Source organism: Equus przewalskii, chromosome 3, assembly GCF_037783145.1.
Source record: "Equus przewalskii isolate Varuska chromosome 3, EquPr2, whole genome shotgun sequence".
In the NCBI taxonomy this organism is placed as follows: domain Eukaryota; kingdom Metazoa; phylum Chordata; class Mammalia; order Perissodactyla; family Equidae; genus Equus; species Equus przewalskii.
The window spans coordinates 61210101-61282189 of NC_091833.1; the positions used below are offsets into that span (position 1 = coordinate 61210101).

General features: G+C 38.6%; 1 protein-coding gene, 1 long non-coding RNA gene and 1 pseudogene across 2 annotated transcripts; 1 reads left to right on the plus strand and 2 right to left on the minus strand.

Annotated features, from left to right (window-relative positions):
* Positions 1-33410: 33410 nt before the first annotated feature.
* Positions 33411-46046, minus strand: AREG (amphiregulin). Its single transcript, XM_008537844.2, has 7 exons — positions 45938-46046; positions 43212-43394; positions 41629-41859; positions 38536-38737; positions 37656-37811; positions 35528-35626; positions 33411-33663 (listed from the first exon to the last, which is right to left on the minus strand). Exons 2-6 carry the CDS (start codon positions 43270-43272, stop codon positions 35533-35535), a joined length of 744 nt encoding a protein of 247 aa, XP_008536066.1. The 5' UTR covers positions 43273-43394; positions 45938-46046; the 3' UTR covers positions 33411-33663; positions 35528-35532.
* Positions 43346-49915, plus strand: LOC139082304 (uncharacterized). Its single transcript, XR_011538171.1, has 3 exons — positions 43346-43520; positions 44945-45470; positions 45891-49915. It is a non-coding gene; the product is annotated as an uncharacterized lncRNA (long non-coding RNA).
* A 17991-nt stretch (positions 49916-67906) lies between these two features.
* On the minus strand, positions 67907-68266 carry LOC103562707 (large ribosomal subunit protein eL43-like; annotated as a pseudogene).
* Positions 68267-72089: the final 3823 nt, after the last annotated feature.

Below are 72089 nucleotides of genomic sequence, written 5' to 3' on the forward strand. Positions count from 1 at the left end.
ATTGGATGCCTTGTGCTGTAAGGAGAAGTTCCTCAAACTTTTCCTAAAAGTATGAATCTCTGTATGTTTTTACACACAATCTGGCTTTGTGCCATTCTATCACATCAATAAAATATCCTTTTCTGTCATCTCTAAGGAAATAAATTTCCCCAAATCAGAAAGACAACATTTCTCTAATTTTAAATGATATAGTTGCTCTTCTCTGTTACTTTAATTCCCATGGAAAATATAATGTGAAAATTGGGGCCATCCTCGTATGCCTATGAACTAGTCAATGACTTTTAATAGATATTGAATCCAATTATTAATCTGGGGAAAATATGGGAATAAAAGGAACAATCATCTCTTTTTTGTGTTATGGAAGATGTGGAATGAAGAGTTATCCTGACTGTATGCTCCCGTGTCACCAGGCTCACGTGGGCCCTGTCAGAGTAAAAGTGGAGCGCAGCTTTGTTATTCATTTGAACCTTCTAGTACTTCACAGATAATTTGAGTAAGCCACAAAGAGAATACACTCATTTTTGTCTATGGCTATATCCCACAGATTGTCTACATTAATCTGAGATAATTACAAGATCTCCACTTCAATTGAACATGCTTGCTTACAAATGGGATTATGGCTTCTTTGCATATATATGCATACTCAGATAGCTGCACTGCAATTACTAACATCATATGTAATTGGGTGAACTGGTGATGTATCCAGTAAAACGCATCAGTTTGTTTGAACAGATGTCCAAAAATTTCAGCTTGTCCCTTTCTATTCTATGACTATTACAACAGCTGATTTCTAGGAGAAAGAAGGTGTGTAACCAGAAAACATCACCTGGAGAAAAGCTAGAGTGCAGTAGCCGCAATATGCTCTCTCAGTATTGAAGAGTTCTGTGCCCAATAAAGAGGACAGAAGAGATTCTTCTCTCCATTTCCCCTGGCCCTTTCTTCAGGATTCTTTTCAGTACCTGTAGCTACTGGATAACTTGTTCTTTGGATGAATGAAACTTCACGATATGTATTATGACAAACTGGTAACTTTTTAAAAGATTGGTAATCTCTAGTGTTGGCAGGAGGCACACTTTACATTGTTGCTGAAATTCAAAATGGCGGAACCTTGACAGTTGGAGACAATTTGACATTATTTATCCACAGTAAAGTGTGCATCCTTAGGTATGGCTCTGGGAATGCCCTCAAGCAGGGTGTGCTGGAGCTGGCCAGAAGCTTTCCAGACCTGATCATGTGCTTTTTGATTCTCTTCTAGGTTTCTAGAAAGCTGATACCTAGAGTATCAGTTCCAGCTACTGTGAGAGTGTAGAGATAAATATAATAGGATTTAACATTTATTGAGCTCTTTTTGTGTGTCAGGTATTGTTCCAAGTATTTGTGTTAACATACTTAATCTTATGGTGACATTGGGTACTATTATTATCAATCTCAATTTGCAGTTTATGAAATTTAGAGGATAAAGTCATATCGATGGTAGGTGGCAGGCCAGGATTTGAATTCAAGCAGTCAGTCTCCCAAGAAATCACAAAAACTTAACCACTTACCTCCTCCTGACCAAGTTGCTTATTTCAGCACTGCGGAAAAAACTGGAAACCATCTAAATAGCACGACTTCCAAGCTGTTACTCAGAATTTTAAGCATCCATTAAAATGAGCTCATTGCAAAGACACTCATTATGTGTTTTGTTAATTGAAAAAACAAGTTTTAAACTACATACACTATGTTCTCATTTTTGTACACTATCAAAAGAAGCACATTAAAAACCAGAACAAAAGCCTTGTATCTGTGCTTGAATAAGAACAGGAATAAACCTGCAATGATCCATCTCAAATTGTTAGTAGTGGTTAGTTCTGAGGTGTGTAATTGGAGGTGGGAAGGAAGGGAATATCGCCTTGACCTTATAGGTCTCTTATTGTTTTATTTTTATTTCCATGGGTATTTATTACTTTATGATTTGAAATTTAAAAAGAAAAGATGAAAATATATTGAGAGAGAATCAATACATAGCATTGTGCAAATATTGAACTACTTAATGCCACATTTGAACAAGTACAAAGTGAGATTTCTAGATCTCAAAACCTTTTTGGAGTCCATCCTAAAGAACCTCTATCTGCATTGGCGATTGTTCATGAATCTTCCACAAGACTCTCAACCTCACAGAGCTGAGTAAAGATGCAGCCGGCCGCCCTCTCCCCAACCTCATGACCCAACTCAGTTCCTCTGAATAATTTTAAAATGGGATAAGAAGAGTGGTTACTCACAACAGCTGTGACCAAACCAAGTAGAAATGAAGTTTCTGAAGACGAGCTCATGGAACTGGTGGCCAGGCTGCACCTGTGACCTTTGACCTCAGTCAATCAGTGCTTGATTCAGAATGACTGAACTCAGTGGTTACAGTCCTAACACTTAAGAGGCCCAATGAGTATCTAGAGGTAAGTCTGGTTTGTTCTTTCTCAGAAACTCAAGCTTTTAATTAAGTGGCCAACCTAGTTTTGTGCAGGAAAGGATATTAGAAATATCCTCAAGCAGTGCTGTGCTGGAGTCAGCTGGGGCTCACTTGCTAAAGCTGGTTGTGTGCATTTCTTCCCAGCTCAGTGGCGAGTGACCTCACGTCACTGAAATCAGCCGTGATGGGGATATTTACACCAGAGAAATCCACAAATGCTGCAAATTAGGTCTCTCCCAGCCAGTTAAACATTTATCTGCACACCACTGCCCTCAAGGCATTCTAAATCATTAACAGAAACTTTGAAAGTTGTTCAAAGGCTTCAAAACTACACTAACTACCTTGAGAAACTCAGAAGAAACTCAGACTTGACTTCTGCTCTCTCCTCTTATAAAGGAGCAGTCACAGAGGAACAGATGAAACATTTCGGTGTTGCTTGTCTGGGAAGACAGAGGTCATTCTCCAGAAGGCTCAGAAGTAGCACCAAATGAATCCACTAGCCTAATTCTTACTTTACAGTTTTCCCCACTATGCCCTGCAAAGCACCACCCCTAGAATGAAAGAAGGAAGAAAAATATGTATCACCACGATCCGGGTGGTAAATGAACTTGGGGAAAAAGAAACTGCCATGGTAACTCCCCACCAAACTCATCTCTGCCTACCTGAGCCCTGTCCCCCTTGAGGCCCACACACTGCCAAGACAAAGATCCCACTCAGAATATTTCCCCTCAGTGATTTTATTCCTCTTAGTTTGATATTAGTTGTGGAGCTCTAACAGACCTTTCCTGTGAGGAAATCTGTTTATTTCTAGGGCAACAAATCAAGGCAGCAGCACCCACAGAAGTCTATTTTTTCCTTACTGTGAGCATTTAATAAGAAGTAAACAACTTTAAACCAGCAGTGACAGACACTACACAAGTAGCACTTCTCTGTCTCACCAAACCTGTCTGGGAGCCCAGCCTAAGGGGATGCTGGCTTCAACACACCTCTCCACCTGGCACATGGCTCTTACCGCCAACAACATTCCACATCTCATCGTCTTTATCCAGTCAGTCCAAAAAGCCATAATACTTACCCCTAGATCATTGAGGCAGATAAAGCTAGGATAATAAAGTTTTTGAGCAGAAAGAATCTTGAATCATCTTGCCAGCCACCTCATTTTATAGATGAATGAACTAACTCAGAAATTTTAGGTGACTTGCCCAAAATCACACGGTAAGGCAGCAGGGCCACAACCAGGGTCCACAGCATTCTCACTTCAAAGCCTGTAATTCTGATCATTAGGCTGTCATCAGTTGAAATCTTTATCATCCCTCCAAGTCCAACTGGAAAGGCTGCAAATTTTCTTCCTTGGACCCCAAATGAATATCATCCCCACCTGCTCTGAACCATCATTATACTCTGCACATCTTTCTTATGCCCTGACTTATATTGAAATCACCTATCTTCTTATTCATATTTTTCCTCCTACTGGAATATATGTTTCTTGAGCTGGAACTGGATCTTCCTTTTCTCTGCCTCCTCAGCAGTATCTGGCTTAGTGACCTGCACTTGGTAAGTGTTTAATAAATGTGTACTTAATGGAATGGAATTGACCATGATTTGAGTTGATTTTTCTGCAGTAGTTCCCAATTGCACATACATAAGAAGCAACTAGAAAGCTTATTAAAATGTAGATTCCTAGAATTCTGATTCAATAGCTCTTGAGAGGGTTCCAGGAAACCGCATTTTCAACAAACCGACAAGTGATTCTGAAGCGAGGATCAATCTGTGCTTTTTTTATGAGTCTCTATTGTGACAAAATATATTTGTGAGATAGTTGGCCAAGATTAGAGGTGTCATTGAGTTCACAGTACATTGCAAAGAGTACAGGTCCCCACAGAGTTGGACCCTACAGTCTTGGTTTCATTAACAGAGATTTCTAACTCAACTGCGTTGAGATCTCTAACTCAAACTTTCTCAAATTGTCAGTGGCATATGGAACCTAGTGCTTCTGTCAGCGGCCATCCTCAGCAAACTCCCCTACTCCCCACGGTGAGATAAAGTTCTCTAGGAGTGGAGAAGGAAGGACAAATGATGGCTTTCTGTCCACCGAAGTCAATGTGGAAGTCATACCTTCCAGGAGTAGTCAGGCATTTTAGAAAGAATAAAGAGTTTAAACAGAGCCTCATTACAACACTGACACTGCAACGTGATCTGCTCAATTAGTTAATGTTTGTAGAGTGCTTTGATCTCATTAAGCAGTGAGATAATCCCAGGCCTTGTTTACTGAGCGCCTCTCTTCCCAAGGGCTCAAAGTGATTTACAGGCAACCACCCCAATTCTTTGCTAGCCAGCTCAGAGGGGCACTCAGATCAATGGGGGTGTGCTGGTTGCCTTGGCACCATCCTGAAGGAGGGCACTGTGGGCATTATGGTTGTCTGTGTGGGGGGCAGGTCACAGACCCCTGTCAAGTTCCAGGAGACAGAGCCAATCTTCTGCGCTCGTTTATCACTTGTGTAGGTTGCTATCAGACCATTTATCATGCTGTAGTATAGGGCAAACCTTTGTTTATGAGGCTGCCTCTTGCACTAGACTATGAGTTCCTTGGACAGAAAAACTGGGTCTTTCAGCTTTGCGTCACGTGGCCATTGCTCAACTCTCCAAGTTTAAATCATACGGCTCTCCCTCTCCCTCACCAACCTCCAGCCAAACTGGTCTTTCTGTTTCTCAAACACACCAAGCTGGTTTCATCCTTTGGGCCTTCTGTACCAAAGTTATTCACCACTGTGGCTGCCTACTTATCATTCCAATTTCAGTTCAGCTGTCACCTCTTTAGGTGACCCAACCATTTTTTTTTTCTTTGCTGAGGAAGATTTGCCCTGAGCTAACATCTTTTGCCAATCCTCCTGTTTTTTTGTCTGAGGAAGATTTGCCCTGAGCTAACATCTGTGCCAGTCTTCCTCCACTCTATATGTGGGTTGCCACCACAGCATGGCTGATGAGTAGTGTAGGTCTGAGCCTGAGATCTGAACCCATGAACTTAGGCCACAGAAGCAAAGCACACCTAACTTCACCAGTACACCACAGGGCTGGCCCCCCAACCATTCTTATCTAAATGTGCCACTTCCGGGTCACTCTCAATTACATGACTGTTTTACAACTAGTTTTCTTCATAGCATCTATGTTTCCTGATGTTATCTTATTTTTTATTTCATATTACTCATTTTCTGACATTCTGATAATATCATTTTGGGGGAGTTGTAGCTATGTTTTTTTTTTCTAATTTCTTTCTATTTTATTTCTTCTACAATAGTCTGTAAGCATCTTGAAAGTAGGGACTGTGTCTACCTTATTCACCACTGTAACTCTAGTACCTAGAAGATTTTAAGTGGTCAATAAAAAATTGTTGATTGAAATGCTAGTTGCTTCAGTATCTTGTACAGCACTTAATAAATACTTGTTAAATAAATGAGTACTTGAACAAATGTGAGACTAACAGGAAGTGCTGATGCCTCACATTAAATTCCTTACTTCGCTAAATTATTGGTCAATCCTTTTATCACAAAAAGCGTGACAGGATTAGATTGATATGCCTCTAGTATAAACTGACAGTCTTTGATTCTTACCTGTCTCTTAGCCAGCGATACATCCAGCCCTCAAATTTTTCTATTGAACTTTTTCTTACATCAATCTTTTCCTTTTCCATTTCCATTGCTGCTCTTGAGTCCATGCTTTTAAAATTTCACATTTATATATTTCAACATTGCTTTCACTTAACAACTGACTCCAGACAGCCCCACCTCGATAGATCCTGCACATTATCAGCTGATTTAGCTCTCTCTCATTCCCCTCCTTCAGATGCTCCAATTATTTACCTTTAAACTCTCTAGCACCTCTTTCTGCCAGCTATGAAGCCATGGGCAAGTTATTTAATGTAATTTCCTCTTCTTTAAAAATGAGTCTGATTAGCTGTACCAAATTCATGTCTTGTCAGAAAGATTAAGGGAGTTAATTCATACAGCAGATGGTCGTAGTTCCTAGCATGGAGTAGGGAATCACTAAATGGGAGCTCTTATTAATTTCTTAATAATAACATGCTTATTGTAATAAAGCTGAAATGCTTTGGCTAGGGTCCTGCACTCTGGTCCAGGGCTATCTTTCTATCCTAATTTTTCATCACCTCTACCCTACTCTTAGCTTTTCTTTCTATCTTTATTTTTCAAATCCCAGCCATGATTCAAACTTTCTCAGGTAAGAGACTATTACGTCTTCTCGTTGAAAATGTGATGAGGACTGTGTTACTGATGATGTTGACCTTTCCCACTCTCCATTTTCCCTCTCTCCTCTGAAATTCTTTGGTTTTCTCTGCTGCTTTCTCACATATCATACTGACTGTGATACCTGGCCCATCCTTGTATTTCTTTAAACTTAACTCGTGTTTTGAATTTGTTTCTTAATTGTAACTGGACTGCTGATACGTAAGAGACTTTGCGTCCTAAGGAACCCAGCACGATGTAGAGCATCCTTTCTTTCTTGTGTTAATTCCTCGCATTAGCCAAACACTTACACTGAAAATAAGGACAGGGAAGGGAAAGGAAAGATAGGACCACCCGTAGTTCTTTGTCTTTCATTCTCTCCTTACCCATCAGTGAGCTGAAGGCAGAGCACTGGCAGAATGTGTGCATATCAAGAAGTAAACGGAAAGCAGTTGAGTTAGTTTTCTCCAGTGCTTCCACTATTCTGGAAAGAAAGAATTGCATATATATGTGTGTAAAAAAGATTTGTGTAATTTCACTGATTCTGCAAACAAGCAAAATGCTATTATTTGCTTTTAAAAATTGGCGTTGCGCAATCTAAAGATGAATGCTAAAATTCAAGCTAATACTACACAATTTTTCAGTTTTCATTTCTTAGAAGGATTTTTAAGAACATCATGATAGGGGCTGGCCTGGAGGCACAGTGGTTAAGTTTGGACTTTCTCTTCGGTAGGCTGGGCTTTCAGGTTCGGATCGTGGGTATGGACCTACACACCGCTTGTCAAGACATGCTGTGGCAGGCATCTCACATATAAAGTAGAGGAAGATGGACATGGATGTTAGCTCAGGGCCAGTCTTCCTCAGCAAAATGAGGAGGATTGACAGCACATGTTAGCTCAGGGCTAATCTTCCTCAAAAGAACCCAAAAGAACAAAAAAACACCCAGGCCATGACAGGCAAAAGAAAGACTACAGAAGAAATGAAAAAGTTATATATTTTAGTTTCTTTAATCACATTTTTTTTCTGCTTTTTGAACAAGCAGCCCTCATTTTCGCTTTGCACTGAGCTCCACAAATTATGTAACTGCTCCGATAGGTATTAGTATTAACGCAACTTCATTTGGGACTCAAGAATATTTGGATTTTATATGCATTTTGTAGTCTAATTCTTATGAAATTAACTTATGTGATGGTACAAGGGTCTAAGGTAGAACTTTAGAAAGGCTTTTGTCTACATTTTCTTGGTTCCAGCAGAAAAGGGATTTGAAATATGGTTTTTGTTTAGTTTTGTTTTGTTTAGAAAAAAGAAATGATCTTAATAGTTGTTTCTTTTTCTCGTCCTTGGTGTCATGCTTATGTTCAAAAAGTTATCACATTGATGCCAATCTTATTGCAGCAAACCCATCACCATTTCACCAACAAAGCTCATGAAGCCAGGGCTATATGTTCGCCTCAATCAAGTGATGGCTGGACCACAGCAAAGCTGCCTGGAGTTGGATTGCTCTTGGCGCAGAGTGACCTTCATTGTACAAACATGTAAATGTGCCTAAAGACAGAAATCAAGTCTTTTGGAGCCTCTGACTTCCCTTTTTCTTTGCTCTCCAACATTCTTTTTTTGCGGCCTGTTTATGTGTGCCATATCTCCTCGCTACTGGTGCCAGGGTCTGCTTATTGTGCTCATGTGCAGGAGCACGGCCCCTTTGACGTCTTGTATTCTATGTCTTCGAGACTGTGAACTTGGTGCACTTTCCCAAAGCCACACCTTCCCCTGGCAAGGCCAACAACTCAGGGCCGTGAGCAAAGACTCGAGCTGAGGCGGGTTAGATGAGGGCATGTTGCCTTGTTTTAACAACCTGTCAACAACTTAAGGAGAATTGCAGAACATTTTAGTTGGCAAGGTAAAGTGATCAACCTAAGCTGTCAAGTTGCCCAGATTTAAGGGAGTCTTAATTACATATATAAAACTGTAAAGATCATAGGATCTTTTCTCTCTCCATCTTCCCCCACAACCTCTTCCTAGCGTTGCAAACCCATCTCCTACAGCTCATCAATTCCCGTATCATTGATATAATTAAGGGTTAAAAAGATACTGGTAGGCTTAGACATATGTACAAGGTCCCAGCTGGAGTCCAGCTATAGAAAAAACTTCTTTGGTTCCTTTCGTGATTCATTGCCTGACACTTGGGAACACTCCATTGGGGCTGGTAACTTCCCACAATGACAGCAATCCCTGGAGGGGCTGGTGGGGCATGAAGGTGTCTAGAATATTTCTGGATATCTTACTAAAATTGTAGTCTTGGTAAGACACCTCAGAAAGTTGCTGAAGAGACAATCTAAAGCTAATTCCTCACACTGATCCAGTGTTACTGTTCCAACCCACGCTTGTCTTGGAAAACCATCATCTAAAAGAACTTCCAGGCATACTTGAGCACTGAGTCAGGAGCAGTGTTTTGATTCCAGGAGCCGGATTTTCTTCACCACACAGAGGTAGCTGAGTATGGGAATGTCAGTCTTGACTTAAAAAACTTAACATTTTCCCTGCTGTGTAGAAGTTGGTGTGCTATACAGTGGTGATGGTGGAGAATTGATGGGGTATTGATCTAGAGGGAAATAAGAGAGTGAGTCTGAGAAATGATACTGGAGGACACTCCCAGGATTATATCTTTTTCCACATTAGGTTTCCAGGCAGATAATGAGTATTTAGGAATGGGTAGTCATTTAATAAATATCAGAGAATAATGGCATTGGATATTTAAGCAAGAAAATTATATAAACAGTGATTTGTTGCATAAATATTAATCAGGCAGTTCTATGAAAGATTAATTAGGGGAGGGGTTCTAAACAGAGATGCAGGAAATTCATCAGAAGGGACTGGCGACTGTTTAAGTGAGAGATAATTTGGGCTACACAACAGTGGTTGAGTTGTAAAATAGGGAACCAATGTAAGAACTTTTATTCAGATACATTCAGTATGATTTTGATTTGATATTTGATAATAAAAGGAGAAAAGAATAGAAGGTGTAATAAGTGATGAATAGAAATAAGGAACACAGCAGTTTTCGAAATAAAGGTGATTTGTTCTTCTTGGAGAATACTGGTTGAAATGCCATCCCAGTATCGAGGTGCAAGGAGGAATTGTCATCAAAGATAATTAGAATGCTGTAGTGATCACCCCAGGGGAGACAGCAACTCAAGTCTGAGGTGAGCTGGGTAACTTGGGGAGAAACTGCCAACTCTGAAGAAAAAAGATGTGGAGAAATGGAGAGGTCCCAGAGAAGAAGCTCAAGCATTTTCAGAGACGGTCTACGTTCCAAAAAAAATTAAAATACGTAGACCCAAATCCAGAGTGCAAGGAATAAGTTCCCCAGGAAAGCATTAAACCAAGGACAAGGAAAGGGGAAGAGAGAGCTAGAGGGTTTATGGAACTGGACTCAGAAATTTCTGGCTTAGTTTCCGAGTGAGACTGTGGGACACTGAGGTTGTGCGTCTGAAGAGAAGGCTGGCTGCTCAGAGAGTCCTTTTGGATTCACAGAGTGTGAGCTGGAGACTGTCCATTCCTGGCCTCCTGCCTGTTTTCCTCCAGATGTGGACTCAGCCCAACCCAGCCTTTGGATCAAAGAGATCTTGCTCCTATTCTCTGAAAGTGGAGGGTGGATCTGTTTCTCCTGTCCTTCATTAAGCTTGAGGATTAATCCAGTCCTCTCTTGGCCACTGATCAGGAAGCAGCTTTCTCTCTAACCATGTTATTATGTGGCTCATCTGCTGAACTGATCTTTTGTCCAGTTACCTGCCTCCCTGACTCTCTGTGGGAAGTGGGGCCCAGCTGGAGCCTAAATCTCTGTTTCTCATTTTCCGATTGTCATCTCTAACTGCTATCTCCCTGCGTAATTGGCCAAAATCTCATCTAATGCTGAGAACAATAAAATGTCCCCAAATTCCTCAGCCCTGCCCAGCGTCTTCTAACAGAGCCACTGACAGGAATATTGAGACCAAACTTGAAGCTTGATGGCATGCTTCTCCCAGAGCCTGCTTCTTACAGAGTCAAAATTTGCCTCGTCCAGGCCCCTCAGGGAAACTTAGTTTCCCCTGATCCCCTCCTTCCTGCCTGAATTCCAGCTTGCCTCAGTCAGAATGACTGTTCTGAATGAAAGATCTGACAGATCTATGGGCAGAACAACTTGGTCCATGGAACAAAGGTATGTATCTGTGGCTCAGAGAGGAAGTTGTCGCCACTTCATAAATGACTGAGGAAACCTGAAAGGAAGTGCTCAAGCTAAGTCTAGCCAGTTGAGTGTACTAAGAAGAAAAGAAAATTGTTCCAAAGCATTGGCGATGACGATGGCCTGTGCTAGAAGGGGAGTTAAAAGCAATGCCTGGAAAAGACTGTTTAATTCCTTCAATTCCTTAAACTAATTGGGTAACATGACATGTTGCATATGATTGGTTTGTGCCCTGGGATTCCATCAGTGTTGGTAATTTGCACTACGGCACCTTAGGGCAGGGATGTGCTAAGCAACAGAAAGTGGGGAAAAGGCCACTGAACCCTCCCAGGAGCAAAGCCCTTTGAGGAGAAACGCCCCAGCCCACCCTATCAATTGTTCAGAAACTGCCAAGCCAAAATTACCAAGGCAAGCAGTGAGGAGGACTTGGTGCAGGAGCCAAGGATGGTCATTTCAACTCGTGGACCCTAAGGCCCAGTACAACTTCAAAGGACCACACCTCTGAGAAAACTAACTAGAACATAGTCACAGAGGCAGCTCTGTCTCAGCCCAGTCATCAGCGAGGAGTTTTTTCTCAAAGGGCTGTTTCGCACTCTGTCCTGTCATTGAGTACATCATTGTGAACCAAACTCCCCTCCACCATGGAGCCAAGGCCTGGCACTTCAATTCACTTCTCAAGTGCGGCAGTATGTAGCTGCTAAAGATACATGTTCTGGAATTACACTGCCAGGTTCAATATCCAACTTTGCCACTTACTGTTAGCCATGACTTCTTGCTTAAGCTACTTAAGCTCCCTACAGCCAAATCTGCCTCATCTGTAGAAAGGGAATAATCATGCCTACTCATAGGATTGTAATGATGATTAAATAAGATAGTACATGTAAATCACTTTGAAAAGTGCCTGGAAGACAGTTTATTATCCACTAGTGTCACTGTTATTGTTCTAAGCAGTGGGCAAAGAAGAAAGTTGCCATATCTGACTTAAACTGGCTTCCTTGCGAGTCAACTCAATTCAGTTTCATAATTACCTATAGATTATTGCTTATTTGCATCAATGCACTAAAGACACACTCAATACCACCTCATATTGTGATGTTTTCTCATGCTGTCTCCCAGTATTTTCAACAAGTTTCAATCTGCTATCACTATGCCTAACCCAACATAGCAAGAGAAGGCAGTAGAGTGCATGTGTTACGTGAGATGACACTTTCAGTTGAATGCTTTCAAACAATATTTTATTTTTCTTTTTAGTTGATGTTCTTTTCAATTAGACTATAGATTCAAATTTCAGTTCTGAGTAGTCTTTGTGAAATTTCTAAGCCTTTCTGGATCTCATTTTCCTCAGCTTACTACAATAATAATATTTATTTCTTAGCTTCAGAGTAAGAATTAAATAAGCTAATTCACGTAAAAGCTTAGAGCACTGCCTGGTTTATAGAAGGAGTGCAAAACATATTTGTTATTATTGTTGTATTAAGTTGGGCTCTGCCTCTCGCCTGCAGCTTAGGTGTAGCTGCCAAAAGAAGGATCACTGTTGTCTCCTTGCTGACGGCTTCCCTCAACCCATCCTTGCAACATCCTGCATGGCCCATGGAAGAGTGGGAAGCTTCTTTTGTCTGATGCATAAAAAAGGGGAAGAATTGCTGTCACTGGGTGAACACTGCTAAGTGTTGGAATATACTGTTTGAATCAAGGTCTATACCTCTCATTACAGATCACACCAATGTGGCTAGATCTGAGGCGGGGTTCAGGCTGGCATCAACACCAATGAGCTCTTCTACAAGCCACAGCCCAGGCCTCTCTCTGGCCCATGGCATGATCCCTCTGTCTTTGGAGGCCTGGTTATGTTAAATCATGTAATTGGCCAATTCCTCCAAACAGAAGAGGGAAAATATTCTCCCCTCCTCTTTCTAAATGCATGTTACGTTTTAAATTACTAGTATGTCCGAGTATTGGGTCAACGGAGAGCCAAGTGATCCTAGACATCAAGGAGAGACAGTCGGCAAAATGTTTCTGTGAAAGTCTAACTTGTGCAAATGGTCACTAATACCAATAATTTTACCAAACAAAAAGAGTAACAAACATGTTATTAAAGACCATAATGCACAAGCATATGCCAGTAAATGCATGCATATATGAGCTCAAAAATATATAGAATTGCATTTTTTCCACCAATGTGTGGTATTGGACGAATTAATATATCTGTCAATTCTGTACTTCTCGGTAATATGCCTACCTACTCCTCACCAAGTGAACTATATGACTATACGAAGAGGTCAGCTGATGTGGACAGCAATGTTTTATGCCACATGCTGCCTGACAGGCTTTGAGGCAGCTTTCCAGCCATGTCTTCTTGAAGACAGCAGTTCCTTCCTATGAGCTCCAATAGCCCCTTACTCATACATCTGTCATTGCATGCTGCTCAAACACAATGTGAAGTCCTCTGGGGATCTTGTTACAATGCAGATTCAGATTCATTAAGTGTCTAGCCCATAACAGAGAACAATAAATTATTGTTTATTATTATTACTTATTGTTAAGCTAAGCTTAGCCTTTCAGCCTCCATTTTATTATTGATAGTTAGTCATCAGTCGATTGCTAGTTTTAAATTAAATTCTAGTGAAAAAGTGTATTCAGCCTGTTAATACCTTGCGTGTATTTAGCACTCTTTTCCCTAAGGTTTAAAATAATTTTATCCATTATATGCTATTATATTCCCAGTATCCTGAAAGGGCACTGGGGAGGAATTCTGGATGGTATCTTATTTGTATCTGCCTCTGTAGCACCTATCACCATACCCAGGGCTCAGCAGCTCTTCAGTAAAAGACTAAACTCCTCTGCCTGACATTTAGATTCTTCTATATCTGTCTGTATTCCTTCTATACAAAGATACCATCCTACCCCGGCAACTATACATTATATACTTCTAATCTTGATCAGTAATTATTCAAGTAGAGAAACGTTCTCTTTAGTAAATATTTGGAATCATTACTTTTTCTTTTCTTTTTCTTTGAAGAAGAAGATTAGCCCTGAGCTAACATCCACCACCAATCCTCCTCTTTTCGCTGAGGAAGATTGGCCCTGAGCTAACATCTATGCCCATCTTCCTCTATTTTATATGTGGGACGCCTGCCACAGCATGGCTTGCCAAGTGGTGCCATGTCCGCACCCAAGATCTGAACCAGTGAACCCCGGGCCACCGTAGTGGGCCCCCAAGGTGAAGCACACAAACTTAACTGCTACCGCCACCTGGCTGACTGTAATCATTACTATTTTTAATCAGAAAATGATTATGAACAGTTCCAGTTTTGCTAATAGTGCAGTCATTGTCTTTGTTTTTAGTTTCCTTATCTCAAGAAATCCAGATTCTTTTACAAACACTAAAGTACTTTATAAAGAAGTCATCTTATCATTGGTGTTTGATTTCTAAATAAATTAGGGACTTGGGTCAGTTTAAAACTTCAGCCATTCTTCTTGACGCCAGTACAGTAAGAGTAAGTATGTGGCCATTCTTTTCAGTTTGGTCTATCTCTAGGCAGTAAGTATAATAAAACGTGGAGCGTTTCTGACTCACCTTCTCTCCTCAGTCCATTATCACCATTTACGTGCATTTGATGTCATACAGTGAAGCGACATGCTACTTGGATGACCCTATTTATTACACTGTTCAAAGGGTAAGAATTGAGTCCTTAATAAGAATATTCCATCATCAGCCATTTATAGAGAAAAAGGATAGTAAGAACTAACATTTATTGAACTCTTATTACGTGTCTAGTCTAGGGATATATATTTTATAGTTTTTTCTTCCCAATTAATTCCATAACAACCTCATGAAGTAGACACTTTACCATTTTACAACTTTCCCATTTTCTAGCTGTGGAAACTGAGGTTTAACAAAGTGGTCTATGTTGCCCATAGTCACAAAGCTAGTGACAACAATTCAAACCTGTTCAGCCAGTCCATTGGCTCAGGGTTTCAATGAGTTTGCTAATACTTGAGTGTTCACTATGTGCCTGAGATTTATTCACAACCCATCTTGGGTGGTAACCACCAATTCTCCAGTTTTCAAATAAAGAAGGCTACTGGGCTAAACTAGGTCACTTAGCTAGAAAGAGGTCAGATTTGGGATTATAATTTAGAGCTCTCTGAAAATAAAGGTGTTATTTGTGGCCACCTTTTGGGAAAAATCAGTCTTTTAAGAAGCTAGTGCATACTTTTCCATTGCCATCCCAAGAAAAATAGTGAGAAAAATTGGAGAAAACAGACGACTAGAAAGTCAATGAAAGTACAAAAGAAGTTGGAACAGAAATGGTTTCTTTGGATGAGTTTGGAGGTTGATCAGATTTTTCTCTTAACCCATCCCTCCTTCCTACTTGATGTCTTTCCTCCTACTTCTCTCTCTCCTACCCCCACCTCCTTCTTTCCACAACTCCTTTTACTCCTGTGCAAGCTGCTAGTTCCATAATTTTGATCACATCTCATTGCCTCAGTTCCATTTTTTGGTTACCTCCTCAAGCCTTGAAACTAGTTGTCAGAGGACTTGGGTGTGCCCCAATGCCACAGGCAATCTCTGCTTTTAAATAGGAAGCTTTACCCTGTGACTGGCATTCCACCCTGAAGAGCTTTTGTTGTGTTTGGAAAGGTAACCTAACTGATCAGCTGGCCCTCCCAGAACAAGTTCAAACAGTACCTTTCTCTGAAATGTCTCCCTGGATCTCTGGGCTTTTTCCCCTCACCTCTCTCCTACAGCTATTCCTCCCAGTGGAGGTGGCTTCGATTGTCTTCAATGATTCCCAAGAGATCACAGTTGGATGAAGTCCCAAAAAGAGTTCTCCTAGGACATCATTCCTAGCAAAAGATGGTTTATTTTTTCCAACGGAGAAAAAGATAAAATTTCAATGAGGGTGGCTTCAATTCATGTTTTTATTATCTGGTACAAATATTCCTTACTGTTACTTTAAAGAAAAATGTCTAATGAGTTTGAAGGTGCCAAACTCAGACAGGAACTTATAGGCTATATTGGAAGGGTTTTGTTCCTGGAAAGTGAAAATATATCTCAAAATCCATAATTATGCCTCGTCTTTCAAATAGTTTTGGTGATACTTATTAATTTGGTTCTTTCTCTTCCCAAATAAGGCGGTGTACTGGTTGATCACAATAAGCGTCTCACCAGGGCTAAAAGTTTGCCACTTTGGGGGCTGGTCCCGTGGCCGAGTGGTTAAGTTCGCGCACTCCGCTGCAGGCGGCCCAGTGTTTCGTCGGTTCGAATCCTGGGCGCGGACATGGCACTGCTCGTCAGACCACGCTGAGGCAGCGTCCCGCATGCCACAACTAGAGGAACCCACAACGAAGAATACACAACTATGTACCGGGGGGCTTTGGGGAGAAAAAGGAAAAAATAAAATCTTTAAAAAAAAAAAAAAAAAAGTTTGCCACTTTGGCAGTCTAATAAAAAGCCTTTGACTTAGTTAAGCTATTGGCACTTTGATGTTTCTATTTTCTACTCATTTTATGAGGTAATGATAAAAATGCAAAATGATTTTAGTGATTTTTAATATTTTTAAATTGTAGAAGAGTTTATTCAAGGCCAGTTCTTAAAAGGCCAGTTAAACACACAAATGGAAGCAGAGGCTCCTGACTGAGCTGGCGTAGAGGACACACAACATTATCAAATTGCCCCCGCTTCAACCCAGAAGATAATTCTGAGGAACCTCCCACTTTTGTGTTTGAAAACCACTACAACAAAATATTTAAATAATGGCACAAATGAAAACTGTCATGCTAACAACGAGGACAATAAACTCTAAACTGAAGTCTTGGCTGACAGTAAACTCTGCGACACCATGACTTGAAATGTGTGCCAACTGATGCATAAATATTCAAATAAGGTTTGTTAAAACTAGTTTAAGGATGTCATTTTATAATGCATGAAAGTTTAGATTGAAAATTAAATGCATGGAAGTTCAGGACTGCCTATATAAAATGGAAAATTAAGCTTCTTATTGTTTTTGTATAATTTTACTGTCTATCAGGGCATCTGGTAGGTAATTAGTACACATTTCTTAAAATGAGTTGAATAAGATTGCTTTTAAGTATTTTTACAGGGTTGATGTATGATTTATTCTTCATGAATTCTATTAATGGATCATGGGATGTACCTATTGTCACTTTATTTGAGGTGAGACTAGAAAATGAAAAAATGGAGACAATTTTCTCTAGTCTTTTGTAGTGTGCAGGGCAAATGACCACACCAGGGACATCTTGCATTGTGCTTCAACCCATAGTTCCACTATGCTTCCAGGGAAGCCAAAAGCCTTGAAGTAAAAGCAAAGAGAAATAGAAGAGCATAGTGTTTCATGTGCTGGTAGAAATGTATAATATTTAGAGCAGAAACTTCTTACTAGCTTTGAGGAGGTCAAACAAATCTTTGAGGTATGTAAATAAAACTCCTTGGAAGAAAGTACCATCCAGAATAGGAGTTTTGGGGAGCCATAGTATTTTTTCAACTAATATTTAAATGATCTGATGTCCATGGTCACACAAACCTGTCCATATGTTGTTGTACCTTACTGTCAGGCACCTGATAATCCAGAAAAATGCTAAAATTATCAAAGGTGTTGTTCATTCAAATGGACTGTTAACTATGACAAGACAACTAAGGAGTTAATTTTAGTTTAATATAAAAGCTTATTCTGAAAGAAAGTTTTATTAAATAAATAATAACCAGAAATTGAGAAAACACAATATTTTTTGTATTTTTTCATTGGAACTTGAGCAAAATAACCCTGTTTTGGATGTCCAGAAAGTTTTCATTGGATGTTGGTCATTTTGATATTGTTATTCAGTGTCTGGATTTTTGTGGTCTTTCTTTTTAAGATTTTTTCTTTTTGGTGTGCAGCTTTGTTACTTCAAATCAGTTTGACGTTTTTGTGACTTGTTCTTAAGCTTCATTCAGGTTTGTTTAGAGTAACCTCTACTCCACTGATAAAACGTGGTTCTACTGAAGCCTCTATTGAATGTCTCGAGTGTTCAGTGAGGTCTGTCCACAATGAGTGGTAAGAACTTGAACATCTTCTGGCCCAATTGGAGCTCTGGGAATTGTTCCACTCACAGACATTCAGAAGTTGTTCTTTGCCTGGCCTTGTGGAATTTCATCCTAATTATGCATTAATATTCAATCAAAGTCTTAGGGAGACCCCATGCAGATTTCTGGACCTCTTTCTTTGCATACCTTCCAACTCTATGCTACTCAGACCCATAAACTTCTGCTATCTTAGCCACCCTGCACTCAAATCTCTGTCTCCTCAACTTAGTGAGACCTCCATGCTCTGCTTAGGTTTCTCCTCCTTGTTCTGAGATACAGAAAGCACCTCCAGGCTTTCTGATCCAGAAATCCAGGATGATAGTAAGGTCCAACTCATTTGTTTTCCTTTTCTCAAGGATCATAGTCCTGCACTATCTGTTGTCCATAGTTTGAAAAGAGTTTCATTTTTTTTTTTTTTCTGGTTTTCTAGTTGCTAACAGCAGGAGGATAAGTTCAGTACTAGTTACTAAATCATCTCTGGAAGCAAAATTTCAGGAAAAAAATAAGTAAATTCTGCTATGGAAGATTCTGCTATTCCAGAAAACAAAAGTTATTATATCCAGTAACAACATTTTAAGTTTATTTTTCCAAGATCTTATTGCTTATGCAGAATTTATTCAATAAGATCTAATAGTCTCTTTGTCTTATAAAAAAGAGATTATAAACTATCTGAGAGATCCTGTGAGTTGTGAAAAGACTTAATTACAGCCTATTATATTGGTTTTCCAACTTGCCAATGTTCCTATATCTAGATTTTTTTTTATACCAGTAACAACAAAAATCACAACATATTGCTCAGCTTGAATGCCCTCTATATTCACCAGATTTGCTTTTGATGGTTTGAGTTGCTTTCAAGAATGTAATCCATACAAAAGCACAAAGATTTGCAATCACAGCGGATTTTCAAAGGAATGTGATACCGTCTATAAGGACAATTTCAGTGGGAAGACTGAGTACCACTAGGCTAAGAATAGAGCTTGCCAGCAGGCTGACACAGACTTTAGTGGTTCAGTTCTGATATATTTCCAAGAAAAAATTAGTCTCCAATGTACCTGAGCTGCTATTGTTGTTAGGCTTACATTCTTTTCTTGTGATAGCATAGGGCCATGATCCCTCATCAGAATCCTTTGAAACTTAACATGCTGTGAAATTTGGAACTTTTCTGGTTTTAGAAAGGTAATACCTTACATATCCCATACATTTCATATCATCTCCATCTGATACATCTTTTTGTTGTGATTGTAAATGAGATTGTATTCTTTACTTCTCTTTCTGCTAGTTTGTTATAAACATATAGATCTGCAACTGATTTTGTACATTGATTTTTGTACCCTGCAACTTTACTGTATTTTTTGATTATTTCTAATAGTTTTTTGGTGGATTCTTCAGAGTTTTCTACATATGGGATCATGTCATCCACAAATAGGGACAGTTTTACTTCTTCCTTTCCAATTTGGATGCCTTTTATTTCTTTTTCTTGCCTAATTGCTCTGGCTAAAACTTCCAGTACTGTGTTGAATAAGAGTGGTGAGAATGGGCATCCTTGTCTTGTCCCTCCTCTCAGAGGAATAGCTTTCAGTTTTTCACTATTGAATATGATGTCAGCTGTGGGTTTATCATATGGGACTACATCAGACTAAAAAGCTTCTGCACAACAAAGGAAAGCATCCACCAAATGAAAAGACAACCCACCAACTGGGAGAAAATATTTGCAAATCAATATCTGACAAGGGGTTAATTTACAAAATATGTAAAGAACTCATGCAACTCAATAACAAAAACATGAACAACTTGATCAAAAAATGGTCAGAGGATAGGAAGAGACATTTTTCCAAAGAAGATATACAGATGGCCAATAGGCACATGAAAAGATGTTCAACATCACTAATTATTAGGGAAATGCAAATCAAAACTACAGTAAGATATCACCTCAGACCCATCAGAATAGCTGTAATTAACAAGACAAGAAATAACAAGTGTTGGAGAGGATGTGGAGAAAAGGGAATCCTCATACACTGCTGGTGGGAACGCAAACTGGGCAGCTGCTATGGAAGACAGTACAGAGATTTATCAAAAAAATTAAAAACAGAAATACCATATGAGCCAGCTATTCCACTATTGGGTTTTCATCCAAAGAACACAAAGTCAACAATTCAAAAAGATTTATGCACTCCTATGTTTATCACAGCATTATTCACAATAGCCAAGATGTGGAAGCAACTCAAGTGCCCATCAACGGATGAATGGATAAAGAAGCTGTGGTTTATGTAATACAATGGAATACTACTCAGCCATAAAAAAAGACAGAATCGTGCCATTTGTGACAAGATGGATCAACCTTGAGGTGTTATGCTAAGCAAAATGTCAGACAGAGAAAGACAAATACTGTATGATTTCACTCATGTGGAAGATAAACAAACACATAGATAAGGAGCACAGATTTGTGGTTACCAGAGAAGGAGTCAGGGGAAGGCAAAAAGGGTAAAGGGGCATATGTGTATGGTGACAGATAAAAACTAGACTATTGGTGGTGAATACCACGCAATCTATGTAGAAACTGAAATATAATAATGTACAACTGAAATTTACACAATGTTAAAAGCCAATATGACCTCAATAAAATAATGAAAAAAATTTAAAATTTAAAACAATTTTAAAAAACAACAAGTAAATTTTTTTCTTAAAATTTTTTTCCTTTTTTTTCCTTTTTTCTCCCCAAAGCCCCCCGGTTACATAGTTGTATATTCTTTGTTGTGGGCCTTCTAGCTGTGGCATGTGGGATGCCACCTCAGCATGGCTCGATGAGCAGTGCCATGTCAGCGCCCAGGATTCGAACCGACGAAACACTGGGCCGCCTGCAGCAGAGCGCACGGACTTAACCACTCAGCCACGGGGCCAGCCCCAACAGGTAAATTTTTGTAGATAACATTTTTTTTCTTAATTTATGAGTTAAAATGGCTTACTGATGAAACACTAAATAGATAATATTGAAAGAAATATAAGGGTAAGTAACCCATTACCACAAATAATCATACTGTTAAGGGTATTATGACATCTAGTGCTTTTATAATACTATTGTTTGCAAAGCTTTTTCAGATATTATTTGATTCTTATCAGAATCCTATGGGGCAGATAGGATGGGTATTGGTATTAGTTTCAGCTTGCAAATGAGAAAACTGAGTCTTAGAAAAGCCACACGTGTTGTCAAAGTCCATTCAGACCTCACACCTAGGGCTTCTGATGGCAGATCTTGTGTTCATTTCACTGAATTTCTCTGTCAATCCAACTGCAGCAAACTTTTATTATAACAGATTCTACATTATCAAGTAGTCGTTCATTCCCTCTCCATGGGTTAAGAAGCTCTCACTAATTCATTTACTCATACACTAAAAATAAAATGTATTGGGTGCGTCCCATGAGCTCTAGGCACGCTCCTCAACACTGTAGGGAGGAGTCACAGCCCCAGCTCGGCTAAAATAAAGCAACCTAACTTAGGTAGCTTTCGGGAATTGCCTTTTGGAAAAGTATAGAGGAACTCTGTCCCCAACAAACTGGGAAGACTAGCTACATTATCCAAAATCTTTATCAGGTGGCTTTCTGAGTGGTCATAAGCAAACTTGGCTTGTGCCCCAGTAGCCGCTCAGTATTAGAAAAGAGCTCGTGGTCACCTCTTTTAAGGGCTGCGTTTTCAGATGAGGCCGAGGTTAAGTGTTAAGGGACCTCCCATGGCCCTACAGCTCAAGAGAGGCCAAAGAGCCTGTTCATCAGGCACAAGTCCCTGCTTTGGGGTTCTGTGTGCTTTCCAGCATTTCTTCCTGTGAAATTCACAGTGTTTTAAAGATAGCATTATCTTCTCTCAGTGGAGGGGCCCGAAACTTCATAAACGAGGGAAAACGGCACACAGAAGGGAGAAATATAAAATCACACAGCAAGTCCAGGCCTAATTAGGAACAGACACAAGCTCCTGAAAGCCCCTGCTGGCTACCCTGGCCCTTTCAGTGAGCACACGTGACGGGATAAACAGAGAGCCGACAGAACGCCTTAGTGCTCTGCCTGTGGTGATCCAGCCCAGTCAGCTGCTGGGTCTCTGTGAAGTCCTCTGGGGACTTGAATGACAGCATCAGCTGACTGAGATTGAATTACGTCCTTCATTTTCCTTATCTAGGATTTGGCTATAATCAAATCCTGGCCTATTAAGATTCACCCTTCTCACTTTTAATTGAAGGCTACCAAGTAAGCCACATCTCCGACCCTTGTCCCCAGCTCTGAGGTTATTGGCTCTAAACGCATCCATGGCATGAGTCATGTGCTTGAAACAATCCCTGGGGGAAACCCAACAGGCAGGCTGCCAAGTCACTCCAGGTGACCTTAAACTAAGAAAAGTACCTGAAAATTAATGTCACTGATTTCAGGCCATACTTAGAATACCAGAATACATTTAATGAATGAATTAATCAATCAATCAACTAATTAATGTTTGATAACCAGACACTGGGGGTATTAAGGGACCTATGTTTTCATAGATGGTGTGGTGGAGTCATTAGGACCCAACAAGTTACCTGGCACATATTCAATAGTACAAGGGACAGCTTCTTCTTCCTACCTCCAGAGTCCAGCACCATTCCCATCCTGCCAATCTTGCTGCATCTATCTCCTCCCACTCTCCATCCCTTTCTTGGTTCTCAAAACTGTTCTGTTTGTTTATTTTCTCCAGTTGTCATCCCTAGTCTTAGAAATTTCCTCCAAACTTCTTCCCATGCATGAAGAAACCTGCTTCTTGTGTGTTCCAGCAAACATTTCTATGCTCTACAGAAGGGTGAGCACTGGGGTTAAAGGAGTTTTTATTTGCTTATAAACCCCTAGAATTGGAGCTGAGTCTTTGAAAATACTAAACAATTTTTGAGTGCATTAGAGTTAAAAAAAACAAAGCAAAAAACAAGGCACACAGGACCTGTGAAGGCAATCTAATCCAGACTTTCTTAATCCTGGCCGACAGACTCTTGGGTCGTTAAAGAATGGACTTCAGGAAGTTTGTGGGCCCCCCGTAACTGGAAACAATGAAAAAGTATAAATGGGTAGGGAAAGCTTTCTTTATTTTCAAACGATTTTGTCATCCCATAGGGTCCCACAGTTAGTCCCCAGTTCAGCAAACTAGAACGCCTGGAGGTTTGGGGATTCAGCCACTCTCTCCTCCTCTATTCAGGCCCTAACTAACCAAGAAGAGACAAATGTAGCCAAACTGGGCCCAAAGAATTAACAGCAAAGAGTGGTAAACCTGGATTGAACAATGGTGGTGGCATCTGAGCCTTGAATGGGCGTTCTCACTTTGTCCTTTCTGAAGTAAAGAAAGGCAGGACTAAAGATGTGGGCCCGCTTGACCTACCCACCTAGTCACAGGCAGAGAACTGAAGTTCAGCCTGCTTGCTCGCATTCATTCAAGAAGAAGGAGAGTAGAGGCAAGGCAGGTCTGGAGCCTTTGCAAGCCAGTGACCCCACTTTCTGATAACCATGGCCCACTGGACTTTTACCTATTACTAATTCACTGAATAGGTAAGTTATTCATCTTGTTTTAGGGAGAATCAAGTAAGAAGGAAAAAAGAGAAAGCAGAAATAACCCAATACTAAGGGGAGGTCACTTTGCCTCTGTGGAAACATGGTATAGGAGTAAAGGTTCCTGGCTAACAGGAAACGTGATGTACGTCACTCACAATCTACTTTCACTGAGCCTTGCAGAAGTAAATTCACTGAGCTCAGAAATGTAACCTTTGCACTAACCAGAAGTGAAGCCTGCTAATATTTGTCCTTTAACCCCTTTCAAAAGGGTGCCTAAAATAGCATGGCGTGGTGACGCCTGCATTCCATACCTAGATCATTACTTGTGTGCCCTTGAGAAAGTTACTACAACTCTGTGCCTTAGTATCTTCATGTGTGATACGGGCAGTTAATATTTAATAGGATTGTTGTAAGGAACAAATGAATTGTACGAAGCGCTTAAACCTCGCTTGGTACGTGATAAACACTCTAATTGTAACTTGCTAAGGCTTTGTAGTTTGTTCAGTAAGAAAAAAATCTTCCAAACTTCATTCTCCTATCCATACAACTTTATAGCATATGTCATAAATTTCATTTAGCAAGTCTTTCTCATACTGTGTCCCATCATCCCACTTTCAAAATTATCCACAAAATGTCCAAGGATTGGCTAAATGGCAGGATACTCTACAGCATTAAAAGTTATATTATGGAACAATATTTAATGATGGGGAGAGATATTTCTAATATATTCTAAATGAAACAGAATTTTTAAAGCAGTATGAAAAGTAGGATAAAGTTTTTTCTTAGATAGCAGATATATGTTGGTAAAGTATTTGGAAGAATTTACACCAGAATACTTAAAAGTCTTATTTCTGACTACTGAAACTCTAGGTGATTTTTATTTTCTTCCCTCTTAAAATTCAACGATTGTGCACTTCTGTAAAAGCAATTGAAGTTATTTTTAAGAAAATAATTCAAGCTTAGCTCCTTGAAGAAGGTGTCTGAGACCTGATTCCATTCATCCCAAGCGCAAGCACTCTACCACGGTGACAACGCTTTCCTCATCCAAGGATTTAGCAACACTGAATTTCGCACGTTTTAGCTGGTTACATAGATTTCTGCTCTTCTCCTTGAATGAACGCTACTTAACGTTGGAAGAGACCACAGTGGTCATTTACCTCCACCTCTCCATACCACACAGATCTCTCTCCTGCTACCTACTCCCTCCCACCACAGGTTCAGACATATTCTTGACTTCAGTGTTTTCATTGCCTGAGAATCCACAAATTAGGGGCAGCAACGTCTATTGTTAGGTACTTCTCAGGTATTTCTTACTTGCATTAAACAAAAGCAACCCTTACAGGATTGGAATTGTAGAAACTTTTTGTTTTCTCTAGAGTAACAGGGTAATTAGATTTTTTAATGGCTAAGGTTTAAACACTTAACAAGAGTTTTATTTCCCCCCAAATTCTCCATCCTCCAGGCTAAGCTTTTCATGTTCTTCCAAGTTTATTTCTCTTCATTGCCAGTGCCATCACCCTATGAAAGCTACCTTTATCTTCCTCAGCTGACCCACCAAAAGAATCTCCTCACCAATTGATCTCCCACTTCCTCCCTGTCCTTCTCTAGCCCATTCTCCACCTAGCAACATAATATGTTAGTCAGATCATGAGACTTTCCGATTTTAAGTCAAGCTCCCCATTACACTTACACGAGAATCTCAACTTTAGTGTCCTGTAGAAGATTTGGCCTACTTTCTCCCCTCACTCTGTTCTTGTCACACCTCCTCCAAGGGGCCAAGCACCTTCCTACATCGTCTTACCAGATGCCCCACACTTCTCACACTAGTCCCTTCTCAGCCTTCAAATATCAACTAAAGGACACCTTCTCAGTAAGGCCTTCCACCTGGTCTATATCAACCCTCCTCCACACTTATAATTTAAGCTTCATGTTTATCGCCTTCATTTACTTGTCATCATTTTATGCATATTTTTTTCTGTTCCTTATTTTTTTTTTGACCTTGGGTTCAGAGTAAACTAAACGTTCTTAGCGGTTAGACCTCTCATTGTTTTATTTAGTTAATTCTCCATTCCTTTCCCACCACCTTCCTGCCCCTATCACCCTTCTCTCACCGTTAGGCAACCATTCTGATGTGTTTTATATGACCATTTTATGTTTAATCAACATAAGTGTTACTTAATATAAGTAACTTTTGACCTTTATAAAATGTATATTTAATTAATATACAAAAATATGCATTGCTTGGTCTATTTCTTACTTGCTTCGGCACCACCTTTTAAAATTTTAAAAAATCCACCCATGTTACTATGAGTATGCCTCCTTTGTTTCTAATGCCTGCTTAGTATTTCCCAGTGTGCCCTGACTTCTTTTGACTTTTTCATTATCCCGTAGTAGACAACTAGATTGCCTCTAATTCCCCATCATCATAAACAACACTATAATGAACATCCTCATGCAAGCCCCTGTGTAGACCTACATGTCTCAGGGACATGTTCCCTCTGAGTAATAGGGTTTATTTATTTTTAATTTGATTAAGGACTACCATAATGGCAGTTCCAGATCTTCCAACCAGTGGTGTTTAAGAGGTATTTCTATGTCCATGAGCTTCTACCAACATTTTCCATCCTTCTATTTTTGCACATCTGATGGGCATAAAGCGACATCCTACTGTTTTGATTTGTATTTCTGTGATTTTCAATAAGTTTGAGTATCTCTTTATTTGCAGGGCCATGATGTATAGATGTGTGCTGTGTACTTACAAAAGAATGTCTCATCAAGAATATGTGTGGGAGCTGAGACCCAGCCCATGATCTGCATGGGACTATAGCTATCTGAGGAGAGGGCTGACTTTTGCGAATTATCACCAAAGCAACACATGGGCTAGCACTAGCTGAGAACACAGGCTTATCAGTCACTCAGGTTTCAAATTCTGGGAATTCCTTGCTCATATCTTTCCCCCTCTTTAAGTTGGAGATCCTTTATTTTCTTATTGATTTTTAGTCATTCCTTGCATATTATAATCGTTTTTCACTTTTAGACATTGCACATTGCTTCTCCCATTCTGTCCACTGTCTATCAAATTTGTCCATGACATTCTTCTTTTAATAGGACTTCTTAATTTTGACAATCAAAGATAGTGATTTTTTCTCTCCCCTTTTTTTAATTGTGGAGTTTTGTTTAAATCCTTTTCCAACCTTATGCGTAAGTATATTTTCCTGCCTTATTTTGTATTAACTCTGTAGTGTTACATTTCACATTTAGATGTGTAAGCCTTGTGGGATTCACCTTTGACCATGAGGTAGTCATCTGATCTTATTTTTCTCCACCTTCTAAGACCTTTTTCTCTACATTTGCTGAGCAGTCAATTTTTTTCCCATTAATTTATAGTGCTATCTTATCATGTAATAAATTGTCTCTGAGCTCTCTGCATTGTTCCATTGGTCTATTTGTCCGTACTCATGCTAGAGCCACACTGTTTTACTACTTTACTTGGTATATGTCTTTATATATAAGGCTCCTTTTTGCTTTTTATTTTTAACAAAACGGAAGATCTTCATGGACTATTATTTTCCCATGCAAACTTTAAAATATGATGGATGAAGTCCCTCAAAATACCCATTACAATTTTGATTAGCAGTTTATTAAATTTAAAGATTATTCAGGAGAGAATTAACTTCTTTACATCCTAAAGTCTAAAAGAAAGAACTGACTCTCCATGACAGATTTCTTTGTTGTCTTTTAACAGATATCTAAATTTGTCTTAAATGAAACCTAATGTGTTCATTGTTAATGCACGTGTATCTCACGATTTGCTAGCAATTGTGCTTGCTATTTTACTTTTTATTTTAAGATTGAGTTAATTTGTCATTGAAGAAAATACTATTAATTTTGGAATTTTATATTATACCTGGCGATCTCATGAAATTCTCGTATAAAATCTAATAGTAAGCATATTGTTTCCATTGGATATTCTAGGTAGACTGTCATCTTATCCGCAAACAAGAACAGATTTATCTTTTTCCTACAAATTCTTATATCTCCTATATTTGTTTCTTTTCCTACGACTTTGGTCAGAATTTTGGTACTATGCTAAACAGTAGTAGTGATAATGGGCATCCTTGCCTCATTCCTAATCTTAAACGGATAGCATCTATAGATTAAGTATAAATTCTGCTGTACATTCTAGTATATAGCTTTTATTAAGCTCAGAAAATGTCCTTCTATTCCTAGTTTCAAAATTATTTTAAACTGTAAATAGATTTTGCATTTACATGCTTTTTCTGCCTTTAATAAGATAATATTTTTTAACTCTCTATTACATAACAGAGAAAATTCTATGGTTTTTTACTCTATTTTATATACCAATGATATGCTTTCTGATGTTGAACCGTCCTTGCATTCCTGGCAAAACTCTACTTTCATGATGTAATTTCTTAAATATATTTTTGAATTTTCACATCTATGTATGTAAGTAAAATGTGCCCTTGATATTCTTTCATACATTGCCCTTGTACAGATTGGCACTGGCACCATACTATAAACTGGGCAGATTTCACTCTTTCTTTACATTCTGAACAACTGTAAAACCACATGGGTTGGGTTTTTTGGGGGGCAGGCAGCATGAACTCTGATCGCATTTTCAATTTTTTATTTCTTATTCATTTAAGTTTTCTATTTTCTCCTATTAAACATTTTGTAAATTCTTTTTTTTTCTTTTGTGAGGAAGATCAGCCCTGAGCTAACATCTGTGCCAATCTTTCTCTGTTTCATGTGGGATACTGCCACAGGGTGGCTCGACAAGCAGTGCTAGATCCGCGTCCAGGATCCAAACCTGCAAACCCCAGGCCCCTGAAGCAAAGTGGGCAAACTTAACCACTATGCCACTGGGCTGGCCCCTTGTATATTCTTTTGTATTTTTGTAGAAATGTATCCATTACATCTAGAGTTTTTATATATTAGTGCCATCTTGCAACTATGAGGATAGAATATCTTCAAGGAGGAAAGGACCTAGATCTTTGATATTATTATTGGACCAATGAATTAAACAACCTTAGAGTACCTTCCCTTTATATTTTGTTTATTAAAGATAGTAACTTATCTCTTAAGCCACTAAAATTTATTTATGTATGTGGATCCTGGTACTTTCTCTTTTTTCACTTTTCAAATCTGTTGTTCCTGTAGTTATTTCTCCTTTTTCTTTCTACCTTTCCTTTTTTGTATCTTCTCTTTATTTTGATCAATTTTAACAGAGGCCTATCTTGTTAATATTTCCAAAGAATAACATTTTGGCTTTTTTTCCAATTATTTTTGTCATCTATTTCTGCCATTTTAAAAATATTTCCTTCTTATCTTTCTTGGGTTTATTCTACTGCTTTTTTCCTAATTTTTGAGTTAAACTCTTAGCTTAAGTTTTTCCTTTTTATGCTTTTCTTATTTTCTGATAAATATATTTGAATCTACAAATTGTATACTAAGTACTATTTTAGCTGTGCCTTACAAATTTTGACAAATAAAATATTTCATTCGGGGCCGGCTCCGTGGCCGAGTGGTTAAGTTCACATGCTCCACTGCGGCGGCCCAGGGTTCGGATCCTGGGCACGGACATGGCAGTGCTCGTCAGGCCACGTTGAGGCGGCGTGCTACAGCCCACAACTAGAAGGACCTGCAACTAAGATATACAACTGTGTACAGGGGGGGTTTGTGGAGATAAAGCAGAAAAAAATAAAATAAAATAAAATAAAATAAAATATTTCATTCATTTCTAAGTACTTTGTAATTTTCCTTAAGATAACTTTTAACTCAAGAGATTTTATATGGCATTAGGGTCCAGACATATATCAGTTTTTGCTATCCTTTAAAAAATTTATTTCCTAATTGCATTGCATTATGACTTTATAACCCAACCTGTCAAGTGCCTCACCACCAGCATGCACACACATACACATCCAGAGCAGTTTATGACACACTTGGTCTCTCCAGAGAGACCTGGAAGAAGGTTGGATTGCACTGTCCAAAGCATCACTATGCTTATAGTAAATGCTCAATAAATATTTATTAAATTAATGATTAAATAAACATAGTATATGTATGTAATTTGAGAGATTGGAGGTTAATTTGAATATATTTGCATGAGATATTACAAGTAATTCTGTTGATTTATAAGCCACAGAAGAAAACCAGTATTGGGGCAGGCCCAGTAGCATAGTGGTTAAGTTTGTGTGCTCCATTTCGGTGGCCCAAGGTTTGCCGGTTCGAACCCCAGGCACAGACCTAGACCCACTTGTCAAACCATGCTGTGGGGGCATCCCACATAAAAGAGAGGAAGACTGGAACACAGGTTAGCTCAAGGCCAATCTTCCTCAAGGAAAAAGAGGAAGATTGGCAACAGACGTTAGCTCAGGGCCAATCTTCCTCAGAAAAAAAAGAAAGAAAACCAATATCATTACTTTAGTCATACCTCATAAAGGTCAGATCCATCTACAAAGTGAATTATTAATTATTGACAGGATGATTATCTAGTCTGACACTAAATTTTTTTCCTCTGCCATTTCCTTTCTGGTATTAACTCTATGGATACTTCTCCTTAGCACTTATGAGACGTTGCTTTTTGGTAACCTATGCTTGCCTGGTGCATAGTTGGAGCTTAATGATTATTTGTAATTATTTATTGAACAAATGAAAAGTAGCCCCAAAGTAAGAGTTGCATTGCTCAGCAGTAAGCCAGCCACTTTAACAGATGTTCATTGCACTCCATCCATATACCCTATGTCATTTCTGTTTGTAAGCATGTTGGCCCTGTCTGCAGCCTGATCTACAGTATCTCATTGCCTGAGGACTTTCTTTGGCCACTGGAGTTCACTTTACCTACACATGAGACATGTCGGAAGTTCCAGGGAACTAATCTCTCCCACCCCAGGAACAGCTCTTAAACAATTATTTGAAAATTTATGGATAAATGTTCCAGCTTTCTTACCCCTTGGGTGGGCTAACTCTGAAGTGTGTATTCTATACAGTGAGGGAGGGTATAGATTGGGAAGTTTTGTGAAGGCAGCACAGGAAGACAAAAAATGTCATCTTATCTAAGTCTTGAAGAAATAAACCAGCTATCTTATGAGTAGCAGTTTTAAACCATGCTAAACTGGTATGCGGATAGCATTCTCCAAACCAAAAACAAACACCTTGACTATAGGAGAAGTAGTAGAGAGAGGAGTTTACATGGATCAGCTCTGGAGCCAGAGAGCCTGACTCTGTCATTTACTAGCTGTGTGACGATGAAGAAGTTACTTAATCTCTCTGAGCCTTACTTTACTTATCTATAAAATATATTTACTTTCTAAGGAAGTTATGACCATTAGATGAATTACTATGTGTAAAGCCCTCAGAACAGTCTGTAGGATATCTGACCACTCAATAAGTTTAACATTATTATTGTTATTATAAAGGCAGTATTTTTATTTTCCTTCTACTCCACTCTGTTTAATAAACTTTTATCTTATTTTAAGGGCTAGAAAAGTACATGGGATAGCAGGTAAGTACCTAGAACCTTTGCAGTGGCTAGAGTAGCCTGGGTCCTCCCTCCAAGATTTGTCAATACAAATACATTTTCTTTGGACTCATTATAGCCTCCTTTGGTAATCTTGGGTACTTTTGTGGCTGCAGTTACCATGTATGTTTTGACAACTTCCCATCCATAATTCTTCCCCTCACTGAACTTCAGACTTGTATATCTAACTGCTTACTAGACATCTCCTGACATCTCATACTTGACAGACACAAAGCTGAATTCATCATCACACTTGCAGCCCTGGTCTTCGTCCCCTCCTATGCGCAATCTCAGTTGTGAGGTGAAGGCCACGGTTGATTCAGTTGACTAATTGACTAGACTGGTACTTATTTCCTCATAAATCCATAACAAATCAGAAAGGATGACTTTACAAAATAGAGAAAAGCCATTCTTCAGTCAAGGATAAATAAAAAGCCATGCTTCCCATCTAGAATATTCAACAAGGCAGTTTAAGTGATTCCCTACTTAAAATTATGATGTCACCATCCTCCTAGCCACCGAAGCAGGGAAGCCGAGGATCATCTTAGAGTTCTTCTCCTACTCACTCTCTCGTTACCCTCAGCCTTGTTTTTATAACAAATCACCTTGTTTTTGTATTTTTAATGTATAAAAATAGAATCTTTCAATACGTGTTGAGTTTTCTTGCCCTATTTTAACTTCCCGGCTTCAGGCGTTCTTCATTTCTCACTTGGAATATTTCAGCTGCTTCCAAGCCAACCTTCCGACCTTTGGCTTTGGCTTAAGGCCTTCCCTCACATGGTTGCCTGATGACCTCTTGGAATTGCAAATCTGATCAAGTTTCTACCCCTGATCAACTGGCTTGAATGGTTCCTCATGACCCAAATATGAGTTAAAGGTCCTATGTGACCCTGCCCTTACCACTCCATCTTCCTTTACAGCCTCTGTTGACTTCACACTTCCTCTTTCAGTAATATGGAACCATTATATGTATTTTCCCTTTCGGGTCATACTGTTTGATGACTTTGTAATTTTGCTTGTGCCTATAATGATCTTCTCTACATAACTCCTACTCATCCTTCTAGGATAATCTCAGGTAGCATCTCTCCAGGAAGTCCTCCCTGACTCATTAAGTCTGAGCTAGGTGAGCATGCCCTGGGCCCCCATGGATCCCTGGGACACACTTCATCCAGTTATTTACTGTTCTGTATTGACAAGACACACTCTCTCCCACCAACTAGGTAGTAAAGGTCTCAAAGTCAGGGCTTTTCTGTCTTGGACCGCTGGCATTATACTTGAGTCATCCACAATAAATGTTTAACAAATGAGGTTAAGGAAAATGTGTACTGTAGATGTTCAAGCAGAGGTAAATAAGAGGTTCTCAACACGGGCTGTATATAGGAAACGTCTAGGCATCTTTTAAAAGTACAGATGCCAGTGACACATCCCACTCCATTTAAATCAGGAGCTCTGGGAGAGGGCCTGGGCATTTAGACATTTAAAACTCAAGTGACAATGTGCAGGTGAGACTGGGAACCAATTGGTAGATGATCACTGGGCAAGGATTTGGTGAATGGTATGCTACAGAAGGATGGAAATGATGCTTCAGGCACCTTTCATTCATGAAATTCTATGAGACAGTTGCTGGAATTAGGCTTATTATTGGTCAATTTTGTCAAGATATTCCCTGCACATTATAAAGGTTGTTTTGTTTTGCATGTAGGTAACATACTTGTCGAGCCAGGAACCAGACTGTGATTCACCCCATTACATTAATGTTCTTCAAAGAGCACCCACCACAAATACACATACATTTATTTAAAATAATGTAAGAAAACAGTAGCAAGGGGAAGAATGAGAGGAATGGATTTTTAGATGCTTTGTACATTCATGTCATGATAATAGGGAACAAAGTCTCAAATCTAAATACTTCCTGGTCCTCTTGCAATGCCACTTTTGTAACATTCAAATCTATTCTTGTCTTCTTGTCTACAGTGATGATGGCGCTGGGCATCGGGATTTGCTTTCTTTTATAATATCTGTGTCTACTGTAACAGAGGCAATGCCACGTCTTGATTTTAGAAGCTTTTATAATTAACAGGACATGGTACAAGTTCTACATGGAATAAGAAAGGCTGGTTTGGGATATTAGTATTGTGGGAGGACTAAGTGACTCTAGTTTATAACTTCCCAATTAAACGTGCTTTCAAGAAAAGGAATAGGTTTCGAAAATCAACATAGAAACAGTGAAAAAGAAAAGGAACTCCTTTTTAAATGATCATCTAAGGGTTAGGAGAAAAATATTGTAGAGCTCTGTAGTCTCGAAAGTTATATTCAAACTCTCAATCTTTTTGATTAAAAAATTTTAATGAGCTGTAAAATAAATACACTTCCATTAAATATTAAATAAATTATTTACAACTTGAAAAAATACTTTTTATCTGCATGCCGCTTTATGTACAGAAATAAGACTTAGCATAAAAAGTGACAATTGAAAGTTTAAAACCATCAGAACAAAAAGGTTCTGTTTTCTTATGATCCACTGAAAAGAGGCACCAGCTCTTCATGGTTGTCACATGACAGTGACTCCGATCTGCCACCCTGTTAGAAAATACAACAAAGTGTCAGAGAGAAACTCAATTCCAACATCGCTTGAAGAAAATGTCAAAGAATAATCAGGAATCAAACTTTGTGTCAATTTTTTTCTAACATGTCTTATGAAAAATGCTAAGAGCTTTCAGAGACAAACTATCACTTTGACTTGAATCTCTCTTTCCTACCGGCTTTGGTTATATGCCAACTCAGGAGAAGAATGCTGATGCTCCAACCCATTTCATCAAATCTGCTTGATAAAGAAGCAACAACAGTCATGAGAAATAGTTTTCCTAACCAAATCTATGCAATGGACATAATTAAAATAAAGATTAAGTGGCTCGGTGCATTTATGATATACAGTTAATTTAGGGTAGTTAGTACCGAGGGCATAATAATAGTAGCTACTGGTTAATAGGCAGCCACTATGTGCCAGCACAGCATATTGCTTTTCCTAAAATCATCCCAGGACCTACTCTGAAAAATCTCAATTCTACTAAATAATCAAAAATCCACCCTTATTCATGTTGGTGGTCTTAGCTTCAGCACATTAAGTCAATACATGAACAAATTTTGATGCAATAAGTATTGAGCATAGCATTGGCATAGATAATTATCATTTCATGAGTTTGGGGCTTACTCTGTCGTAGGCTCAGCACATAAGACCTGCACTTAACCAATGCTAAACGTAGTGGTTCTCCAGGCATCTGAAGTGTCAATTTAAAATAGAAATACTGATTTAGTAGAGTTAGAATTTGGCTTAGGAATATGCATATTTAACAAGCATCTCAAGTAATTCTTGAACCACTGAAGGTAGAAAATCAATGACTTAAGGATGTGACATCTTTCCTGAATGTCCGAGGAAATGGAATTCCTTCTTCTGACCAACTTTGTATGTCCTTGATTTTCCTGCCTTTGGAAGTTTGCTTCCTTAGCTGTTCACTTTAGGTATCAAGGAAACATCACTCTACACACCTTCTTACCTTTTCCTAGAACATGTCAGCTCTCCCTTGTTATAAGATAATTAAAAATAAAAACTACACAATATACTCCTTCCAAGCTCTCTCTCAAATTTGTACCCCTTCTCCCTTCCTAGTTCCTTTCTTTAAAAGGATATTCAACCTGCTATCTCCATTTGCTCACATTTGTAGTTCAAGCATCCTGAATCTGGCTCCCCACCACGTGAGCTCAACCTATCATTTCAACCTTATCTCCCCCAACACCCGTCTGAACGAGGCCATTTTTCACAAGTTTCTAAAATGATCTAGTCCATCTCACAGTATTAATCTTCCTTTCCCTTCATAATTGCTTGTCTCAATCTCATCAGTCCTTTGAGGCTCACTTCCAATGCCAACCTAGATACACATCCTTTCCTGGTCCCTAAATGCATCCCCAATGGATTCTTTCCATCCTTCTTTGGAAAGAATCTCATATTCCACTGGTTCCTTTTTTATAACATGTATTTTGCTTCCCCTCATATTCTGGTTCCTTTCCCTATTTTCTGTCTACTAAACACTAAGTCCTTTGAGAAGAGGAGCTGTATCTCCCGCCTCCTTATAGCCCTTATAATACTGACCAAGGACACAGTCCTTTCTCAATATTGAACTCCACCTCATGCTCAAAGCATAAGACTTTAGTGGAGCCCATATTCATAGTGTATCCATAATGAAGAACACCGATTTCCTCATTTTTCTTGAGATAACAGATATTATATTTTTCAAAATTATAGGATATGATATAAAGATATCTTTTAAAACTCACATCCCACAACTGGAAGGATGTGCAACTAGGATATACAACTGTGTACGGGGGGTGGGGGGGGGGATTGGGGGAGATAAAGCAGAAAAAAAAACCCTCAAACCTGCAATATTACCTCAGTTATGCTATGGTATGTGCATTTCCATTTTCTTGTCGAAGTTTCTTTCGTTCTTCAGCTTCTCCCTCACAGTGCCTGAAGTATCGTTTTCGAAGCCTTTAGAGAACAAGATATTCCACTGTCATCAAAGTTGTATTCATCTTTATATTGACTGGAGTTTTCACAAGTAAAGGAATTATTTTCGTGAGTTCTTATAGCCCATTACACACTGTACTCTACACCAAACCAAAACTGAAACCCAGACAGAAGATATTACCAATGTTCTTTTGGGGGGATGTTTATAGTGACTTTATACAAACATATCTCCAGCGTTCTGAGATTTAAATAAATGTGCCTTGAGATGCAAACTTTCAGAAAGCACGGAACACCTCCACAAGCATTCTGTTTTGTTTTTCAGAACTTAGCACAGTTGCCATGCACAAGCAGACGAAGAAGTAGATAGTATAGTTTTACCACAGAAGGACTTTATGCTGGTACAAATTAATTTAAAAGATTAGAATTTTTTAAACAGGCTTACAAAACAAGTTGGGTTTTATTCATTTCTAAATATAATAAATACTTCCTTCCAGTTTTATTTATTGCTAATTTCTATTTTAAAAATCTTCAATGGTTTAAAAACGTCTTGGTGGTGTAGAAGTCATTTTACTTTTAGCAGCTCTTTCATCCATCTACCAAACTTTAATATTAAAATCAGAAAAACTTTAAGTGTGATGGCTGGGAAAAAAATTCACTTATGAAAAAACAGAAGTTGTGGCTTAGGATAGCGCTTGTGTTTCAAATACAAGGAGAATATGGGAGAAAAAAAGAAAAGTCATTGCTTAGTTTAAAGAGTACCAACATGACAATGTTTTTCCACACTTTTCCAAAGGATTATTAAATATTTCAAGTTGAATAATTACAAGTTTAAATAATTATTTCAAAACAGCTTCCCTAACTGGCAATTTTTTTCTTCTATCCTTCTATGTCAGATAATAATGGTTTGTTTGAGGGTATCGCTCCTGAACACATCTGCATATCTCACTTGAGGTACTAACAGATCAAAACAATTTCTAGGGTGTGCAAAACAAATTTAAAGCACACATCAAACTTTATGTGCATCATAAAACAGTTTTTTATGTGTCATTTTACCATTATCTGATCTGCATCTAAAATAATAGTAAACAATGGCAAAAGATAACCCCTTGTTTCCTGAATGGCAGGAGCAACAGATCATGGTCACGGTCCAGTTGTTAAAGTAATTGACCAAGACCTAAAATTAGAAGAATGAGTCTCTTGCTTTTCCCAAGCTCTAGTAGCACATGAGTCATTACAGAGCCATTCATGTCCTCCCCCAACTTCCTTAATTCACTGACTTCTGTTTGACAGACAATGCCATTTTGACATACCTACCAGTGCCTACAATCTGGAACAGTCTAGCCCTAACATTCATTGGTCATGAAGTGAAGTATGTGATCTGTTATTGTGAGCTCAGGGAAGATACTGAAGGAGTGAAACAGTAATAGAATTGTCCCTGCTTCCTACGCCATGCCATATGGAGGAAACGGTTTTTTTTCTTTATTAATTGGGTTCCCATATTGCATTTGACAATAACAAAACAGGCATAAGCTCTAAGGAAATTGGTACCAAGCTATGAAATTCCTAACTCAGAACTTTACATTCTAATAGGAACAAAAGACATCTTTTCTTGGCTCCTGGTTTGAAGCTGTTTGTGATTTTTAGCAGCAAAGCAGTATCTCTGACAACCTATGATGAACCAGGTCTTAATTAGCTTCTGGAAGGCTTGCTTCAGCTGAAGATATTCATAATAGATACCAACAGTCTGAGATTTGGAAGTGCCATGACATGAAATATGACATGAAACAAAACAATCAAGTTTTAAGTTCCAAAAATTTCTAGATTTTTCTATAAAAGGGCTTAAAATATTAAGTTTCAATGGCGGTCAAAGTCATATAAATTTTGACCATATTCTGTGATCTTTGTCAATGAAGGATAAAGATATAACCAAAGATCAGTTACCACCAATAGAATAATTCATCTAAAAGATGATAGCACAATGTGATAGAAATACTGAGAAAAACTGACCCGGTATTATTTTACTAGGAATTTTTAGGTTACGCATACTTACTGGATTGTAATAACAACAGCAAGAGCTGTGAAGCTCACGGCAGAGACAAAGGCAGCGATGGCCGCTAAAGCAATTTTTGATAAATTACTGTCAACCATGCTGTGAGTCTTCATGGACTTTTCCCCACACCGCTCACCAAAGTAATCCTGATGACACCTGTAAACGACCCACATTCAAAAGTATAATAACTGAAAGCATTCCTTATATTTTAGGTCTACTATTTAGGTCATAAACAGCCATTCAATTCTAACATCAAAAAAAAGGTCATGCCATCCATATATTTGTATTTCAAAATCATGAGACATGGAATGTATTCGAGCCAAAGATCTGTTAGTATAAGAACAAGTTGAGATTAGTTTGGGCGTGATATTCCAAGAAGACACGCCTTTTCATTCTTTGTGCTCCTATTATGACCAACTGATGAGTCCAGTGACTTGTTAGGCAGCCAACACATTCCACTATCATTTAATGTGCTATCAGCTTTTTTAGGGGAAAGGAGGATGAAACAACATTATGTGAAAAATATCCTTAAGTCCTTCTTAAAAAAGAGATTTTGTAAAATATATTTTGTACAATGATGGTTTACACCAGGGGTCAGGAAACTATAGCCACACGTCAAATTTGGCCATTTGTCAGGTTTCTTTACCATATGCAAGCCAAGAATGATTTTTACATTTTTACATGGTTACATTTTAATTGGTCTTATAAGTACATAAATAATGTTGACCCAGGAAGCCTAAAATATTTACTATCTGGTCCTTTAAGAAAAAGTTTACAGACCCTTGGTTTATATGTTGGAAAAATAAATGGTTTTCTGCAGCCAGGAGTTTTAGACATGGTGTTAGAAATATAGAATTCTATTTAATTTAGGAAAACTTACTGGCACGTTACTGCTTCCAGGTGCTCTATATATTTGCATTCTCCATGAATGCAGAAATTTTGGAATTCTGCATCACATGGATTTTTCTTCTTTTTGTTTCTTCTATTTTTTCCATTTTTGCCTCCCTTTTTCTTTCTTTTGGGTTTATCTGAAGTCTTTTCACTCTCTGTTTTGTTTTTCTTGGGCTTAACTACCTGTTCAACTAAAAAAAAAAAGAAAAACAAGACTCATTGACAACAGTCTCTCTTCATCTTGAATATCATTTCAGAGACATAAGAGAAAGAAGTCCCAGCAGTGGGAGCTCTTTGGGACAATGGCCATATTTGTCTCATTATTTAACACAATTCATGCACAATAATTGGGCAAACAGAATATCTGTATTGTGTAACACTTTAAAATCTGAACTCCTTTGTTATTTTATTAGCTTAGAAATATATTTTGAATTTACTTGTATCAGTATCCTTATTGATCAAAGGAGTTACCTGCCTAAGAAAATCCACAAAATATTTTAAACATTTCTTGAATTTCTAATACAAACCAAGTTCTTAATAATGAGCCTTAATTTAATTAAACCCAAATCACAGCAGAATGTGTTGTTACTGAGATGATGTCGATGAGGAAACTGAAGCTGAGTGAAGACAAGTAACTTGCCCTAGGACACACAGCTAGAAAGTGGCAGTGCTAGGGGGCACCGTCGCCTCTTATTCCCTCCCTATACTATGTTTTCTCTTGGGAAAGGTCAATGCCATTAAATAAAGTGGGACTTGGGTATTTTTGTTGATTTCATTTACTCATATTGTTTGCGCTGTCTATCATAATTGGGAATTAGCATGTACTACTTGAGGGTGGACAAAACTGAGAATTATACATTAGAGCTGATCAATGTTCTCCAGCTCCCAGATTACAACAGATTATAATTAATCAATACCTTCCAGGGGGCTCGCTTCTGTGGTCAATCTACTTGAAAAAACAGGAGTCCAGAGATATTTGTACTTGATGCTTCAGAGATTCATCTGAACTCTTCAGATCCACAGAAACATTTGTTCAGTGTTACAGTTACACGGGGTATAGTTTACCCAAATGCTAAATATAGGAAGGAGTTGTTTCCATGTTAGAGCCGCACATTTTTGTCATACTAATCCCCGAAGAGGTTTAACTGAATAAGCATTTAGCAAACAGAGCCCAGTGAAAAGAGGAAAATGCCATAATGTCTTAATACCAGTAGTCATAATGGTACTGCAGCACCCACTAAATCGAAAACATTAGAAACATAGGGAGGGATATCAAAGATAGAACTCTGTGATTAAGGAAATGACAAATAAATATCGGGAATATTTTAGCAGGTTATTATAATAACATTAATGATAGTCAAAATAGGAACAATGTCTAATAAGTGGTTATGCAACTTTTATATTGAAACTGTCCTCTAATGATAAAAAGGTACCACAAATTAGAGTAAGTCCTCTAACAGAAGCATTGTAAATGACTATTACTGCTCTTGATCAGATATATTACAAACTTTCGACACAGATGAATAGTCACTGTGCTGAAGTGCCACAATAGACATTAACCCCACAGGTTTTACAGCCTCTTAGAGGAATTCAGCCAACCCTATTTCACAAAGCAGTGCAATTTTAAGCACTAGCCATTTTCACCACTAACAATTTATTTGGCCTTTTCAAATGTTAACAACTTGAAACATCTTTAAGAGAAAAGTTTCTAGAATCTTGACAGTCTAATCTTACCCCTCTAAGAATAAGAATTATAAATGGACCCCTTCCCCCACCTTATTTAAAAGCACAAGTTCTGAAGCAAGGGAGTCAAGTGGAGTAAAGCTATTCCCACCTGCCAGCTAACCCAGTCACTGTCCCTGTGGTACCACCTGCACTCCCTTCACCAGTTCTGGGAGCCAGACAGAGGGAGAGGAGTCAGAGAAATGAAGGTCAGGAGAGAAAGGACTTTATGGCCTGCCTCCATAGTGGATACTCCTAGACTATTTAGCTCTGATTTACTGATGACCTCATCTGTCCTCAGACTCTAAAGTCATATGAGGGTAATGAACAATACTTACCTCTTACTTTGGTACCTTACTTTTAAGCAAACGCTCCTTTTCAAAGATCAGATAACAGCAAAAGAGAAGAAAAACTATGGGTCACTATTATTCACTGATTTTGTGTGTATGTGAGGAAGACTGGCCCTGAGCCAACATCAGTTGCCAACCTTCCTCTTTTTGCTCAAGGAAGATTATTGCTGAGCTAACACCTGTACCAATGTTCCTCTATTTCATGTGGGATGCCACCACAGCATGGCTTGACGACCAGTGTTGGTCCGCGCCTGGGATCTGAACCGGTGAACCTCAGGCCGCAGAAATGGAGTGTGGGAACTTAACCAGGCTGGCCCCTATGGGTCACTATTATTTAAATGACAAATGGAATTTGAGGTTAAATCATAATTTTTACAACACATATTTGGCCTTTAATATTCCCAGAAGATTGCATTAGTAGTAGTGGTAGCAGCACCAGTTTCTCAACACCCATTACTTAAGGGCTGAAGTCCAATTGCTCCCTTCCCATTACTTTTGTCTGTTCCCTTATTTGTGTTAAAATGCAAATATTTAGGAAGAATGGTCGTGGGCAGCAGATACAAAAGCTAAGACACAAAGTAGATAGGAAGACTGATGTCTACACCTGTCTTCCATGGGGGTCATGCGGCACAGTGGGAAGAAGCAGAGTATCTGGAATGAAACAGACTGGAGTTCTCATTCTGGCTCAACTGCTTCCCGGCTGTGGAACTTTGGGCAACACACTTAACCTTTTTGAACTTCAGTTATCACATCCGTAAAATGAAAATTCCTACTTTGTAAAGTTGTTGTGAAGTTTAGACTTAACAGACCTAAAACATTTGTTACAGCTCCAGACATATAGGACGTGCCCACATAGAGCTCTGTCCGTCTCAGTTCACAGCCTACCCAGGGGGTATGCAACACACAAGAAAGCCACCAGAAGATGCAGGGAATGGCTTTTCTTTTAAAGCAGCTTTGCTCAAACACACACACATCTTCTAGGCTACATTTTCACGTTTTCCTCTACTCACCTCTGATGGAATCGTCTACAATATAGCCGGATATTTGTGGTTCGTTGTCATACTCTTCTTCATAGTCATAGTCGAGACCCAAGGGCAGTTCGCTACTAGAAGGCATTTCACTCACAGGGGAGATCTCACTTCCTGAGGTCACCTCAAACCCATCAGCACTGTGGTCCCCAGAAAACGGTTCCTCTTTTCCAGAGTAGGTGTCATTGACATCCAATCCAGCAGCATAATGGGCTGTGGGAGGAAGAACAAGGGAAGAAAAGAAAAGGTAAAGCAGAGTGCCTTTCTCATCAGTCAGCTGAGTTCAGGAGAAATATTTACCTTCCTATATCAAAGCAGCTATTGCACATGTGCTATTGTTTCTGATTGAGTCACATATGAAAGCAACTCCACATTTTGCCAACAAGCAAACTCAGCTGTTCCAATTACAGAGCTTCTTTCATCAAGGTTTCCTTTTCCACACATAGTCTACATTAATTTCCACATCAAAAAAAAAAAAAATACTGCCGGGGCTGGCCCCTTGGCCGAGTGGTTAAGTTCGCGCACTCCGCTGCAGGCGGCCCAGTGTTTCGTTGGTTCGAATCCTGGGCGCGGACATGGCACTGCTCATCAGACCACGCTGAGGCAGCGTCCCACATGCCACAACTAGAAGGACCCACAACGAAGAATATACAACTATGTACCGGGGGGCTTTGGGGAGAAAAAAGGAAAAAGATAAAATCTTAAAAAAAAAAATACTGCCAAATAGGCAAATTAATCTAATTATTTAAGAGGAAATGTCTAAATATTCCCATCACTTCACAGACAAATGCATTCTTGTTTGCTAGAATGCTACCCGTCCCATTTCCATAGACAGGTTCTAGATATAAATATCAGATTTCCTTAACACATGCTCACATTTTTAAAAGATTAGAAATATAAAATGTAATATAAATGGTAGTTGATAATAACGATTCTTACTGCCATTGTGTCATTATTATTTTTCTGACATAGAGCAGAAACTGGGGACCAGGTAAGATTTGGGGCCCAGAGATTCAAGGCCCTGTTTTTTCTCTTAGGTTTCACTAAAACAGCCTCAGAGCGGGGCTTCTGACTTCTCCGTGGGACGCTGTGAGGACCCCTAGGAAGGTAAAGGTAAAATCACTAGGCAGAAGAGATGGAGAATTTGGACAGGAGGCTCAGCAGCCCCGGGTCCAGGACTTAACTCCTCTACTCTAGGATCTGCGGAAATCACGTCGCCTCTCTGGCTCTCGGTTTCTTTATCTGTAAAACGAAGGGTTTGGATCACCGCATCTCTAAGGTCTCCTTCAGGGGGGCTAAAGTAAAAGTACAGGGGTTCTCGGCCACCCTCTTCCTGACATGGAACGTCTGTGACACCTGCCGCTTTTCTCCTTCTTCCGGTGAGTAACCTTAGGTAGGAAGATACCCCGATCACCTCCCGCGGGACAGAGTTGGGGGTGCCAAAAGGCGGCTTTCGGTTTTTGGTTTTTGGGTGTTTTGGAGAAGCAGCAGTAAAATTCAAGAGGCGCCAGCTTCTGCCTGCCGTGGGAGAAGCGCCGGGCAGCTCAGAGCCGGGACGTCCTCACCTGAGCCGAGGATCAAGAGCGACAGCACCACCGGCGCCGGCGGCAGCAGCGGGGCTCTCATTGGTCCCTCGGCGGCGGCGTCGCGGTCTCTGGGGCAACTCGGCGGGAGCTGCGCGCTGGAGGGGGATGGGAGAGACGGAGACGGGGCTGGGCTGCGGTGCTCGCAGGCCCGGCCGGGCTCGGCTGGATGGGAGAGACAGAGACGGGGCTGGGCGGCGGTGCTCGCAGGCCCGGCCGGGCTCGGCGCGGGACTCAGCGCCCGGAGCTCGCCCCGGGACCTCTGGGCTCCGACTCGAGCGCAGGCACAAGGTGTGTGAACATCCCGGAGGCGCGGCGCGCACCTGCCGCTTTATAGCTGGGCGGGGGACCGCCACTGCCCGTGACGTCAAGGCCTGCGCGGTGGGTGGGGGCGGGCGGCCGCCCCAGAAGCGGTGCCTACCCCAAAACCACACACGGATGGCGGGCGCTCCACCTCCCTAGGGGACAGAACCGCTGGGAGGAAATGGAAATTAAACCCCTCGCTGCCAGCTGAAAAATCCCTGATCCAGAAGCGAGGGCGGGGGTGCAGTTGGGAAGCTCGTATCTGACGGTGAAAAGTCTCAATTTCTCCAACCATCTGAAAAACCTTCGTATACACTTTGGTAGATCTTAATATTATAACAGACAGGGATTCATTAGAAAAGTTCCATAGTAAGATGTAAAAGTACTCTAAGACCAAGAGTGACTTAAGAATGACAGCCAGATGTCTTTAACAAAGATAAATGAAGTTTATTATATGACTAGAGAGAGCGCCTCCTAATGAGGAGCTGGTTTATTCATGATGGGCAGTATCTCAACCAAGGGCTCTTTCCCACCCACCGCTGTGAAGTGGCCAGAATTTCAACCCACCTCACTTCCTATTTCTATATGTGGCCCAGGGTCCTCATCAAAATTAATGTTTATTGACCACTTATTATTGCCGAACTAGACGTTGAAAATATTACATACACCATGTCACTCAAAAACCTTGCTGGGGAAGCATCATTTTCTCTATTTTACAAGGAGGACAACTGGCAGCTTTACAAGGCAAGGACTTTACACAGCTGGTCATGGCAGAAGCCAGATGGATTTAAATTAATCTGACTCTAAAGTCTCTGTCCTCTCTGATAAAAGAATTTAGACTAAACTGATCTTTAAAAAGACAGTTTCTGGGGAGAACAAATACTTGCCTCCTAAAGGCATAATCCTTACCGGTAGCATATCGGCATTTGGATGAAAGGTGGTGCCCAAGCCTCTCAAATACCAAGATAAAAGGACCAGCTTCCAGGGCCTGTTTAGAACCTTGTAGAGCATTGAATCATGACAAGGAGTAGATAAAATGAAGGAAGGAAGGAAGGAAGGAGCTGCTTAATTTGACTTAACTTTGATATAGAGACAACTCTAGAACTGGATTTTTCTTAAGAGAAAAAAGCATTGTTCTAAGTGTTTTCTTGTCCTGAGGATACATATCTCTTCCCTGATTGTTCCAGTAAAACAGCCTTTTTAGGAATGTGAGTTAATGCATTTGCTGTAATTCTGGGAAATTTTTTTTAAAGCCGCTAACTTTTTAATGGCATATGGTAGTGAGTTGGCTAAATAATGCCATACATTTAGGAGGATGAAATAAACAGTTGTGAATCATGCCTTCTCTCCTGTTTGACATTTGTTGAGAGTAAACTTTGTGTAACCCACTTGTTTTATTTATTTTGCTGCAGGGGGACAGTAAAGAGGAAGATTAAACGATGACCAGCTCCTCTCTGCTCTCCAGAGCTCATTGTGGTGTGGTCCATTACACAGGAAAGTAATTCTGTTAGATCAGATAATAAGAAGGACTCTGAGTGCCGTGGAAGACAGGATGCTCTGTCATTTTGATTTTGCCTGTGGGTGTCATGGAAAGCTTTGTGGAAAGATGGAGAGGCGACTCAGTGGCGGTCCCAGCAGAAAGTTTAAATGAAAATAATACCTGACGACGAAGTGTTACCGAAAATGGAAAGTAAGACTAGAAAAATGGCACTGCCCTTGCAAGGTGAAGCCGGGTCCTGCATTGTCATCTTTTCTAGTGGATGAGGCAATTGTGATTCAGAAAGATTCAGAGCCTTGCCCACAGATTTCAAAAGATGATGGAGATTTCGTTTAGAGTTCAGGCTGTCAGCCTAAACGTTTGTACCTTTCTGCTCTCGTAGGTTTCAATTTTGTTCTAGTCCTGTTCTTCCCTTTCTCTTACTCTTTCTTCTTACTGAGGTGAGTACAAGTTGTTTATATCTGTTGTCAGAAATGTTTTGCTTTGTTTGAACTGAAAGTGGGCTCTTTACATTGGAAATTGCTTAGTCTCTTTCCCATTAGAAATGTAGAGGGTGGTCATTTGTGTTGGTGTGGAATATAACATAGCGTCATAGGGGCGGAATAGCTAGTGTTTAGTATAAGCTTTAGATTCAACCAATTGGGTTTTCATATACAAATTCTACCAGATACTAAGTTACATAATATTTAAAAGACTCAGATTCCTTATCTGAAAATAAGAATAAAGATACCTACTTGCTGTTAAGCAGATCAAATGAGAAAAGATAGATAAACAAGTAGCACAGATCCTAACATATGGTGAGTACTCAATAAATGGTAACTATTATTATTAACCTTGACATTACAATATTTACATTACAGTAATCACATTGAAGAACTAAGTGACTCTTAAAAATGGAGCTACTCACAGAGCAAGTGAAATAATCTCCTTCAATATTTTCAAGCCATGAACTTTGTACCTACTTCACATTAAGACTAACCATTTTGAACATTTTATGGTGCATCATAGGGCAACATGGGGCGTCATCACCATTGCATCACAATGGCAGCACCCCTTGATGACTCATGGCATTCTGGAATATACGCATGAGAAGGAAACCAACTCTGCGTAACTGTAGGATTCTTTACATGCTAAGCTGAGACAAGGAGGAACAATTTTAAGAAATCTAAGTAAGGAAGCAACTCTTGTTTATCCTGATAACTTGATGGTTTCCTCATCTAGTATGAGGTTAACGGCAACTCTAACGGCAAATGGCCCTAGCCAACCATTCATTTTGGTGTCTAGTATCTGGAGCATGATAAAATTTTATATGTATAGTGGAAGCAAACTTACTTTGAGTCAGCTAAAAGGTGTGCTATAGAACAAAAAGTATAATTCTGTGTTTGTTCGTATAATTGATCTTGAGTTTTTACAGCTAGTGCCAGGGTCTGAGTAAGTATTACACTATGGTCATTTTTATGAGTCAACACACAAACCCCCAAACTAAAATTAAGAAATTCTCTATAAGTAACATTTTCTATATTATTAACAAATGATTAGCTCCATTTAGATGTCTATAATTTTCTACTTTTCGCCTTTGAATGTATTCATGCTAAAGAATATACGATTTCCAGTTCCTTCAAAAAGAGGCCTTAAATGAACTTGCTTATTGGGTGCCTTGGCATACTAGTAAAATAAAATTATTTGCCCTTTATAGCCTTAACATGATGGCTTTTGTAGAACAAGAACTTAGCAGATGGGACTGAAGGCAGTGGATGATTTGCTACAATGGAAACTGAATGTCATATACAGTTAACTACATTTACACAAAAAACTGAATCCTCTAGGTCGTTCATTTACTCAGCCAATATATTTTGAGAACAAGATACTCTTCTAGGCACTGGGAATAGAACTTTGAATAGGTTGTAATGTCCTTGTTTTTAATGACCTTACTTTCTGTTAAGGGGGAACACATAATAAGGAAACAATACACAAAATAATTTTAGGTAGTGAGAAGTGCTAAAAGGGAAATAAAATGTGTGATATGGAAAATTTTGGATGGTGAAGGAAGATGATTAAAAAGAAATACAAGATAGACCCTATGCTTAAGTAGTTCATGGTTTCTTTCTAGAGGAAATGGATGGAAGGATAAAACAGAGAGGGTTATTCTATTGAACAATAACAGCAGTGTGGAAGAGCGGAGATAAGCACGGACAGGAATGAGAGTAGGATAGAGATAAGCATAGACAAAAAGAATGAGAGATGCTGAACAGACAGAGGCATTGAATTGTGCCTCAAAAATGTGGAGGATTTTAGGACATTGTAGAAGAATTCATTCTACTAATCATTTCTCAAACACTTGTCTTAGCACTGCTAGAAAAGAGCTCTCAGCTCTTAACTAAAGGTCAACTGATCAGAATCACCAGAGAACGTTTCCAAAATGTACACTCCAATCTCCCCTCTTGATTCAGGTTTGATGTGGGGTCCAGGCCTGTGTATTTTTTTTAAAGAACTTTCAAGAGTATTCTGATATGTGCCTCTCTCTGATTAAGACCTATTCCACTAGGGGATACGTGAGTGAAAACAATCAAGGTGCATTCAGAGAGATTGTAAACTGGTGGGGCTGTGCTTCATGTAGATGGACGTTTTGTTGGGAATGTGAAGGATGGAGAAATGAATTTCCACAGGAAGCATGTAAATAAGTGTAATGAAGACATTTATTTTACCTCTAAGAAACTCGTGTTACAAACTGATTCAAAGACTATCCCTTTAAATAGAAAACTACTTTAGTGTGAGAAAAATATGTCTGAATATATGAAAAAGAAAAAAATCCACTTTGCATGTACTTCTTCCGGAACCAATTTGGCACATAAATGGAATCATATCAACACCAAACTGTTGTGGCTGCTCAGTAACTCCATTCGGAATCTAAGATCAGAAAACAGGATGTCTGCAACCATGATACCATCAACCATCATAGGAAATGTGTCAAATTTTAGTGTGCTATTAATTCTTTATAAGTTTAGGATTTCAGGATAAGACTTGGCATTTTATTATTTCAGAAAAATAATGTATTGAAGTAAGGTGATTGAAGTAGTCAGAATCCTATGAAAGATTTTTGCAGACTATCAATTATAGTCATTAAATAATTATGTCCTTGATATTTTTATTATTTCCAAAAATCACTTTGTATGTACTTAACCTTTCTTTAATGTATTTCTACTTTCCTTATTTTCTTGCATTTTATTTTACAATTTATCACTCCAGTTATCACAACTTCAATATTGCGCGATGACCACTTTTTCATAGTTGCCAAAACCTTGCATTTGCCCTCTTGTTACCTAAAAGTTGACGGCATATGCATATCTCTAAGAATTAAATGATCCTATTATTAATGATCATATCTGATTTGTTTCTATAATGAGTTTAGGCAGTCTCTTAAACATTCATGCACTTTTAGCAAAGCGAGGCTACATTGTACATAGATTTTGTTGTATTTTCCCATGAACATGACGGGCTTTTGTTTCTGAGTTCAATGAGAATAGCAGTTTTTAAATATAGGTGAATAAATTACTAATTTGTTGAGTAGACCACTCCTGTACAGTCTATCCTAGGCAGAGATAGGTTAAATCACAAAGAAACTGGCCTTTGTATGTCATACTTCCCAAAACTTTCTGAATGTGTGTGCTAAAATTATGTGGCCAGAATAAGAAAAAGTATTTATAACTTAATATGGAAAATACAGGCACGTCTAGAACTCATAGAAAAAGAAGAGTTGAAAATATAGTTATAAATTTTATAAACATCGTGTGTCCCTCGGTATTTTTCCTGAAATCAATATTTTTGTCTTATATCTGGATTTATGTACTCCCAAATGATCTTGCTATTTGCAGATGTAATTTCACTCCTAGATTTCTTTCCTTCCATAGGAATTCCAAAAATCATTAGTTTTGGTCTCTTCTCAAGTTAGCAAACATTCCAACAGGATTCTTTAATGTCGAATTGCCAGATAACTTTGTGATTCTCAAGCGCTATCTTGTGTGACTATAAAGAAATATTTGGCTTTGCAGCAGTATAACTGGCCGGAACTAATTCTAGTATAATGGTGGGAGAGGGCTACTTACATGATAGGAAAAAATTTTAAAGAATGTTTTAAGGAAATACAAGTTTGGTCAAATGTTCCCATCTGAAAAACAATATTTACTAAAATTCTTACATTTATTGAAATAGAAAAAAATAGAAACTTTGGAAATATGTTTTACCTAAAATTACATCTTTGGGAAAATTCGTGCAGTTTGCACTTTTAAAAGTTATTTTAACTGCCAGATAGCTAAGGATATAATGACTTCTAAAAATTCCATGTTAAATTTTGTTTCTAAATTTGCCTAATTTGGAGATTTGAAGATATGCCTATACTAATTTATAAAATATGCTTCATTTTTTATTTTCCTGACAACAATATTTCAATCTGGACAAAATGATTAGTTACAATTGGATTTTCCTGGGAAAAACTAAAAGTGTATCTTCATTTCTGCATTTATAGATTTTGGGGGCTAATACACACACACACGAGGAAAGAAAAAAGAATAATAGTATAAGAGCAAGTCTACATTTTTAAAGAATCTGTTATTTTAAAGAGTAAGACAAGAAAGTTATATGGTCATATATTTATTAATATTTTTTGAATGTCTGAAACCTGTTATGTAAAAAATTAACAAAACTATGTACAGTATGAAACTTTTAATACTGTATTTACAAACACTTATGTACATATTATATATAAATATGTATTTATAGATATGCATGCATAGAAGCATTCTGAAAAGATATGTTAAAAATGTTAAAAATGTTTATCTTTGGTTGAGGAATTGCTTATCTGTATGTCCTAATATATGAACAAAAATCATGTATTACTTCTCTTTTTTTTAACTTAAAAGCCTCAATCCAGACAAGAGGATGATTTCCCAACAAACTGATTTAACATGATTTCTGTAATCAGTCACATCCGTTTTTCCAAAAGAGGATGTCAGTTGTGAAAGAAAATGATCATGTGAGCCGTCTGCTTTTCCCCACCCTTATTTACCCTTGTACACTTGCTCCCACATCTGTGCTGTCCTTTGCTGTGTGGTATGTCCAGGGAGGAGAGTGAGGTGGTTAAGGCTGTAGCATCTGAGTTTGAGACTCCTGGATTTTAGTACAGCTCTTCCCCTTACCAACCGGGGCCAGTTATGTAAATACTTTGTGGCTCTAGTTTTCTTTATTTTTTTAATATTTTTTTTTCTGCTTTATCTCCCCCAAACTCCCCCATACACAGCTGTACATCTTAGTTGCAGGTCCCTCTAGTTGTGGGATGTGGGACGCCGCCTCAACGTGGCCTGATGAGTGGTGCCATGTCCATGCCCAGGATCCGAACCCTGGGCTGCCGCAGCGGAGCGAGTGAACTTAACCACTCAGCCACAGAGCCGGCCCCCTCTAGTTTTCTTATGTTTAGAAAGGAGATGATAATAATAACAATACCTAAATCATAGGGCTCTTGTGAGGTTTAATTGCAATAATACATGTGAAACACTTGCAACAGTATCTGACCTTTCATAATCACTAAAATCTCTAATGTATTTTTATTATTATTAATATTGAGACCAGTAAAGAAACTACTAGGAATTCCAGTGAAACAAATTTCCAATGCATTTTGTAGACACAAATAAATATCTCAGCACTGTTATAACTGGTTTCATAACTTGAGAACCTCTGCTTACCATGACAGATAAGCCTGTAAGAATTTAAAATTGTTTTAGAATGATGAGGGCAACAAGAGTGAGCCCTGTTACTAAGGTCCTGTTTCAAATAGCTTGCACTGCTGACTCCAGAGACATGACATTTCCAGAGGGTTACTTGTTTTTAAATATCTAAAGGCTATATATAAGGATCCTCTTCTCAATTTTTCTTTTCTTTTTTTTTTTAAGCTGTGCAATGCAGTAGTTTTCCCCTGGAGGGATGTGCTCCAAGACCCCCAGTGGATGCCTGAAACTGTGGACAGTATTGAACGCTATATATACTATGTCTTTTCCTATACGTTCATACATATGATAAAGTTTAATTTATAAATTAGGCACAGTAAGAAGATTAACAACAATAATAATAAAATAAAACAATTATAACAATATACTGTAATAAAAGTTATGTGATAACAGAGAAGGCTACTAAGAGACTAACGGGCAAGTAGCATTCGTAGCATGGATGCCCTGGTCAAAAGGATGATTCACCGTCCGGGTGGGATGGAGCAGGACAGCGCAAGATTTCATCACACTACTCAGAACGGCGTGCATTTTAAAACTTGTGAATTCCTTCTTTCTGAAATTTTCCATTTAATATTTTCGGACCCAGGTTGATCTTGGGTAAATAAAACTGAGGAAAGGGAAACCAAGGATAAGAGGGGCTGCTGTATTTCCCTACCATGTGATGTCTTCGCACCAGCATTTCCTACAGAATCAAGCCCTTTCTGTTGTGAATTCGTTTGTTAGTGAAATTTATTGTTCACTGTAAACTAACTCAGTCAACACCAAAGTAAAAGGGAGAGCTATTTTTTCAATACGAATTACCACACCAATAATTTTGTTATAGACTCCACTATATCCAGTCTCATCTCTTTCCTTAGTAACGGAACCCTGATATTGTCTAGACTGATAATATGCCCAGCTAAAATATAACATTTCCCAGGTTTTCTTGAAGATATGGTGGCCACATGCCTAAGTTCTGCCAGTGAGGTTTAGTGAACTGTAAGCGGAAGTGATGTGTAGAATTTCCAGGAAGGCTTCTTGAAGGGAGCTGGTGAAGGTGGGAGCCACACTCCTGTTCTTCTCTCTTTACTCCTTCCCAGTTGCCTGGAATATGGACACTTGGCTGCATCTCCAGGAATCATACTGGACCATGAGTCAACTTGAATCTGGAAGGCTTGTGCTAGAATAGTGGAAGAGAAAGACAAAAAAGAGCCTGAATTCCTGATTTGGAGCTGCTACACCAGCCCTGTACTCTTTACCTTCAGGCTTCTTTTATATCGGGGGAAAACCTTTTATCTTGTTTAAGCCACTATTGTTTTAGGTTTTCTGGTATATGCAGCTGAAGCCAATACTAAATAATTTGGCATCAGACACTCCGCTGTATTCATTATGATATTCCCTTCTATGTCCATGCCCTCCAAAGACCACCAGGAACACAGCTGAACAACTTGCAGCTAGGGAGAATGTCCACCATCGGAAACCGTGGGTCTCTTGTTAAAAGATAGTGTAGAGTAAGCATTAGAAAGGACCTAGAGGATTTGGGCTTGTGTTAGGTGGTTTGAGGAGGGTTGGAGGAGCGACATTTTGCTGTGGATTGAATGCTGTCAGGAAGCGGGCATAATTCAGCGACTGGGTATCTTAATAAGTCTTCTATAGAAGGAGAGAGGCTAAAGCTGTCACTGTTAAAGAATCTGCAGTCACCCATAGAAGTCAGGATAGGAGGATATTTGGTCACTGTTGTGGCTTGGCCGATGTTCATGTCTTGTCTGTGTTCAGACATGATCATGGAATGGTCTTGCTTTTGCTGTAATCCATCATGGCCACAGAGTGGCCTTGTTTGATGTTGACATTCTGTAAAATTGCTTATGTTCAATAGGAGAACATCAAGGCCAAGATGACAGTACCACACCAGCCCCAGGATGTCAGGGACTACTTTTTTCTTTCTCACCTGTCACAATGCTTGGTGCAGGATAAGGGCTCAATTAATTTTGGTGGAATGAATTGAATGAATTAACAAACGTTTAGTAAACAAATCAAGAACATCCATTTACTATCTCTATTTCACAGTCACCAAGATAATATTTAAATGAACTTACATCATTTTTTAAAATAAATTTTTTTCACATCAGAAAACGTTGTAGTGATTAGGTTAATATGATTACTAAAGCAACGTGAAAGAGATATTTGAAAAGCTACTGAAAATGAGAATTAACTCTACCCAACATGGATAATTTGTAGCACTAGGGGCAGAGATGTATTCTCTTCATCTGTTTTTCACCCTTAATTCCTAGCACATCTTTATATATTGGATTTTCTCAGTAAATAATATTATTTATCATTGTATACAGGTCCTGAGATAAAGAATAGAAATCCATTAAGTGTTTCCTACACTAAAAAAATACTCACAATTTATTGTTAATTCTGAAACTGTTAGTTTGGGTTTCTTCTTCCTTTACAGTGAAAGGCGCCTCTGACTAGAGAGAATCTTTAAGTTGCAAATATTTTCGTGTCATTTAGATAACATTTATCTAGCATTTATGCTCGAAGCATTTGATAAATTTCACCTCATTTGGTCTTTATAAAATCCTATAAAGTAAGTGTTAGCATCCCCATGTAACAGATGAGGCAATCAAGGGTTCAGATAACTTGCTGGAGGCCATGCATTTATTTGCTAGAAGTAGGACCCAGACCTAGTCTCTTTAACCCAAAGCCCAGCATTTAATCACTATTACATGAAATGACTAGCATAGCCCCATAGCACTAGGCATACAGTAGGTGCCAAACCAATGTTTTAAAAAGGAAATTAATTGCTTGATAAATGAAACAGTAGTGATACCATAGTGTAAAAGATCTTAGAAATAAATTGACCTCTGAGTTTTTAATTAATAGAGCAGAGCAGACATGTGAAATAACTCTAAATGATCAAAATTGCTCATAGGCCTACAAGACATCGACTGTTTTAATAAAACCGAAGGACAAAAGTGCCATCAGAAGGGAGATTTAAGAAGGCTGAAGTTGGCTCCGTCCATCTGAAGATGTTTCCAGGAAGGGTCTTCTCTGGCTGAAGGAGTCCATCTCTTTTATTCTGTAGCTGACACATCATTATTGAAAAATTAGATATGTCCATCTCACTCAGTCCAAGGCCATTGCAACTTTCTGCTTAGAATTTCTCTTCTCTAGTTTCCCAAGGTCCATGCAGGCCAGAAGGATTCCTGTAACCAGGCACATCAGCAGTCACAATTCTCACTGTAAATTACTAAATTGACATGTGGATTTCTTCCTCACTCTATGCAAGTTTGGTTAGATCACCTCTGAAAGTCAGCTTCGTCTTTCAAGAACGGCCATGACGGTGTTCTGAACCGGCAAGTCATTTGTTCATTCATTCATTAATTCAACACCTACTACCTGTTATGTATTATTATGTATTACGTATTATCATGTATCACCTGTTATATTCCAGGCACCGTGATAGGCCTTAGGGATACAAAAATGAAAAAGATAATTTTTTAAAGCAATTTATAGTGCAGAAGTAGATACAGATGAGAAGCAAACTATTACAATGGACTGTGATAGTGGCATGATAGTAACTAAAAGACATGGTACTCTGAGATCTACATAGTATGGGAATGTAGCCTAGACTTAAAAGAATCAGCTAGACTTCTTGGGAGAAATGACATCTGGGAAGGAGAAGTTGGAGTAATTATATGAAGAGTAGATGATTGTGCATGTAAGTTTATGGTGGGAGTGAGGGTGAGGATGAGAAGAATGCTAGTGTTTTAAGTAAAGGCAGCAGCATTTGCAAAAGCTGTATCTAATCAGGAGCCAGGGACTAGCTGCTCACAGAGCTCTGTCTATTAGTTGACTGGGCCACTGTCATCAGCCTTACAAAGTTGTGATGAAATAGATATGACTCTTAAGACATATTTGATGTCTCATTCTTGTAATAACAAATACCCTTCTTCTGTGACCTCTTTTCTTTGTTACAAACCACATGAACAGACAGGAAGCCAAAGACCAGGCAGTCAGTGGCGCTCTTCTGTACTTGTTCCTCTGTGACATCATCTTGTTTTGTTTCCTCATGTTTTGAGAAAGACTGTTACCTACCAAGAACTGTTGCTGTGGCAGTTCAATTAAACATGAGTCATTCCGGAGGCCTTAACATATGTAGCACCCTTCATGCATTCAAGAGTTCTCAAAATGTGTACTGTTTGCAAATGACACGTAATTCAGGGATCTGGAGCCTGAAGTCGGACACCTCTAATATTATTTTGTAAAATTTGTAGGAGGAATCAAAGAATGACTTTCACAGCGCAAGCTGAAGAAAACATTCTCAAGAACTTCAACATGGGAAAGGGAAATTTTAAAATAGAATAATATTGAGAACAGTGCAGAATAATAGGGAATATCGACATGTCCTGCATATGAAAGCTGAGGCGTGTGTCGTCTGTTGTTGATCTGCTGTCTCCTCAACACAAGGAATGTCAGTGGTGGAGAAGGACAGTGAGAAGGTGATTCTCTGTCATCTCCTAAATCATTAACATGTTCCCTTATAGCAACCACGTATTTGTTTTAAGGATATTTTCCCTCCAACTTCTTATATACTCAATGTCCAAAGCATATCTTTGAAAAAAACAAATTCAAAATGCTTTGTTTATGAGAGTAAAAACTTTTAGCAAATATAAAACCAGAGAACTCATAGAACTGAGCTTCCTTAAATTCTTTTTGGAATATCCGTGAATAAAAATGACTAGATTACAGAATTTAAAAAAAGTTGTTTCATTCATTTCATTGTTAAATTTTCAAAGTAATTGTTGGACATGTTTAAATCAGATCAAGAATAAAAGTGTCCATAAAATGTCCATAAAATAATTCACAAAGACCTTCTGCCCCTACCACCTCCCCCAGTGCCATTTCTCAGAGGTAACCACTGGTGTCTATTTGGTTTTGGTTCTTCTGGTGGTTATTATATAACTTTATATAATACGGCTGTAGCTCCATTCTTGACTTATCAGTTTTAGAGATTATTTAGTTCCCCCAAAGAAGGAAAAGAAATATAATAGTTAATACTGTCTCCCAATCCCATCTGGTTTCCAATTTTTGTAAGCTATAATTATAGTTTTCTTTATTCAGTTGCCTTTATGACCATAAACAATGCCCTTAAAACACTGTTTTGAATTTATTGACTTTATATGGAAAATATTGACTCCCTCCAAATAAAAAATAGAAGTAGGTTGACTTTACTCTTTCACTTTTCACTTCTTCTTTTTTTGCTTGAGGAAGATTCACCCTGCACTAACATGTGTGTCTATCTTCCTCTATTTTGTATGTGGGATGCTGCCACAGCATGGCTTGATGAGTGGTGTGCAGGTCCATGCCTGGGGTCCAAACCTGTGAACCCTGGGCTGCTGAATCAGAGTGCATAAACGAAATCACTGTGCCACCAGTCCAGCCTCCACTTCTTCTCTTATTAATCTCTTTCCAGTGGTTATTTTATTACACTAGCCTTATTCTGTTTTATAACTTTGAAATTCAGTTATGTCAAATAGAACAATACATTCAAATATGTTCACATTATGACTATCATGTAATTTTGCTTTTTTGTATAGATAATTTAAAAATTGGAAATTAATAGTGTCTGCCATCTTCCAAGCATCTCTGCCCATCAGTCTATCCCAAAGTGTCTTGCTGTTTAATTTCCTTCACCTCTTGCAGGTAATATTCAGCTGCTACTCTTTCTTTTACCACGTCGCTCTCCTTCATGTTCTCCCATTTCAATTTTTCTTTCCCTGGAGTATCTCCTCAAATAAACTGTTTAACGTAAGAGTGTATGAGCTGTTATTTGCCCAAGTTCTTATATATCTTAAAATGTATCTTTTTTTTACATTTGATTGATAGTTGGCTGTGGATCAACTTCTAGTTTCAAAATTATTCTACTCAGAACATTGTAGTGACTGTGTCGTTGCCGTCTGTGCTCAGTGTGGCTGCCGAGACGTTCACCATCACCAGCCTGGTTCTCCTCTCAGGACACCTTTCATTATCCCTGTGAAAGCTTTCAGGCTTCTTCTCAGAAGGCATATGGTTATGAATTTTAGATATTGTTTTTAAATCAAATAGGAGATTGGCATTCTATTCTAATATGGATTGTTAACACTTGTAAGTGTAAGTAAATTTAAGTTTTCCAGCTATAAATAATTTTAATGAAATGTTAGTACAATAAATAAAAAAGCTTAATAATGCAGACAATGAAATGTAGAAGGGCAGAGTTAAAATTTCTTGATGGATCTTTAAGTGGGAAATGTGTTATGATGCATTTTTTCCATTTTTATCATCAAATTCTATACGAACAAAAGCATATTTATAATGTATCAGTAATTATGCAAAAGAAGTGTTAACAAAGAAACAGCACTTGGTGATCCATTCTCTAGCTTCAGTATCACTGTCACCTCTACGATGTTAGGAAATCGTTTAAGATAGATTCCTAATCACATGTAATGATTTTTTTTTTTCTCAAATGACTGCTGTCTAAACGACTGACCGTCACATTTATTGGCTTTTTTCTACATGTTTCTTCATTCGTTTCCATCACAGAGCTTTAACTGGCTTCAAAAGGAGCTCCGTGTAAGAAGGAACTATGTGGGATACAAAGAAAGAGCCAGACTTGGCCTTCTGTAAACATGCCGTGTACTATTTCTGACTCATAACCATTTTGTTGACTGTTTACTTTCCCTGTTGTCAGCACTGTGGAGCTAACACCAACGACTTGGAAGTGAGTTACACGCTATTCTTAGTTTATTACGGCCAGCACTTGATAACTTGGGGACTCATTATGTACTCTGTGAACTGGTTTCTTTTCTCTCCTGTGGCCTGGAATATGGCCTTGTGCTGGAGCATTAGATGCTTTAAAACCAGAACTTTCATCACAGTGTCAAAGTGTGAATAAGGGGAATGAGGAAAGTACAAAATTCAGCCTGCACGTGTGATACTTAACTCAGGGTAGAAGATTTGACCAATCTCCAGTGGGCATAGAATTCTATTATCTCTGTAGTATTTTCTGACTTTTAAAATTCTTTCATATTAGAGCAGAAGCTTACACTTTTGGCTAAAGTGTTAGTAGAGATGATAATTAGTCAAGAAAAAAGATACCTTGATTCTTCATGGAGAGGGTCTAACAATTAAAAGGGCTTACACTCTTTATTTTTCTTTAATATATATGTTCATCTAAGTAATACAGAATATGACGAATCACCAGGGAAATTCAAATCAAAACCACAGTGAGATATCACCTTACACGTGTTAGAATGATCATTATCAAAAAGACAGAGATAAGTGTGACGAGAATATGGAGAAAAGGGAACCCTTGTACATTGTTGATTGGAAGGTAAATTTGTGCAGCCGCTGTAGAAAACAGTATGGCGGTTCCTCAAAAAGTTAAAAATAGAACTACTATATGATCCAGCTGTCCCGCTTCTGGATATGTGTCAAAAGGAAATAAAATCACTATCTCAAAGAGAAGTTTGTACCCCTATGGTCATTACAGCATTATTTACAATAGCCAAGACACAGAAACAACCTAAGTCTCCATTGATGAATGAATGGAAAAACAAAATGTGATGCACACACACACACACAAACACACACACTGGAATATTACCCAGCTATAAAAAAGAAGGAAATCCTTCCATTTGTGACAACATGGATGGACCTTGAGGGCATTATGCTAAGTGGAATAAGTCAGACAGAGAAAGACAAATACTGTATGGTCTCATTGCATATAGAGTCTTAAAAAGTCAAATTCATAAAAACAGAAAGCAGAATGTTGGTTGCCAGGGAATAGGAGTGGGGGAATGGGGAGATGTTGGTCAAAGGGTACAAACTTCCAGTGATAAGATGAATAAGTTCTGTCCATTCTAATATACAGCAAGGGGACTATAAAAAAATTAAAATTAGATAAAATAATACAGAAAAATGAAATAACTGTCAAATAATATAAGCATTATTGAATAGTGGATAAGAACCTGGTTTTGGGGTGAGAGACTGTTTTCAAATCCTGCTTGGTATTGCCTTGGTATTGCTACTTACTATGCATGTGACTTGGAAAGTTACTTAATGTTTTTTTTTAAAGACTGGCACCTGAGCTAACATCTGTTGCCAATCTTCTTTTTTTTTCTTCTCCTTCTTCTTCCCAAAGCTCCCCAGTACATAGTTGTATATTCTAGTTGTGGGTCCTTCTGGTTGTGCTATGTGGGATGCCGCCTCAGCATGGCCTAATGAGTGGTGCCATGTCCGCTCCTAGGATCCGAACCAGTGAAACCCTGCGCCGCAGAAGCAGAGCGCGTGAACTTAACCACTCAGCCACAGGGTGGGCCTCTACTTAGTCTTTGATTGCCTCAGTTTACCTATCTGCAAAATGGTGGTGTTATTTTGTCTCAATGGATAAATGTGAAGGTTAACTAAAAAAAACCATTAAAGCACTGTGTTTGGCTAATTGTAAGCACTCAAACAGTATATTTTTCTTTTTGTTAGCTGCTTTTCTTTCTGTTCTTTTGCCTGAAACACATTTTCTCACCTTTGACTACCTTGTATTCAGCCTTCGATTTAGACACTAATTCTCTAAGGAAGACATCCATGACTTTTGCCCCAAATCCAAGTTGCCTGTCCATTCTACATATGTCCAAGGCACCCTGTATTTCCCCAGCCATACTGTACCATTCTACAATTCCCTCTGACTGCCATGTGTTCCTAATTGCACAGAGATCTTAATGAGAGCAGAAGCAACCCTTAAATGGAAGACTTTATTTCCCCAAGACGTCCCCATATTCCATATGAGTATCCGTATGGAAATCAATGAACTATGACTTATTCTTACATCACACATGAAAATTAATTTTACATTCATCCTAGATCTAAACATAAAACCTAGAACCTTAAAACTTCTTGAATTGCTCTGTCTAGTATAGTAGTCATTAGTCACATGTGTCTATTTAAATAAAATTTAGAAATCAGTTCCTCAGGCACATTGAAAGTGTTTAATAGCTGGATATGTCTAGAGGCTGCTGTTTTGGATAGTGCAGTTATGGAAAAGAGTTCAATCATCAAAGAAAGTTCTACTAGTCTGTGCTGTTCTAGAAGCAAATATATGAAAATATCTTTATGACCTTAGTATAGGCAAAGCTTTTCTGGACAGGACACAGAAAGCACTAAATAATAGAACAAAAAGTTGCTATTTTGGACTTCTTCAAAATTTATGAGTCTCGAGTCACCATTAAGAAAATGAACAATCCACAGACTAGAAAAATATATTTATGGCACATATATCTGACAGAGTTTGTATCTAGAATATATAAAGAATTCAATCAAAATGACAATACAAAAATGAATAACCCAACAAAATAATGAGTAAAGACTTGAAAAGGTAGTGCACAAAGAAAATATGAATGGGCAACATGTGAAGGAAATGATACTGGATATCATTCATCTTCAAGGAAATGAAAAGTAAAACCATAGTGAAGTACCATTTCACACCCATACAAATGGCGAGAATTGAAAAGACTAACAATACCAAAGGCTGGTGATGATGGAGAGCAACCAGATCTCTTCTACATTGCTCATAGGAGAGTAAAATGGTGCAACTACTTTGGAGAACTGCTTGCAGTTTTTAATAAAGCTAAATAATATATTTCGCTTTTGAGCCAGCAATTCCACTTGTATGTATTTACTGAAGAGAATGTGCAAGGCTATTCACAGCAGCCATATTCGTAATTACCCCAAACTGGAAACCACCCAATATCCATCAACAAAAGAAGAAAGAAGCAAATTGTGGTATGTTTGTATAAGGGAATGCTACTCAGCCATAAACAAGAATCATATAGACAATAACATGGCTGAACCTCAAAATCATTAAATTTAGTGAAAGCAGCCAGATACAAAAGTTTCAATAGAGTTTATTGTTTCAATTATATGAAGTCCAAGAATAGGCCAAAAGAATCTATAGTGGAGTAATTGAGAAAGCAGACGCTCTAAGAACAGATGAAAGAAAGAATTGATTAGAAAGGGAAGTGAGGAAATTTCTGGAGTGATAAAAACATTTTATATCTGGTTTTGGATGGTGGTTACATGGATGTAGTACCCATGTCAAAACTCATCAAAATGAGGTCACGGGTCCAAAGCAACACTCCACAGATCCAAAGCAACACTCCAAACATGGGTCCAAGGCAGGAAGAGCAGAAATTCAGGATCTCAGTTGGATGAGCAAGATAAAGTTCTAATTATGGGAACCATATAAGCATCTAGTTACCATAATCAGGGAGGGCTGAGGGAGGCACCAGGCAGAGAAGGACCAGCAGCAAACATAGCTTGATGTTGAATCACAATACAGGGGACTGAGGACACTTTAAATCTCTTCAACCTCACTAAAACCACAACTGGTCCTAGTATATGGGACAGGGATGTGGCTGGTAAAGAGAGTGGCCGTGAGAGCAAAGAGCCAGCCAGTTGCATTGGGACTTTAAGCTCAGATCGCACACTAAAATGGCTGCAGTCACACTTGAGGTACCAATCACTCCCGCTCCACCTCTTCTTTTCTTGAGAGCTGAGTGGTGGGAATGAGGTTACTCTACTCCTTTCCAAAGTTTTCCTTTTAAAACTAAGTTTCACCTCCTTCTTTTCTCCTCCTACCTCATCCTCTCCACATCCCGTACCCCAACTTCTCCCTAATCTTACTTGAAGATATGAGTATTTCCTTAAAAAGTTAGAATGAGAGCAAAAAATTCTCCTTGTTGTTCAGCAAAGACCATAAAGAGAAAACTGGAGGCCAGAAATTGCGTGAAAGAAGAGTGATATCTGTGGTAAGAGAGAAACGTAAAATCTAGATTAACACTGAGCCAGATATTTTGGTGCCAGATGTAAATGGAGGAAAAGTAGTTCTCTGTTTAGCCTCATTTTGTGCAATAGGTGATATAGATGTCCATATCAAACTAAAAAAGATTTTAGAAAAATGACCGTCAGAATCCTGGTGCCCAGAGCCTTAATATATTTGTTTTCTTCTTTCCATCATCCCTTCCTTTCTTCCTCTCTCTCCTCCTCCTCCTCCTTTTCCTTCTTCTTCTTCTTCGTAGTGGTGATGATGAATTAAGTCAAAGTCACAGTGGAAATGAGACCTCAGGGAGAGGAACATGTTTGTGAGGAGGCAGAAGAAGTGAATGATCCATGTTGTCCTCCATATTTCAAGGAAGTCTATCATTGCCACAAGCTATCATATTTCGATACTGGATATGGTGTGGAGTAAGGAGTGAGGACAGTAGTAACAGGGTGGCTTCCTTTTTCATACGTCATTGCCCTTCTGGAGCATCAAGGTATTGCAGAAGGCATTAGCTTTGGAGTCAGGACTAGCTTTAGTGCTAAGTTATGTAATCTTGAACAGGCTATTCAAAACTCTTTTAATCTCTGTTGCCTCATCTGGTAAATAGGGCTGACAAGAAGTATTTTATAAGGTTGTTTGAGGGCTGCGATTGTACCTCATCTGTGGTAGACAGGTTTGGATTTGGTGATGGTTGCCTCCCTTCTGTGTCCGGCACCTTTGGACAGTTCATTCTCTCCCACGTCACCATTGTTTTCTTCATCTTCAACAGAGAAGTAGGGTGAATGTAAGATGACTCTTGGTAACAGAAATAAAAACATTTTCTGTTTATAAAGTACTTCACAGCGTACAAGTCTTTTCCTATGAGTAAATTAAGAGCATCTGGGGAAAAGAAATGAGTAAGCAGATGAAAGAAGCCTCAGAACCTATTCATCTTCTGGGTTTCGGCTCATAGAAGGGCCAGTCTGTGTGTTAGCCTCACCAAGAAGTTTCTGCTTTAGCTTGTTTCAGTTTTCAAGTGACTCTTTAGAAAGTTGCAATATGTAAGCTTTACTCATTGCTTTCAATGAAGTTATTTTATCAGTATAATTTTATCAGTATAATTTGCATCAAGTGTTTGTTTCATTCGCTCATTATTTAATAAATATTTAACATTAATGAATATATTTTAACGCACAATGTGCTTTAATAGACATTGGAGAGGAGCAGTGAACTAGACACGTGAGCTCTCTTGTCTTGTTATAATGGAGGGATACAGACAATAAACAAGTAGATAAATAAAGACAATAATTTCAAATGTTAATAAGATTATGTAGAAAATAAAATGAGTTAGAGAGGGCTGGAGTGATCGTGACTACTGTGTATTGAGAGGGTTCGGGAAGTTCTCTTAGGGTATGCGTTTGAGCTTGGATGAATGATGATGAGACAACCATGCAAAGATCTAGGAGGACAATGTTCAAGGCAGAGGGAATAGCAAATGCAAAGCTCCTGAGGCTGGAATTATTTTAGGGCATAATATCCTGTCCTAGGAGCCCTTAAGAGCGAGCATACAGTGGGACCTACAGTCATATGGAATTATGTGATCTGTGAAGAAGGTAGAGTCACAAACACATCCAGCCACCTAGTCCCAACTGAAAAGAATGGGCTAAGATCCTTTCTATATCCAAGTTAACAGTTTGTTATCACCTCTTATCCACAGGGAGAACCAGGTTCACGTGTCCCCAGAAAAGATTTTGCGAATAACTTAATATACTGAGTTCTGTTAAATTTTATTCTTTGACTTTTCCTACCATTTGAGGAAGTATCCAGAAGAATGTAGGGATGGAAGAGTTTTGTTGACATGCCCTCCTCTGCTCTCACCCCCACTTCCTTTCTTACTCTCTACAGAGACAGCCGTGACATCCTGCAAGGATAAAGAGATGATGTATATCTTCTACCACCCACTTAGAAATAGTTTGGTGTCGTTGGCCACAGTTGTTTTCTCTCGTCCCCACCCCCATCTCTAGCCCTAACCACCCTTGTGAGAACATGGAAACTCATTTTGGAAAATGTGACCTAATGGTCCTCAATGTTAACATTGCTTATCCTTGGGTGGTTATATTAAGGGTGATTTTTTTCTTCATTGTATTCTGCTATGTTCAATTGCTTTTTGCAAAAAAATATAAAAAGTTATAGCTTTCTTACTTTTAAAAGATATGTTGTCTTATAGAACTAGACAGAATCAGAAAATGACCTTTACTTTTTCGAGTGGCTGTATCAGCCCCTAGCTGTGACATGCTAAAAAAGGGGCATTTAAAACTGGAGATGGCTGAAGAGCCATATTTTTTACAGGTTTACCTCATTTTGACAAACAGCATAGGTGGAAATCTTTACTCAAAAAAGAGATAAAGTGGTGGTGAGCAGGTAGGAATAACTACTTCCTTTTCTTTATTTTAAAGCATTCTTCAGAGAACTATTTTCAGTAGCAAAGATATTGTAGTGCATTTAAAATAAGTTTGATTCAGTCACAAATGTTAAGGACATCTCTAGCACAAAGGGCATTAAGCGTGCTGGGTGTAGCAGGGGCTGGGGATAAGATAAACAGTTTGAAAAAGGATGTGATATCACTCCTCTCTTTAGGAAAGCATTTCTCTGTCTTAGAGTTAGAGCTCCAGGCAGAGGAAGCGGGAAGGCGGGGAGAAAATGGACCGGTTCCAGAGGAGAGGATGGGTCATGGAGAACGAATGAGTCAACTGGCATCAGAGGGTGTGTAGAGAGGGGTTGAAGAAGAGGGAAGAAAGGAAGCAGTGGGGCCTTTGAACGCCCTCGCTCCCACATCTGTGTACACGCATCAGGCTCTGGGGGTACATGAACAATCCTAGCATCCTAAAAGAGTGACTGTGTTCCCCAAGCCACCAAATCACTGCCAGAAACCGGCTTGGCTCTGGGGGAGAGTCTGACACACCAAAGTTAGGGAGGTGATGAGAGTCGAAGAATCACTGCCATAGACAAGCATTGTAAACTGTCAGCATTTTGGTCTTCTGTTTAGAAAGGTTGGGAAGGAAATGAGAAATCATTTCTTCAAGAGAAGAAATGTAAAGAAAGCTGGCGGCATTTAGTTGTAGCAAAAGAAGCTGTTACCTCTGTTGAGATAGACTTATCTCAAACAACCTTTTTCAGTTGTTTTAAGGTATCCCAAAGGTCTCTCCATATCATCTGTGTGAGGTGTTTTAAGTTCCTAGTGGACACAGATGGGCGAAGGACCATTGTTTATGTCTGCACCTCAGGCCTCTGGCATATACACCTGACATTTGCCCCAGTCTTTCACCATATCTCGTTTATCATTTTAGGTTCCCAGTATTAAAAATTCTTTGAATTTATGTACCACTTGATATTCTAAAGATCTTAAAATTCTTTACAGAAATTTTTTACTTAATGCTTATGCACTTTTAATTAAACAAATGGAAACACTTTCTAAATTCATATACTAATATATGGCTATTAAATCTTATGTACCCACATGAAACAAATAAATGGACAAAATAAAAATATTACCTTAGTCCTTCTCACATTAACGTTCTTGTTTTTTTTTTCTTTTTAGCTAACATCCATTGCAAATCTTCCTCTTTTTGCTTGAGGAAGATTCACCCTAAGCCAACATCTGTACCGATTTTCCTCTATTTTGTATGTGAGTCACTGCCATAGCATGGCCACCAACAAGTGATGTAGGGCTGTGCCCGGGAACCAGACCCGGGCTGCTGAAGCAGAGTGTGCCAAACTTAACCACCAGGCCATGGGGCCAGGCCTATGTTCTATCTTTTTGACACTGCTTCTTCTGAAGTAAATAAAAAATTTTTGGAAATAAAATAAAAAGACTTTGATTTTACCATCCTTATAGCTTCTAGAGTAAGTGAGCTATTAAGCCATAAATGAGATTATGTTACTCTATAACTAGAAGGTCTTCCCATTGGAGGGAAAAAAAAAAACCCAACAAATTCATTATGGCCAAAAGAACTTCTGTGACCTGGCCTCTGTGATCTCCCTCACCCACACTTGGGAGGCGTAATACACCATGATTTATACCTAATTGTCTTAAAGTAGTTAAGAACGCATTCTGTTACAATAAAAAATATTACTAGATAATAAATTAGGTGGTCACTCCACTCCAACCTCATTTTTTTTGCCCCTTAGGGTCCCTGCCCAAGACATCTTTCCTGCTTGGAACACATTTCTCCTCCCCTACGTGTGGTTAATATTTAGGCATCATCCAAGTCAACTGAAACTCACTTCTGCACACCCCAATATGAATTGTTTACTCTCTTTCATTACATTCTTCATCGCTCATGTCACAATTTGTGATGATGGATTTATATATATGTTTATTTCTGTAATATTTGTCTTCTCCATGGGACTCTGAGGCAGGGACTGGACTGGTATTCAGTTGATTCTCACTACTACGGCCTGTAAGGGCTGCTGTGTATCTGGTTATTCCACCATGGATACCCACTGCCTGAAACATAAGAGGCCTCAATATATTTGTTCAATAAATAAAAGAATGACAGTCATAGCATGCCCTCATGAAATCAATTCTCCCGAATTCAATTAATTCAGCCTCTGTTGAACTCTTACTCTTTGTAAGGCATGACCAGAGTGGTTTAAGAACCATCAGCATCAGCATCAGCTGGTGCTTGATAGACTGAATCTCGGATCCAAACCTGCTGAATCATAATCTGCTATTTAACAAGAAACCCATGTGATTCCAATGGCACATGAAAGTCTAAGTGCACTAAGTTAGTGCACATTTATGTAATAAGCATGGAAAAATAAGAAGCTAAATTACTACTCACATTTTCTTCACTTTTAAGCAAGCTTCATGGTCTACCAAATGGGCCAATTCCTATTTTAAAGGTGGGTGAAAATTTTGTCAATTATTCTGAAATTCGCACATGCTATCCCTGCTCTTTCTTGTAAATCATATAGCAAAAGAGATAATCCTGTTAGAAAGTTTCTGATTTCCTGTCTTGGTGTGTTGTCCTAATCTAAACAAGAACAGTCAGATTTGAGGTCTAACATAAAATAAACATAAAGGTACACAGAGTATTGAAATTCTACGATGATTTTAAAACAAGTAAAATTATCTCATGAAAAGAATACTAGAGATTTAAAGCAAAATCATAGTGATACAAAATAAACTCATTCAAGTTAGTGACTCACATATCATTTATGCATGTCTTCAAAGGTCCAGTGGACTCTCACATAAAAAGAATTTTTGCCTTTTACTTAATTCAACAGAGTCAATTGATTTCCTGTTAATCAAGATTTTGAAACCTCAACTGAGGTTTACTTTAGAATAAACAAGGACATTTTGGGAGGACCCAGGCCAACATCCGGAATGCCAGAGGTGATCAAGTGAACTTTGATTCAAAGCAAATAACGTTATAAATTCCATAGCTGATGGGGCATTCTCATTGACTGGGGAGCTTTCTCTGTCAGCCTGACTGCCATAAAGAGGGCAGAGAGAGCAAACTCATTTGCTCATGCCAAGGCATGTTTAAGCTTAGCATTTAGCATGCTAGGTGGCTGCTAAATACAAATCTTGAATGTTAGGCAAATCTTAACATATATGGTTATCATTGTACTCATTAAAATTTTTTACTCAGAGTGTTGAAAAAAATAAGGTAAGCCACTAATTTGTCTTATAAGATCCCAAACTCAGAACCTAAAAACACGAGGCCCTATGGATTACTAAACTGAGTATTTGATTGCAGTGTCTACTGATGACGTAGGATGCTTTAGCTTACTTCCCTTAGATTCTGTAAATACCCAAAAGAACAGAGAAGAACCATGTTTCAATGAATGTAAATTCAGGACAATCCCCAAGTGTAGACATATCCAAAGCTTCTGGAAGGAACAAGAGACCTGTGGGAGGCTCCAATATCGCCAAAGCAATGCAGTGTAGAGGTAAAGGCGTAGGCTTTGGGGTGAACAGGACTGGACTCAAATCATCGTACCCATCACTTGTACGAAGCCTCGTTTATGAATAAACAATAATAATTACCTCAGAAAGATTTTAAAGGATTAAATCAAATCATCAGATAATACATGAGAATTACTATTAACAATGAAAATAGGACAATAGAATTAAAACAAAACTACCAGAAAAAACATTAAGCTTTCTGTGAACTTCAAAAGCACTCACAATGGCGTAAAACAGCTGTATATTTTTTCTTGTTACATAAATTGATTCATTTATTATAAGCTAGCAATGTTTCAAGTGGTGGAGCTTCTACTGGTCTTTTGATTCCTTCAGTCTTCTGATTTCGGACTTTACTATGATGGCAGAAGTGGTGTTTAGCTCCAGGCATCACTGGCCGCCATTTTTATGCAGGAACCACAGTGCCAGATTCCCACAGCTCGTCTCTTCATCCTGGTTGTGCCACAGAAGGAGCAAGTGTACTTGGCATGCTGGCTGATTTCAATTTTCTTCACCATTTTCCTGTGGGAGGCACCACGACATGTTCCATATTTACAGAGAATTCTGATCTTCTTGGCACATTTAGCCATGTTACCTCAAACCGGGTCCGAACCCAGAGAGCTAAATTAGCTATATCTTAACACAACGCTTACCAGAGGTTAGCTTCAGACAGTTCATTCATTCACTCAATTGTATTGATTGAGAGTCCACACTGTGTTGTGCCAACTACTAGGGACATAAAAAGAAAATGAAGATTATGTGAAGTGGAACTTGAAATTTAATAGAGATAAGATTTTTTAAAAAATAATAATATCATAAAAAACTATGTGAATTGTGATAAATATTATGGAAGAAAATCATACAATGCTATCAGAAAATGCATCAAGGAGAATTCACTTAAATCATAAGGTCAGGAAAGGCTTCTGAGAAAATGTGGCATTTTGCCCAAGATGTGAATAATGATTAGGAGCTTGCCAAGGCAAGGGCCGGGGGAGCAGTCCAGGTACAGAGGTCAACATAGATGTGGCTTTGAGTTTGGCAAAGTTTGCACTACTGGAAGAGCTGATCAGGCAGAGTGATGGGAATCCAGATAAAGCTGGACCGTGCAAAGCCCTGGGAGTCTTTTATCCTCGACCCAGTGGGCTGCCTTTGAAGAATTTTAAGCAGAAGAATGATGTAGTCTGATCACCCTGTCTTCAGTGTGGAGGATGAATTAGAATGGGACAATAGTGGAAGCAGGGAGACTATTAGGAGGGAGTGTCTTAAAACATTGGAACATAAATTTACCTTTAGCACATTCTTTGTGTAGGTAACTTTGCTGAAGCATGAGAAGCATGGAGTAAGTTAAGGTTTTACAAGCTCACATTCCAGTTCCCTTTTTGGACATTTTAAAACATGTGTTTGCTGAAGGATTAACTAACAACTGTGTATTTTGGCTCATTCACTTCCAACAAATATGTATTAAGATTTCTCATGTGCCACTTACTGTCTTAGACGCTGGGAACAGAGCAGTGAACAAAACACAAGAAGACATTGTTCTCATCAGTCTTACATTCTAATGGAGGGAGAACTTAAACAAGTAAACAAATATATAATGTATAGTATGATAATACCTGTGTAGAAAAATAAATCCATGTGAGAGCACAGAGAGTAAGGGAAGGTGGTACAATTTTGGGGTGGAAGATCTCTCAGATAAGGTGATTTTTTAGCACCAATGGAGAATAGGACTTTTAAAGTCTAGAGAATGATCATTTCAGGCAGAAGGAACGTAAATAAGAGCAAAGACCCTGAGATAAGTGGTGTGCTTAACATTTTCAAGAAACGGCATGGAATTTTGATCGAAATTAATGTGATTCCATCATCACCACCACCACCATCAACATCATCATCATCACCATCACTGCCACCATCACCCCTACCATGACCACCAACATCATCATGTAACTGTGGAAAAGCTTCCTAGAGGCTCCATAGGACATAGTGATATAGTTCCATCAGAGACAGTTTTACATTAGGCAGAGCTTAGAGCTCAGTATAAGTCTAAATCTTTAAGTACTGCCAACTTTTATAATAGTTTGGTTTTAAAAGTTGGGAAAAGAAATCGTTTTAAGATAGATATGTTCAGTCTTCAGCATGAGTAAGAATCAACTGCGGCACTTAATAAAAATGCCCATTCCTGTGTCAAGATTTTGATTTATTGGATCTAGAATGGAGCCCAGGAATCCACAAGTTTAACAAACATCGCAGATGATTTCTTGATGCAAGTGGTCCAAAGACTGTGCTTTGAAAAATGCATTTTAATGACCTTTTAGTGATTGACATGTCACAACTCCTACAGTTTGCACCATTGCACAACTATGCTTGAACTCAATAATGGGAGCCTAACACATCATTCTCCAAATGGTAAAAGTGACAGACATGTCAAGAAGAACCAAGCTTAATGAGAAACCATCTACTATCTGGAAATTGATGGAGAAGTGAAACAATGAGCTCAAATTCATTGGCACTTGAAGTACAAGACTCATGATACGTTAATAATTTTTCTGCAGTGTTACTTTTCGAATTGGCCTCAAACACAAATCTTTTCTAGTAATATACCTTAAGGGGGAATTCTTCAAATAGATGTTATTTACAAAAAGTCTGGCATTTTGCATTCCTAGGGAATAATGCTATAGTTAATTAAGATATGCCAAACATGGCTTACATAGCACTGTTAATTTTCAAGTATTAGAGTATACAAACACAGTTGTGTGTCTCTTAGCAACCAGGATACATTCTGAGAAATGTCTCATTAGGAGATTTCATTGTTGTGTGAACATGATGGAGTATACTGAAGGGGACAAAATTTGCCACCCCAGTATGTGTCACTTTAACATGAAGCTATTTTAGGCTGACTACTTTTAAGAAACAAAAGACTCAGAAAGTTTTTCTTGTTACTCCCCCTTAACTGCCTAAAAGAATTTGGATAAAAAACCCTGTCTCGGGAAGCAGACTATCACCTTAGCATAACATGCACTGGGTGGTAGACAGGGAGGATCCTAGGAAAGCCTGTTTGTTGGGCTCTCCTCTGTGTTCTTCTGTTTTTGTGCAGCCAAACACTTGTTTTCCAAATGTTTGAACCCACCTGGGAATTGCCTCCCTCCCCGTTGAAGTCCCAAACCACTACCCCCAACATCCTCTTTTGTCTTTAGCTGAGGATGTATTTAGGCTGAGGGCTTTGGCCATTTGGCGAGTTACTCGATTTTCCTGGGTTTCTCCCAGGTATACACGTCATTAAACTCTTGTTTGTTTTTCTCCTGTTAATCTGTTTCACGTCACTTTAATTCTTAGATCAGCCAGAAGAACCTAGAAGGGTAGAGGAAAATTTTTTCCTCCACTACAGTACTTACACAAACCCAGAATGTTTAGCCTCCCACACATCTAGGCTATATGGTACTAATCTTATGGCACTAGCATCGTAAACGTGGTCCACTGTTAACTGAATTATCATTATCTAGCACATGACTGTATGTTTGGCCTTTAAATAATTTTTCGCAATATTTCAATATCCAGTCTTGTAATACTGCATAAAAACTATCCACGTACTAGAAATTTTCAGAAGTGCCGATTAATAGAGAACTCTGATTAATAAAATGCTAGGTAACAGAAAACTGATATAACTATACTTCTTCCTTCAAATATTAATATTTGCAACATAGAAAGATTGTGCTTTCAGTAAAATTTCCCTTGCCTTTATATCAAATATCAGTTGATATGTTCGCTTTACTTAATTACTTGGTAGCAACGAAAGTGTCCTCTATACAACCTTCCAAGATGATTCTCTCCTGTTAGCCAGTTTCCAATCTTTGAAAGTAGTCACTGGATCATCATCCTGTTCTGCCTTAGAAAAGGAAAGTGATACCTAATATGGGTCAGCTGTTTGGATACACAGTGTGGTTTTTTTCTTCCCTAGTAATTAGCTCTTTTTCTTATCTCATTTCAAAAGGATAATAAGGGACTGGGAGATATCTACTGTTTTTGAAAACATAAACCTGAGATTAGCATTTGTAGAAACACAGCAAGGGATATTAAGAAAGAAAACACTAACTTTAGATCAGACTCTGAGATTCTGAACTTCAGATGATTTGCCACTTTCTATGTGAATTTTTTTCAAGGTGCTTTTAAAAGTGGTTATTACGATAAATAATTTTATTTGGAAGTTGAATTTGACAATAGACTAATGTTTTTCCATCTGTGTATATCACATTTATGTTTGAACTCAAAACTCAAAATAGCTCTTCTTCCATCCCCACCTCCACACCTCAGATCCCAGTATAATGGTAATTCTTTAATCAGGTGTTTGCACTGAATATTATCTTGGCTCAGTATTAAGCACAAATGGTTTTTGAACAGAATCACCGCCATTGGTCCATGCGGCCTGCCAGGACTTCTAAAAGACATTTTGATCACAAAATCCAATGAGCCTGAATTCTAAAACCCAAAGCAGAATTGTAAT

Coding starts and splice junctions, on each gene's coding strand:
- AREG (XM_008537844.2), bottom strand. CDS start 43,272: ATGAGAGCCCCGCTGCTGCCGCCGGCGCCGGTGGTGCTGTCGCTCTTG. Junction 38,738..41,628: donor TGTAGACGATTCCATCAGAG/GTGAGTAGAGGA, acceptor TTTTTTTTTTAG/TTGAACAGGTAGTTAAGCCC. Junction 37,812..38,535: donor CTGGAAGCAGTAACGTGCCA/GTAAGTTTTCCT, acceptor GGTCGTTTACAG/GTGTCATCAGGATTACTTTG.